At 30.3% G+C, this 71994-nt stretch overlaps 4 protein-coding genes and 1 pseudogene across 14 annotated transcripts; 3 read left to right on the top strand and 2 right to left on the bottom strand.

Moving 5' to 3' along the window:
* Nucleotides 1-14318: 14318 nt before the first annotated feature.
* On the top strand, nucleotides 14319-22574 carry LOC107408523 (uncharacterized). 7 transcript variants are annotated; one of them, XM_048479861.2, is made up of 15 exons: nucleotides 14322-14647; nucleotides 16565-16684; nucleotides 17152-17211; nucleotides 17300-17371; nucleotides 17453-17554; nucleotides 18545-18628; nucleotides 18700-18818; nucleotides 18982-19083; nucleotides 19809-19925; nucleotides 20422-20487; nucleotides 20612-20678; nucleotides 21359-21412; nucleotides 21488-21589; nucleotides 21807-21848; nucleotides 22023-22574. In XM_048479861.2, exons 1-15 carry the CDS (start codon nucleotides 14630-14632, stop codon nucleotides 22140-22142), a joined length of 1245 nt encoding a protein of 414 aa, XP_048335818.2. In that variant the 5' UTR covers nucleotides 14322-14629; the 3' UTR covers nucleotides 22143-22574. The 7 variants fall into 7 exon arrangements, with proteins under 7 accessions (XP_048335820.2, XP_048335821.2, XP_048335818.2 ...); XM_048479865.2 differs by having other exon boundaries at nucleotides 21488-21581; XM_048479862.2 differs by having other exon boundaries at nucleotides 14328-14647; nucleotides 21488-21577.
* A 9129-nt stretch (nucleotides 22575-31703) lies between these two features.
* On the top strand, nucleotides 31704-34690 carry LOC107434199 (pentatricopeptide repeat-containing protein At1g10270). The gene is made up of 2 exons (XM_016045631.4): nucleotides 31704-34208; nucleotides 34328-34690. Exons 1-2 carry the CDS (start codon nucleotides 31869-31871, stop codon nucleotides 34349-34351), a joined length of 2364 nt encoding a protein of 787 aa, XP_015901117.3. The 5' UTR covers nucleotides 31704-31868; the 3' UTR covers nucleotides 34352-34690.
* A 1945-nt stretch (nucleotides 34691-36635) lies between these two features.
* On the bottom strand, nucleotides 36636-39643 carry LOC107434207 (peptidyl-tRNA hydrolase, mitochondrial). Of its 5 annotated transcripts, none has more exons than XM_048479902.2 (9): nucleotides 39279-39643; nucleotides 38886-39039; nucleotides 38690-38774; nucleotides 38521-38588; nucleotides 38092-38139; nucleotides 37847-37920; nucleotides 37372-37430; nucleotides 37209-37285; nucleotides 36636-36945 (listed from the first exon to the last, which is right to left on the bottom strand). In XM_048479902.2, the coding sequence occupies exons 2-9, from the start codon at nucleotides 38994-38996 to the stop codon at nucleotides 36811-36813; spliced, it is 657 nt and encodes a 218-aa protein (XP_048335859.2). In that variant the 5' UTR covers nucleotides 38997-39039; nucleotides 39279-39643; the 3' UTR covers nucleotides 36636-36810. The 5 variants fall into 5 exon arrangements, with proteins under 5 accessions (XP_048335859.2, XP_048335858.2, XP_015901125.3 ...); XM_048479901.2 differs by having other exon boundaries at nucleotides 38089-38139; nucleotides 38886-39036; nucleotides 39279-39639; XM_016045639.4 differs by having other exon boundaries at nucleotides 38089-38139; nucleotides 38886-39103; nucleotides 39279-39639.
* A 628-nt stretch (nucleotides 39644-40271) lies between these two features.
* On the top strand, nucleotides 40272-42548 carry LOC107434206 (uncharacterized; annotated as a pseudogene).
* Nucleotides 42549-42830: 282 nt separating this feature from the next.
* On the bottom strand, nucleotides 42831-47246 carry LOC107434202 (glycosyltransferase BC10). Its single transcript, XM_016045635.4, has 2 exons — nucleotides 46131-47246; nucleotides 42831-43791 (listed from the first exon to the last, which is right to left on the bottom strand). Exons 1-2 carry the CDS (start codon nucleotides 46683-46685, stop codon nucleotides 43150-43152), a joined length of 1197 nt encoding a protein of 398 aa, XP_015901121.3. The 5' UTR covers nucleotides 46686-47246; the 3' UTR covers nucleotides 42831-43149.
* Between the last annotated feature and the right edge of the window lie 24748 nt (nucleotides 47247-71994).

Raw genomic sequence — 71994 nt, forward strand, 5'->3', positions numbered from 1 at the left:
TTTTTAAAACAAATTTCCATCATTTTTTATAATTTTTTAATCGATATTCGATATTTTCTAATATTTCCATGGAAATTTTAGTATTTTAAACTCTCAATATTTTTATCGATATCAATTTTTTAAACCTTGCTTAAGAGTTAATATTTTAATTATATGTAACTATACATATATATATATATATACGAAAATTCTATGGTGAGGACAGTCTGCATGAGGACCGCAGTATTAGTGACGGATTTTCATAGTATTAACGACGGTTTCTTAGAAAATCGTCACCAATACTATGAAAAACCGTCACCAATACTGTGGTCCGCATGAGGACCGTCCGCACCATAGACGGACTGTATATATATATATATATATATTATTATTATTATTATTATTATTATTATTATTATTATTATTATCAATAGTAGTATTGTTTTAAAATTCATAAGATGTAAATTAAATTGAGCTAGCACACATATAAGTTACTTTCTATCTTAACTTACAATTATTTTTTTACATTTTATGTACTTTATGTTTTTTTTTTTTTTTTTGGGGAATGGAATAAACATTTGTCGACAAAACTGGAAATTTTCTAGGCAAAGGGGACTTCTGCCCAAATTTTTAATTTTGTGAGCAAAAGTTGAGGCCTTTTTATTTTTAAAAATGTATTTTTTGAAAAAAAAAATTCCACATATTTAATTTTTCTATTTTTGTTTTGGATTTTTGTGACATGTAACTTTTTTGTGCTAAAAAAATTAAATGTACTGCTTAGCAGTTAGTATTATAACCATATGTTAATATGCATATATATATATATATACACATATATTGTATTATTATTATTATTATTATTATTATTAGTATTATTTTAGAATTCATAAGATATGAATTAAATTGATTTAGCACACGTATGACTTACTTTTTATCTTAATTTACAATTAATTTACTATATTTTGTATACTTTATTTTTCTTTTGCCAATGGAATAAACATTTTCCAAGGAAAATGAACATTTTGTCCGCAAAGGGGACTTTTGCCAACAAATTTTCCAAGTTTTGTCAGGAAAAGTTGTGACTTTTTTATTTCTAAAAATATACTTTTTTGAGAAGAATTCAACATATTTAATTTTTTATCTTTGTTTTGAGTTTTTATGACATGAATATATAAATTTTTTATGTTAAAAATATTAGATGCATTACTTAGTAGTTAGTATTATAGTTACATGTAACTATATATATATATATATACACAAACACATATATTGTAACACCTCGTCCTAAAGTACAACGGAAATTTTCCAACTTTAACCGAGGTTGACCGTTGACCAAAGGGGTCAAAAGTTGACTTTTTTGACTTGGATGGAATTCTAGGTTGACTGAGGTACCGTTACGAAGTACACGTTGGCACGAGTATAGACTAGTAGCACATCGAAAACGGAGCTACGGTTTGAAAGTTATGGGCAAAACAAGTTGAGATTCAAACTGTCCAAAAGGTGCCGGAAGTTGACTTTTTATGGTTGTAGAATTTTGCTTTGACTTTTGTATGGTTGTAAAGTGCTCGTCGATACGAGTTCATAGACTAGCGGCACGCTTAAATTGGACATCTGGTTAAAAAGTTATGGACGTATGAAGTTTTTCGATTACCGTAATATTTCAATATATATGGCTTAAGTGAACAATGACGCCACGTGTCGACATCTGAGAGGTCCACGTGGATGAACAGTGTCACCCACGGTGGCTTTTATTTTGGCAAAATGGGGGAGAGGAGAGAGAAGGAGGAGAGAGAAAGAGAGGAGGAGAAAACCACCGGCCACCACCGGTTTGCCATCGTCCGGCCACCAGAGGGCCACACGGGCCACCCCACTGCCTCCGCCTCCTCAATTCCGACCGGCCACCCAAATCTCTCGGTCAACCGGCCGATAACGCGCCGGAATCGAAGCGTTTTCCGGCGACGGCGATTTTTCCCCTCCACCATCGGCCATCGCCGATTTGCCCAGTTTCCGGCCACCCCAAGCCACACGCGCCTGACTGGTCTCTCACCGGTGGGAATTCCAGCCTACCCACCAAATTTCACGGCCAACCGACCGCCGACGAGCCCGGATCGGGCCTTTTTTCGGCGGCGGTGCCGCAACCTTCAAACCCAGATCTCTTCGCCGTCCGGCCTCCGTTTGCCTCACCGCCAGTCCCGTTGGAACCCTCTCCCCTCGATCTACAAAACCCCCAAAAATCTCGACCACCAGCCACCGCATGCGCCGCCGCGCGGGGACGATTGCCGGTGACCGCGACGGCTCGCCGGAAAATCCAGTTCCGGCGAATACCCAGTTGCACCGCCGGTCCCTCCCCACTAATTCCGACCTCCTGAATCCAAATCCGGTGTCCTTTTCCTCCAATTCACGACGGTTTGGGAGAATCGAGGCTCTAGCGGCCGAGAGCTTTCCGATGAGATTCCGGCCACCACCGGTCCGATCTCAGGGAAGTAAGACCGGATTCGTGATCCTCGTCACTCAAGCTTCGATTCGGTATATTACTCGTCAATTTTGGTTAACGTTTGTGTTTAACCCTCCGGGTACAGGGTATTATTTACCCGAATAAAATATTAATTTATTTCAGTTGTGTAATATTGTTGTTTTAGGAGCACGGATGCATCGTGGAATTGATCCCATGGAGGATCTTGGTTTAATGGCGTGCTCCAGGTGAGTGACCCAACTTCAAATTAATTTCGGGAATTAAATTTGTGAATATTTTGTGTGAATTGAATATTTGAAATTGATATTTTATGTGCCAAATATTTAGTGGTTTTATTTGTGAAAATTTGATGCCCAATTGAGTGAATCAAAATATTTATATATCAAAAAAATATTTTGATTTAAAGAATTTTATGAAATTGAATTGAAATTATTAATTATTAAATTAATTTGTTGGAATATTTCATAATTGAATATTTCCAAAATATGTTTATGTGTTCGATATCATGAGAATTTCTATCTAGAATGGTATTGCTAATTCATAATGTTCTTAATATACGTTTTGGTGCCAAAATAATATATTTGGAAATTTAAAGAAATTGTGGTTTGATTTATTGTAATTATTGCTATGGTTATTAGTTTTAAAAATTGTTTTGGGGTATAACATAATATATATGTGTTCGAATAATTTGGCTTATATACCATTTGATTGAATGTTTGGATTATGCATATAAAAATATTTGCCTTATTAAATATGAGTTGTCATTTTACGTAAGGTTTGACAATGTATTAAATGGTTTTATGTTCTAATGGGTTCATAAGTGAACTAGGAGTAGTTAAATATTTTGGTATTTAAATTTAGATTTTAAATCATTTTGGAAACTATTTGGTTTGAGAAACCAGATTGAAAATCATATAATTTTAAGCACGATCAAATATTTTATAATTTTAGGTGCTTAAAATTGGTTTATGGTGAATATATTTCACTGTGATATTTCTGGTTTTCGTATGAAATGATATTTTGAGATTTTGGAATATTTGAACAAGCGGTTGAACTTGACAATTAAATTATGATTATGATACAGTAGGATACTGTATCGGTTATTTTAATCAATTTACCATATAGTACCAAAGTTTGGTTCAGTATTATATTACAGCATGCTGGGTTTACCACGGTGCCATGAGGTTGGTTTCATCCAATGGTTATTTATTATTACCACGAACTGTGAGATCGTGTTCATCCGACGGTTTTAGTATTATTACCACGGTGCCATGAGATTGGTATCATCTAACGGTTTATTATTGCCACGGACCGTGTGGTTGGGTACGTCCCGACGGTTATTTATTATTTCCATGACACCATTCATATATTGAGGGTCGTGAGGTGGGTGTATCCCACGGTTTACAGATTGGTACGTCGTATGGTACATTGTATATGTTGTATTTAACGTTGTTTTTATTAATTATTTCAATTGGAAAACTTAATACAAATTTTATGGAATTTTATTATGTTTTTTATTTCTTAATTATATTAGTGTTTTAACAGTGCATTTCATCTTGATTTTTCTATTTATATTGATTTGGTGATTTTAAAAAGATCTTACTATGTTTTTACCATTTATCTTAAATTGAGGTTTTAATTTGATTTAATTTTTTCTTTACTTAATTCTTCAAGAAATTAATTCATTTTAATTAAACAATTATTTCATGAATTGTTTTAATGTGAGTTTTATTAAATTTTCGGTATTAATTATTATGACTTGGATTAATTATTAGTAACTGTTACAAGTTATTTTTATTTCAAGTTATTCATTATAAATTTTGGATGCTCGATTTATTATATTTTATTGGATATTTAGTTGACTAATTGATTTCTTGGTTTTCGGGAAATAGAAATAACGGGTTTTGTGAAAATGTTTTAAAAAGGGGAACTTTTCCAACGGAGTGAATGGTGAGGGTTTTGAGAGAAAATATTATTTTCAATTAATTATTATTTATTTATTTATTCTTAATTAATCAAGTGTACTATAATTATTATTACGGTTATAATTATACAGTAGATAGGGTCATTCACTGAGATGATTAGTATCTCATATTTCTGAACTCCGTTCCCCTAGATACCAGGTTTGGGAGACGCTGATCGTCCGGGGCGAGCCCGACGTCTCAGTTCCTTGCCGAAAGTCCAAGAAACATTTCTTCCCTTTTTCTCTTCATCTTCTATTGCTCCTTTATCTGACATTGTATAAATTCCACATTTATTTGTATAATGCCCTGTTTACTGTATTGGACATTTAGTTGTTAATTATGCACTGATTTTTACTGTTATTCTTTTGGAGTGCTGCAAAATTGTGGAATCAAATTGTAGTATTGTGGAAGGAATAAGGGGATGTATATAGAAGTGTGTTTTCAGTGCAGGAAATTTATGGGAAGTCCAACCCTTAGGAGAGGTTCTGCCAGATTTCCATTGGAAGGTCCGGTAGGGTTTCTTTGGGATCAAGGCTTGTCTAGGGTTTCAATGAGAAATTTTGGACGGGTCCTGACATATATAATATTATTATTTATAATAGTATTATTCTAGAATTTGTAAGATATAAATTAATTGAATGAGCACTCATGTAACTTATGTTTTATCTTAACTTACAATTAATTTGTTACATTCTATATACTTTTTTTTTTTTTGTGGGTAATGGAATAAACATTTGCCGGCAATGTTAGCAATTTCGTCAAAAAGGCATTTTTTGGCAATGAAATTTCTAGATTTTGTCGACAGAGGTTATGCTTTTTTATTTCTAGAAATGTACATTTTGGAAAGAAAAAAAATCCCACATATTTAATTTTTCCATTTTTGTTTTGGATTTTTATGGCACGTATATGTAAATTTTTTACGTTAAAAAAATTAAATACACTACTTAGCAATTAGTATTATAATTTGATGTAACTATTTATATACATATATATAATAATAATAATATTATTATTATTATTAATAGTAGTATTATTTTAGAATTCATAAGATATAAGTTAAATTGAATGAACACACATATAAATCACTTTCTATCTGAATTTAAAATTAATTTGTTGCATTTTATGTACTTTATTTTGTTTTTATGGTAATGGATTAAACTTTGGCTTGTAAAATTGAAAATTTCCTCAGCAAAAGGGACTTTTGCCAATGAAATTTTCAATTTTTCTAGCAAAAGTTGTGCCTTTTTTATTTCTATATTTTTTGGAAAAAGTATCCAATATATTTAATTTTTTTCATGTTTATTTTGAGTTTTCATGACATATATATGTAAATTTTTTTATGTTAAACAAATTAGATGAATTGCTTAGCAATTAGTATTATAATTATATATAACTATATATATATATATACCTGGAAATTCTATGGTGAGAATGGTCCGCATGAGGACCGTCCGCACCATAGACGGACTGTATATATACCTATATAATATTATTATTATTAGTAGTAATATTATTTTAAAATTCATAAAATATAAATTAAATTAAACCAGCACACATAAAAATTACTTTCTATCTTAACCAGTCCGTCTATGGTGCGGACGGTCCTCATGCGGACCATAGTATTGATGACGGTTTTTCATAGTATTGGTGACAATTTTCTAAGAAACCGTCGTTAATACTATGAAAAACCGTCACTAATACTGAGGTCTTCATGCGGACCGTCCTCACCATAGAATTTTCGTCTATCTTAACTTATAATTAATTTTGCAGTTTAGTTACAATCTAGTGGTGGGAAAGCACACATCTTTTGTATTTTGGAAGGAGAGTCTCTATAGCATTTCTTTTGTATTTTGGAAGGAGAGGCTCTATAGCATTTCTTTTGGGTGGAGCTTACATTTAGCAAGTTTGAGTTATTTTCTTGGTATTTTCCTGTAGCAGATTTTGTAATTAGCTTTTCAATTTCTAAGAAATTATAGATTGTGGATAAGCTATTTTATAGGTTATGGTTTTTTACATGTGCATATTATGTGTTAGATTACCAAATAGTTAGATTACATGCATTATGCAATAGTTTATTCTATTCTATTCTATTGTTGTGTTATTTTTTATTTTCTATTGTTGCTTTTATTCTCTTGTGTTGCATGATTCCAAAATGTTTTGCTTTCATCTTCCATCCGCATACCCATGCATTATATGCACTTGTTTTAGTAGTTTTATATCTGATAATACATTATTATTTAATATTTAAAAATTTGCTGAATTAAATTGTACTTGATGTCTTACTACTTAACTCTTTATTTTTAAGCACCTTGAATCATTGAAATATGAAGTCATTGCACTATTTTAAAATGCTCACGGCACTGTCTTCGCACAAGCCCAACACATGCTTTGCAGGTGAACAAACACCACTCTCTGTTTTAAAAGAAACATTTGATCCTGATTTTTCCATATTGAAAATCAGTTGTCTGAAGGAAAAATATGGTTTATTTTCATCCTGTTCACTTGAATATAGATATCATATTTGAACATTAATTGTCTGAAGGAAGACATATGCCGTCAAAATTTTTATTTTATCGAGAAAAAAACTAGTGCTGACAAAAATGATGCGTCACTAAAAGCAAGACCTTTACTGACAAAATTAAGATTTTGACGGCAACAATACTTATCTCTGATCAAACTTATTTCGAACAAAACATTTTTATTGCAAAAAGTACCATCCAACCTTTTATTTTGTCAGAAAAAAGATCTATTGTAGACCAAAGTTATGCCTTCCTAAAAAGAAGACCTTTGATGACAAAATTAAATTTTTGATGGCAAAATACTTATTTCCGACAAAAATTTCATCGCTAATTGATTTGTATTGGTTAAAACAAATATAAAATATACTTTTCCACATGATATATTTTGTCACCAAAATATTTTACCAGCAATCTTATATTTGATGGCAATAAGTTTTGGCGAGAATATTTACATTTTGTCGACAAAAGTATTAGCCTGGAAAAATTATATATTTCTCAATAAATATAATCATAGAGGAAGTATTGGCGACAGAATTGCCAACGAAATTATATTCATCAGTTAATTATTTACCAACGAATTTCATATTTTTGCCGACAAAACTTTTTTATCGGTGAATCTCTTGTAGCAAATGCGATTCGTGAAATCTATTATTGTTTTGTTTATTTAAGTTATTTTTGAAGTTTAAGTTTTGATTTAAAATGGGATTTTATGGTATGTTTTTATTTGAACTATGTTTTAGTTTACATTGTTGTCAATGGAAAATATTACTTATACGTACTTTTATGTTAAGTAAGAAGAGTATCTATATTGCTATAAGTTCGATCTAAGGAGCTTATTATAGAGTGTGCTATGATGGTATACCTAAAAATTTGTGGTCTCAAGTTTCATAATTATCATACTCTAATTCAACAACTACTTCTTGTGGTGATGTAATCAATTTTGGTCAAGTATGTGAGATATGCTATTAGTGGATTCCATTTCTTCTTTAATGTTTTATCCAGCAAAATAGTAAATGTTGGAAATCTTGATGATGTGACACGTATGGCTTAAACTACCAAGCAAATGATTCCTACAACTAAACGGTTTAGGTTCTACATATTATTGTGGGAGCCTTTACCTTTGTAGCCAGTGCTCTTAATTGTAGCATCTCTATTGAAAAACTTCGTAGAACACTTGCTTTACCTAATTTGGTGTATAGAAAATTATTGATGTGCTTTTTTTATTCGATTTTCTTCTTTATTCTTGGAATGTAAGAGTGTTTCGGTGTAAGATGTGAGATTTGGGTTTGTGAGAGTTGATTTGACTATTTTGTATTTTCTTTTTGATAAAGTAGAATTTCTTCATCATCTTCGTTCATGAACATTATGTGTTTGTTAATTTTTGGAATATTTGGCTGCTTTTAGGAAGTAATTTGAGCATTTAGGTTCCAATTTTTTTGTCTTTTTTTTTTTTTTTATTGTGTACCAGTTATTTATTTTGGGTTTTTCAAAGCAAAATTTAAGACTGATTAAGTTTACTAGGAAGAATGATTTAGTTCATTATGAGTGAAAATGGAAGCTTTATTGATCCAACAAATGTTGTTGAAGGCTTGAAAGTGCAATGAGGCTTTACTGGCTAGATTGTCTAATGAGGAGAAGGTGACAGCATGGAGTATCATATTGTTGTCACCTTAGAAAAGTTGCTTCGAGAGGTTGCTGGTAGGGATTCCACTGCTGGGCTATGGCTTAAGTTGGAGAATTTGTTTATAACCAAATTGTTCACCAATTAGTTATCTTTGAAATAGTATTTGCATACACTTCATATGTCCAAAGGTACAGACATTCAAAATTATCTTAATAAATTTAATATAATTATTTTAGATTTGAAAAATATTGAAGTGAAAATTTATGATGAGGATCAGGCCTTGTTATATGTTCTCTACCTTCTTCCTTGATAGCATTCTTTATAAAAAAAGATAATATTTTTATGGAAGATGTTAAAGGAGCGTTAAATTCTAAGGAATTAAAGAAAAAAATTATATAGAAATTTAAATGACATGTTAGTAATTGTTTGATTACTAAAGGTAGAAAATATGAAAAATAATAAAATAAATTCTAGATATAAATCATAACCTAGGAAAAGAAAATACTACTTTTATATAAAGGAGGATATTGAAAAGATAATTGTCTTAAACTCAAAGGTAAAAAGGAAAAATTATTTGATATTTTTTATTCTACTAGCTTTGTGGAGGATAACTTTGGCCATGGTGATGAAGTCAAGATTCTATTTTCTAATAATACTCACTACAATTTCTCAGCGGAAAAAAAAAAAATTACTTACTATATTGCGCTTCACGTAATTCTATTTAATAATATTAACTTTATTTCAAGATTATTAAAAAAATAAAAATAAAAATTTGACCACTAAATAGTGGTTATTGCACAACATGATCGATGACCCATCCATTTGGCAATTTGACTTCCACTTGCAAACAAGTTAATTTGGGCATCAATTTGTCGATATCATTTTATTTTTTAGATAATTTGGCAATTTAATTATTAGATGTCTTCAAGTATTTGGCCTCCTCCTATCCCATTCACATTTTATATACTTTTTTTAACCAACCATTATCTCCCATGACGAACCATGTCTTTGGCATCTTAACGTTCAATGTCACACCAATTTGTTGTTGTCATCAGTTTGACATCACTAATAATACAACAATCTAGTATTATTTAATTGTAGAATTTTTGACTCAAAAAGAAGCTACAGGCATCCATATTTTTTGTTTGTTAATTATATATATATTTATATATATATATATATACATATAGATATAGATATTATAAAAGTTTATATTATCAGAACAAGCTCCAAAATTTAATTTTATATTATCATACAATCTTAGGGGACCATTTTGTGGTCCTAATAATTATTTAATGCTGATTGAAACGTAAGCCGGCATTACATATGTTTTTAAAATTTTGTTTATTATTTTTTCTGGTATTAAATTTTTATTTATTTTTATGTGTATAAAACTTAATTTTATATTATCAGAACAAGCTCCGAAGCTTAATTTATATTATCATCCAGTCTTAGGGGTCATTTTATGATTCTAAATTCCTAATAAGACTTAGAAGTATTTTTTTAGTTTTTCATTGAGAAAAGACTTAGAAGGATCAATAATAATTTAATGCTGACTGAAAAGTAAGCCGTCATTCCATGGGTGTAATTTGTTTTTAAAACTTTGTTTATTATTTTTTCTGGGAATAATTATTTTTTTGCTTTTTGCTTTTTTAGGTTTATATTATGTTGTCTTTTCTTTTTATTTTTTTCCATTAATTTCACTGCATTATTTAGTCTATCCAGCTCATGGAAAGTAACTTCAGTTGTCTTTTTTATTTTTATTTATTTATTTATTTTAAGGTAAGCATTATTATAGTCTCTTTTATTTTGTTATTTGTTTAATACTATATTTCTACCATCAACATTATCAATACAAAATTTTTTATATTTTACTTTTATTTCAATATAATATTATTTTTTTTAGCAATAGAATTAAGATTTGACCTATTTATTCTTATTTGATCATTTTTTTTCCACTTCCATGACTTTTTTTTATTTTTATTTCCAAATACTTTAAAGAATAAGATACAACATGTACATTTAAAATTGCTAAATTTTCAAAATGCTGATACTAAAATCTCCTCCCCAAATTGTCAAAAAAGAAAAAAGAAAAAAAAGAAAAAGTTATATATATAACTATAATTGTATCAAATACAGCTTTGAAAATAAGATTGTTATTTACATTAAATTTATTTGAAACTATTTCTTTTTTTTTTAAGAGAAAGAGAGAGGGGGAAAAGAAAAAAGTTACTCTGAGTTGCTTTTTGTTTTTGGTTGAAAAGTCACCATGAGTTATCAAATTATTTTTATTGTTTTTAAAATAATTTCATTAAATGAAATATTAATGGGTTAAAATCTAACTTTAATGCTTAAAATTTGACAAAATAATGCTGTATTAAAATGAAAACAAAATATAAAAATATTGCGTTGACATTTTTTATAATAAAAATATAATAAAAAGCAGTAAAATAAAAAGGATTACAATCATATTTATCCTTTATTTTTTAAAAAGGAGATAATGATCAGTTGTCAAATTTACATTTCCACGACTTGGTTGTTATGTCATAATTATTTATTTGTTTATTGCAAAATTATCTCTCTCCTTTTAACCTAGGTACATTGTATTCTTTTTTTTCATTTTTAATTTTACTTCTTTTTTATTAAGAAACTTGACCTTTTTAAATATATTCTTTTTTTATCCCTCTAAAATGTGTCCAGCAAATATTACATTTTCATTGTTTATTTAATTTATTCTTCTTACTTGTTAAAATTCCATTTGTTTTGGTATTTGATAATTGGAAATATAAATCTGCCAATTTGTAAGAAGTATTTATATCCACAACCACAACTCTATCATAACTTTTTCCTAATTATGAAAAAGTTGAATTAGTACTAAAAAAATGAAAATATTTTTGGCAAAAAAAAAAATAAGACTATATAAACAGCAGAATGAATATTAAAATATGAAACAATTCTTTTTTCCGAAGTACGGTTACAAGTAAAAGATAACGTATGAAGGCTTAAAATTTGAACAATTTAAGAGATAATAAATGATATTTTTAAACAATTTAAGTAAATGGAGATGCTTAAAAGGTAAATAATTTTTAGTAGCAATAAAGCTATGTATAGAATTTATTTATTTTTTTAATAAATATGCTATGGATACCAACTTGTTTATTAATTAGTGTGTCAAAATGATTTTAATCATGAAATATCTCCTCAGTATTCAAATAATGAAATTAAATACAAATAGTGAACCTTTGGGATCACTCGGCAAACAAAAAAAAAAAAAAAAACTTTTGGATAATGATATACGAAAACAAAAAATACAAAAATTGTGAAAATACAAGAATTAACAAGTAGGTTATTGAGAGTAGAGAAATCTAAACTTGTTGGAAGCAAGAGGCAAGTACGATATTGCGGTCATGGTGGCGAGTAGGAGACTTTCTGGGGACTTTCGGCGCAGCCAAAGCTTGCCACTTGGGGTTCAACCTCTTTTGCGCTTCCTGTTAACATCATTAAACTTAACCAATCAAACTTTTACCAAAACTAAAATCACTCTTTCTCCCTGCTTAGGTGTATGGCAATTTTTTTTTTTTTATATTTATAAAAGTCATCATTAATTTTTTTTTTCTATTAAAATAAGTTTATGTGTTTTTTTTTTATCAATTAAAGGCAAAAAGAAAATCCAAAATTAATGTTTTATTACTGAATAATATTGTAAAGATTCATTCTAGCTTTTAATAATTAAAATTAGTTGATAAAAAAAATTGATAAACGAGGATTTAGTGATAATTTTTTGAAAATGTAAATATAATTGTAATTAGAGTAAATTTGGGGGATCTAAATGATATGCCCCTTGTTATATTGGTCACCATGGAGCAATTTTCCAATACTTCCGACAGTTGGCACTCTCCTATTTACGGTGGAAGTGGACAAGACATTTTTCAGTTACCATGAAGCCCATGCTGAGGGCAAAGCAGTTCATATTTCCAGAAGTATAAACTTCCAAGATGCAAATTCACTCTGACGTGTCTCCAGGGTTTATAATAGTTAATTGAATTTCATTATAAACCCTTCTTCCACTTTTTTTTTTTTTTTTTTCCTCCTTTATAAAAGGCGTATTTGGTATGTATCCTCTAAATTTTGTCCTATAGTTAATTGATACAAAATCACTTCAACGTGTCTTGAAGATTTATACTCTTGTAGATTATAATAGTTAATGGATACAAATTAACTTCAATGATACTTAGAAATGTGCTCATGCTGAGATTATAGTAGTTAATTAAACTTTATATATATATATATAAATAAAGGCATATTTCATATATACAATAACGATTTAATGGACTATATAACTCATTTTTAACATTAGCTATTAAAGATGGGATAACAAATTATATATGTCAATATTAATTTAAAATTTTTTTATTTAATATTAAAATCTAATAAGAAAAAAATCAATTTTTTAGTAGAAACTATTAAATTTTCACATGATGTAGATTTTTCTTTATAAAAATAAAATATTTATGCATTTATTTCTTTATCCTCATTTAATTTTTTACCATTTCAATATCTAACACTATAAAACAAAGTAGGTAGCCTACTAAATTAAAACACTCTTCGTATGTATCCTCTAAAATTTTGTATTAATTATAATTTAATTCTTAGTTTTTTTAAAAATAACAACTAACTCTTTATATAACAAGTGTGGATGACATAAATTCAAAAAAAAGATATGAGCAAAATAATAGAAGAGGAAGATGGTTTTTTAAAATGGGAGTGGGATAATATAAATTCAAAAATGTATGAATAATACAATAGAATAGGAAGATGGTTTTTAAAATATGAAAAGAGATTAATAATAATTTTAAAACCAAATGGATTAAATTGTATTTAAATTATTCCTAAAAATGGTAAATAATATTAATCCTTTTCTAAAACTAAAAACATGTACAGTAAAATAAATCCTTAATATTAATCAATTAAGATGTTATGTTGGATGGTCACCAATAAAATAAAATCTACAATATTTTTGATGTAGGTAGTCCCACACATATGGGATCCATCTCATTGTGAATGTGGGAGTACTCTTAAGTATTATAGGTTTTTCCCATCAGTAATAATAAATAATTGAAAATAAAAAATAAAAAAACAAACAAATTAAAACGGCATGAATATCAATTTGTTTATTAAATCAAAATAAAAATATTCTAACATCCTTTTTATAGGAATACTTTTGTAAATTTTAAAATAATAGAAATATCCCCCTAAATATTTTGATTTTTTTTTTGTAATTTTACCATCCCTTTCACATATAATTATTTGCAAATGTGCATATATCAATTATGTCAAAAACATATACATAAAGTACTGATATTGTAATAATAAGAATAAAGCGCTTGTGTGATTTCAATAAATTTAATAATAAATTTGCAAAACTGGTAAAATATGAAAGGATATCTCTGTAATTTTACCATTAATAATGAGACTCTATAAATGAATTATTAGTGGATCTCGAATAAGTCAATAACATACTACCATATTAATTGTTAAAAAAATTTAGTAAACAATTAAATTGGTTTGTTTGGCATTAATGAACCAAAAAGATAACTCCAAGGAAAACAAAAACAAAAATAAAAATAAAAATAAATAAATAATTAATTAATTAGGGGGATAATAATTATTTGAAAAATAGACAGATAATTAATAAAACAAATAAAAAATGAAAATAGGATTCTCTCTGTTCTCTGCAAAAGTTGGTGGGGGTGGGGAATTACGAAAAAAATTTGAACTCCTTTTCATCATTGGCTTTCCGCTAATCATAACGACAGCGTTTACCGTAATATTTTCAATTGTTTTATTTATTTATTTATTTATTTTTGTTCCCACTCTCCCACCTGTTTTGGTTCTTGAAGGAGTCTCTTTCTCATTCCTTGCTTTACCTTTAAGACTTGTTCCACAATTGACGAAACAAGAAGACAAAACAAACACAAGCTCAACCTCTCTCCCTCTATCCTTCCTGTTATGATCACCTTCTCTTCTCTCTCTTCTGCATGCCTTTTTCCATTAGTTTTATCTCGGAATTATGAAGTCTAATAACCATGTGAGCTCCCTCTCTCCACCCATCGTCTCTGTTTCTCTCTCTCTCTCTCTCTATATATATATGTATATATATATGTATGTATGTATTATGTATTGAGTGGAGGTGGCTGTGTTTGAATTCTCAGTCTAATGGGAAGTTGGCTGTTTTTGATGTTGTTTGTGTTTGTTTTGAGTTTAATTTTGATATATTGGCATTGGGTAATAAGGGAAACTGCTTGTTAATGATTTTATGTTTGGGTATTTTGAATTTGATGTTTTGGAAGTTTATTTTCTGGCTACTGTTTGGTTGCCGGGAAAACCAAAAAAAAAAAAAAAAAAAAAAAGATGGAAAGAAAGCAACGTATAAATTTCATTTATTTATTTATTTTTGTTTCTGTATGGTTGTTTCCGAGGAATATGTGTGGTAGCAATTGTATGATGTCAGACGTTTAAGTTGCTATGGAGTTGTTCGAATTCTGTTTCATTATGTATGGCACGCGTTTGAATTCCGAAAGAGGGTCTGGTAGAAGAAACGGTGCGTGGGTCAGGTAGAAGAAACGGTGGGTTTTTATTTATTTTTATTGTTTTTTTGGGATTTTGGACTTGAATTCCGAAAAGGTCCACAGGTTTTCTTTTTCTTTTATCTTTTTTTTTTCTTTTTTTTTCTTTTTTTTTATTTTTCAAATTTTTAGCACTTTTTTTAATTTTTTTTTCTTTTTTGGTCGGATTTTTTTGGCCCTTGCTGGCTGGAGGAAATTTATCGGGTTGTCTTTTTTTTTTGACTAAGCATTGAAATTTCTTCTTTTGAACATCTATGGAACAAAAAAACAAAAGAAATGTACAGTTACCGACTGAAAAAGTAAAAGTTTTACTTTCCGTGGATTAGTCTTTTAGGCATACAAAAAATGGACCACCTTTTTGTTTTCTGTTTTTGTTTATTTATAAATACATAAGTGCTAAAAGATGAAGAAATCGTGTGTGTGTGTGTGTGTCTAAATATATATATATATATATATATATTTTTATCCCACCTTTGCTAGATTTACAAAATAACCAAAACGGGGTATAATAAAAAAAAAAAAAATTTAAAAAAAAAAAAAAAAAAAAACGAAAAAACTAAACAAAACAGGGTCTTGACAAAAGCCTGGGACTCAGATTTTACTTCTTTAGGATGCCATTTTTAATTTACAAGGTTCATTTTTTGTTTCATAAGTTTGAATTATTCAATACTCAATTGTTAAGCTAATGGATTTTTCAGAAAGTATTAAAAATTTTATTGAGAATTTTGATCCTCTGTTCTTGATGGCCAAGAAATCTGACAAAGCTGGTTGAATACTATACCATATGATATGTTGGCATATTGCAGTTTTTTGTTACTTTGGCTCAGTTTTCCTTTTCATGAACTAGGACAGAAACAATGGGAAGGGTTTATTAATGGGAAAATCTTATGAGTGTCGGAAATAGTGAATCATTGTCTTTTCTCTCTTATCAGTACTAGCGAACTCAAATCGAATTATTGTTCTTCCTTATGTTACCATTGAAGTGGCCTAAATTATTTCACCAAGATTGTGGATATTCTCTTGTTTGCTGTTCTCAATACGCTGCCAAGTTTGCCGTTTGGTTGATCAGAAATTGTATCTAAATGAATTCTTTACTGCTGCCAAGATGTATTCTTTGAACCCATATGAATACGTCAACACCAGCTAGTGCACAAAAGGAGTACATGGCTCACAGCTAATACATGATTGAATCGTGTATAATTTAAGTATACAAGCATTGCATTTGGACAAGAATTTTCGACTAATTATTCATACTTTAATGTAAATCATATATTTGAATAATCTTTTATGAATACTTAAATCATTTCTTTATCTTATATTGTGCCATATACAATGTGACAATGGGAACCCAGGTGATTATAGCTCCTTGTTTTTGTCAGGCTTCTGCAGCGTCAGATTCCAAGAATAGATCGTGTTTGTGTAGTCTCTTGATCTTAGCTTCTTTAATTTGTGGTGCTTACTTCATTGGTGCTGCATTCACCGAGAAGGAATACCAAGAAGTATGTGTTTCTGTTACAACAGAGCGTTAAAATTACTTTGTGTGAGTTGATGCAATGCAGCGGGAAAGAAAGAAAAACTCAATACTGAAGAATATTTATGATCATAACATATAACAATTTCATTTTTGTAGCTTATTCGCTTACCGGTAGGCTTCATAGAATCAAAGCAGCAAGTCGAAACATATAATTGAACCTAACCCATGTAGCATTAATGTTTCCTACTTGGATATTTTCCACACCTGTTTTCCATCATATAATAAATTTAAACAAGGACTAGAATCAGAATGTCTGAAAATTTTTTTTGGTAGTTGGATATTTTGGATCTGGTATAGGAATTGCCTTCTGGCATAGTCAACTCTAATATCTTTCGAATATGTACACTGACTTTATTTGCATTGTTTGAAAATGTCTGAAATCGAATTTGTTTATAATACTTTTATACTAATAGCTGCAGAAATTATTTGCAGAGATTAACAAGATGGCCACTGATGTCTAGTGCGCGGAATAATAAAACTAATATATGCCAGGTTTGTCTCGTTTAAATAAAATACATTCTCCCTTACTTAATAACAAATTTATGAAGTTCTGACTAAAGTTTTCCTCTTTGCTGCGCAGAATCAATGTTGGCCTTTGGGAACTGCAGCATTACCAAAAGGAATTGTTGCCAATAAAACTAATAAATGCCAGGTTTGTCTTGTTTAAATAGAATACATTCTCCCTTTCTTAATAACAAATTTATTAAGTTCTGACTAAAGTTTTCCTCCGCAGAATCAATGTTGGCCTTTGGGAACTGCAGCATTACCAAAGGGAATTGTTGCCAAAACATCAAACTTGGAAATGCAGCCTTTATGGGGATCTACTGTGAAAAATGTAATTCAACCCACATCTCCACTTCTCTATGAATGTTCAAATTAACGCCTTATTTCATCTCATATTTTGTAGATGTGTAGCCACATTGCTTATAGTTTGTTAAAGTTCATCAATACGAAATTCTGATTTAATGTATTTCAAATCATCATGCATGTTTACTCTTTTTAACAAGCTGGAAGCATGATCACTATTTAACTTGTGGAAAATGTTAGTTCTGCCTTCAATTTCGTGTCTTTAGTATTGTATAACAGATTATGCAAGAGCATGTTACTATGTAGCAAAGTTGCAATGATGATTAAGTAGTTGCAAAAAAATGGTTAACATTTGCATGGTTCAGAGCATGGGAATCTGTTTAATTTGAAATTCAGGTCGGTTGAATTGACTTAAATCAAGCTGTACTTTATCCCATCTGAGGTTGTATCTGATAAACTTGTGTATATGTAGTTTCAAATGTGTATTAACTCCTTTGGGTTATTCTAGTAAAGTTGCATTCAACATTTTTTAGACATGTGTATGGCTACGTTTAGACATGAAAAAATGGATTAGTGCAAGTCTTGGTCGGAGCATAAGTATGAACAACAGAAGGTAAACAATTCAATACATAGTATATTCTTCATACAATGGTTGCTTAGCTTGAAACTATACCTGACAGAAGAAGGTTTTTTAATGGTTCCATCGTTATTTACAAATTCTATTTCTCTCCGAGGAAACAAAGCTGATTACGGCATCCTTGCTTTCAAAAACAAAATCTTTGTTTGACTACATGCTCTATGGCAAATGCTGAAAAGACAAAAATAAGACAGATTATATATATATATATATATATTTTTAGTTCAAGGGACACATGTACTCTTTCTTGCATATCTTTTTGTGTTTTTGTTTTGGTGGTTGGGAGCTAGTTGGTTACTTCTATTTCCTAAATTTTTATTTTTGATTTTGATTTTTGATTTTTATTTATTTATTTATTTATTATTATTATTATTAAAACAGAAAAGTTCAAAGTCTTCTAAGAGCTTGCTGGCCATTGCCGCGGGAATTAAACAGAAAGAAGTAGTGAACCAAATTGTTAAGAAGGTAATTGATTCTCCTTCATACCATTTTGATAGCTTGTCATGTATGTAATTAACACCTATTTCACATTGCAGTTTTCATCAAGTGATTTTGTTGTGATGCTTTTTCATTATGATGGTCACATGGATGAATGGAGGGACCTAGCATGGAGTGATCGTGCCATACATGTGTCTGCAGTGAATCAAACAAAATGGTAATGTTGATTTTTCTAGATTATTATTTTTATGAACTTGGAGTTCTATTGGTCATGACCAAGTATAGGTCTGTATTTGGTGGGCTCAAATCAGCGTATTTGGTGGGCTCAAATCGGTATATTTGTTTGTAACATTGCAATATGATTCTACATGATAAAATAGGTGGTTTGCCAAGCGTTTCTTGCATCCAGATATAGTTGCTGAATATGATTATATATTTCTTTGGGATGAGGACCTTGGAGTTGAGAATTTTGATCCGAAAAGGTAAGCATCTTAACTGTACTATGATGGACTTGACATCCCTCTACTTATAAAATTTGGCACTTTTGTTTGCTACCTTGACACGTGAGATAAAATTCAATACTGCACGTGTGCATTCATGTATATATGTCTATATGTTTAAATTTACATGTGCATGTATTATCTGTGTTTGAGTTTTGATAAGTACACTTGCATCTGCCAATTAGTTTAATCAAGGTAAAGCAGTCTCATTAGGGACAGTACAACTGATAGTTTTTGAAAGTCTGCAAAATCGTGGGAAAAATATTAGACATTTTGTTTTACAAACAGGACCTTATAGTACTTTTAACTCTTTGCTTAGGTATCAAAATGGCACAATGACTTCAAACGACATAGACACTAACTTGACATGAAATGTATACTCTGTAGGGTGGATTTATTACTGAGATACAAATGTACTATCAACATATGACATTACTCATGTTTGTATCTGTTGTAACTTCAAAATTTAGTTTGACTGATACCCTTTGTTCTGATGAAGACATTTTTTTTGTAAGCGACCAGTGTCTAAAATGTGTTATTTTCACAGTATAATATGTCGTTGTGAAGCTAAAGTTTTGTTTAAACAAACTAAATCCGATCTTTTCTTCTAAAACATTGTAAATATGCAATATTATGAACTTGAGTTTTTCTTTCATGGTGATCAAATTTAGATATGGTATTCGTATGTATATGTTGATTTTTCGTAGATATTTGTCTATTGTTCGAGATGAGGGACTTGAAATATCACAGCCAGCACTTGATCCTGCTAAGTCAGTCGTGTATCATCAAATTACTGCGCGCCTGAGGGGATCAAGAGTTCACAGGTTAGTTCAAAATCAATTTCAGTATAAATATTGGAATTCTTTACGGTATAACTGTAGTCTATCTATTGTGACCACAATACTATATGTTGAAAGACTAAATGAAGATCTTTATTGTGATTATTCTAAAGATGTTTTGATATTGCTGGTTTTGTTAAAGTGATGATAAAAAAAAACAGTCACACAATATGGTCAGTGATGCTTTATATTTATTATGATATTGCCAAATTTAAATAAATAAAAATTGGCATTTATATGAGCTTATGAGTTAAGTCAGCCAAGAACAAGATGATTTCTGGTCACTCAGTCGTTCTCTAGTGTATATACTTCATCTAGTTAGTCTGTAGTAGTTATTTTCTGATATTTTATTGGATTAGGATGATAGATGTTTTATTTAATTAAATATTTTATCTATAGTGGGTTATATTTTTTTTGCTATGTGATATCAAATTATACATTATAATTGAATTTGACCCCTTTTGTCCTAATTTTTAAACAGAAGGATTTACAAGTTGAAAGGCAAGGGAAGGTGTGATAATCATAGCTCTTCTCCTCCGTGCGTAGGGTAAAAACTAACTAACTCTGTAGCTTCTATGTTGAATGATGAGTTTGTTTCCAAAAAATCCAGATTGATTGTAACATTTCTGAGAAGTTTCATTTTAATATTAAACAAAATCTGTGTCACACAGTTGGGTGGAAATTATGGCACCTGTATTTTCAAGGGCAGCTTGGCGATGTGTATGGTATATGATCCAGGTACAAACCTAACCAAACTTAGATCAATAGCATTCTGAAACTTGCATTAAAATCCTGTTTGAGATTGCTTTTGCTTTCAAGTAGTAGATTGCAGTCGCTGAAAGCTTTATTTAAAAATAAATTTAATGGGGATGAAATTGTTTTATGTTTTTGTTATCGAGTAATATGTGGTTGAACAAAATTGTGAATTTTCATTACGGTTTTAAGCAACTTAGTTTTCTATTAAGAGCTTCTTCCTGTTTGCTTTGGCTAAAAACTTTACTTTTTTCTATAAAAAGCCATAGTTTTGGTAAATTATCTCAAGATTTCTAAAAGAGCTTATATGCCTTAAAAGCCATGTAAAGTAGGGCTTAAGTAACGGTGATCGACAACATTACATGGCATAATGTCTAGGGTTATTATTGCAAAGCATATTAACCCAATCTGGTTACAATGTGGAAAGCTATTTTCTTCTCATGTTTGATTAACATTGAAACACTGAAGCAGGCATTCAAACCGCCAATTACTTGAAGTTGATTAGAAAAAACTCATTTTAGCAAACTGAAAGTACTAGCAGTATATTTCCAGTGGATGACCTGAAGCCATTTTCTCTGTGTATATTAGAAAGTCTAGATTAGATATTTTCAGCGCTTCATCATACCTTTTATATGCTCTAACTGTTTTCTAATTATTGACTACAGAACGACTTGATTCATGCATGGGGCCTGGATATGCTGCTTGGTTATTGTTCACAAGTAACTTTCTAGTCTTGGTGGCTTTGTATTTTGACTTCCTTGGGCATGCTAATGATGTCTGGACAAAAATTTCAGGGTAATCGGACAAAAACTATAGGTGTGGTCGATGCTGAATATGTAGCACATCTGGCTCTTCCTACACTCGGTGCATCAGATGGAAAAAAAGCAAGTACCCCAGTAAAACTCTTCTGAGAACTTTGATGATTTTAACTACTTCAGTTTTTATTGTCAGTTCATTCCTATATCATCAACCCAAAGACCACCCCTATGTTCTGCAGCCCAACATAACTATTTGACTCTGACTGGAGACAGAAACATTGTTTTGCTTCTCCAAATCTTTTTCCCGTTTGCATTCTTATATAATGAAAGTTGCTTTTCTCATTTGCAATTGCAGGAACCATCCGTTCCCAAAAAAGATGGCAACAATAGAATAAAGGTAGGAAACCTTTGATATTATTCCTAACAAGTCTATTGCCTTCTTTGATTTTGGATTTTAAACCTCGCAAATTTTCCGCCTTCTTTACGTGTTTTCACTTCTGTTTGCAGTTTGTGGACAGTTTTGAACTTTATTTGTTGGCATGCATGAATATAAGCATTGTTTTGTGGACAGGTGAGGATGCAATCCTTCATTGAAATGGGTATCTTCAAGGAAAGATGGAACAATGCTGTAAAAGCCGACAGTTGTTGGGTTGATCCATATCGTTCAATGGCAAACCAAAGTAGTCAGTAATTCTATGCATACAAAGAGTGGTGGTCATTTTCATACACAAACAGCAAATACAGGTAAAGATCATTATACATACAATTTTATGGTGAAGCGAATCTTCGGCAACTGATGACAAATACCTCAAGCCTCTGCCTATGTATAGTGAATGCGTAAATATTATTTTTACATCAGACAGGAAGGAACAATCATCTTTCCTGTTGTGGTTGTATCCATTCTTTGTAAGTTATACAGATAGGGTTTTTCTTTCTTCGTTATATAGATAGGTTTTTTCTTTCTTTCTTATTATTTTTTATTTTTTATTTTTCAAAAATGGGAAAACCAATTTATCTGGAAATTTTGCTTTCGACTAATAATAATTACCTTTTGGTAAATTAATTCATGTTACCATGTAAAGGGGTTTATCAGTCAGAAAATATTGCAGTTTCTTTTTGTTTTCCTTTCTTTGAATGTTTGTTTTTTAGTGAAATTCTGCGAAAACTGGTAGGCAGGTCTTGGTTTAGCTTTTATGCACGCTTGTGATATAATATGAAGTGGAAAGGCAAGCCATGGTTGCTCTGTAATAGCAAATCTAACTCTAATTTATTTACATGGATAAACATATATAAAACAAGTTCTAATATATATATATATATATATATATAAATTAAACATATATAAAACAAGTTCTAATATATATAAATATATAAATTTTTTTCTCTGTAAGAAATCTGGACGAATTATCATCTAGGACAGTCCATGCATATCTTGAAGTAAATTTGTGTTGTATGGGAACGAAAAATCTTGAAGTAAATAGGTGTTGTATCGGACGAAAATTCGTCTGCTATTCCTAGACTGGAGAATTACGATATATATATATATATATATATAGTATATGAAAATGCTTATAGGCGATGTCTCCCATTAAAGAGTGGTAACAAGCATTATCATCATTTGATTCATGCGATTACATGTAATCAAACTGCGACTACATGTAATCATGCACAACAAGCTGTCATCGCCAACAAAGAGGCGAGCGCATCACTCATATTGTCTAAATTATATATACAAATATATGAGGGACGATTTGTTGGAAACATATTCCCAACATAAATGAAAATATACTGAAATAATGATGTGTTAAGGGTTAAAAGTGCCATGTTAACTAATGGTTTAGAATTAAAATTTTAATTGAGCAAATAGCATCTCTTAACAATTATTACATTGTCAAGGATCCAACATAAAGTGAGAATTAGGTTTCCAATAGATTAAAACTTATATATATATATATATATATAAATAGTCTTACTATGATAAGTTTGCAAGCTTATATAAAGTATATAACATTTTTTATGTCTCGTAACATGTTGCTAGATATAGAATGGAATTTTGCTCAAATTATATGTCCGGACACATGTTGTGCATTCCATAAGCTAAGAGTGTAGGCTTACTGCTTATCAAATCCAAATATTCTAAATGATTAAACCCACTTATTCTCAATTTAGAAGATATCCTTACTGGAGCCTCATTGTATATAAATATATAATTATTGATGTATAGTTTTGATCAATAAGAAGCATAATTCTCACCATATGCTTGGCACCTATCTGATAGCAATGTTACTTAAGCTGCTGCAATACTTATCTGGTTGCTAGCATTTTTTCAACAACTCATATTAGTAGTTAGAAGAGTTGATAGTGTGTATATATATCCTATGCTTTATACTTATCTTGTACTTATCTTATATACTATATATAATTATTGTACGTTGTATTAATGAGTGAATGAAATTCAATCCTTATTCTCACAGTTTCTATATGGTATCAAAGCCCATTTCACTCTTAACAAGGATTTTTTTTTTTTCTTCTTTTCTTTTCTTTTCTTCCTTTTTCTTTCTGAATTTATTCATATAAATATATAAATATATATATATATATATATATATAAAGAAGAGAAAGAAGAATGAAAGGAAACAGATGGCATCCGTATCTTCTGCTACTCTTTTGTCTAAAACTGGAATTACCGCTACTATTGATCCCACCCTCACTAATCAAACTCTGGTTGTTATTAATGTTGCATCTGAAGCCCCACTTCGTTTCACATCCACAAATTACTTTCCTTGGAGTGCTCAAAGGGATGCATTTCTCATTGCATATGATATATGGTTATGTAAATGGTAGTTTGCCATGTCCTTCTCCTCTTCTCACAGTGTCATCTTCTGATTCCAATTCTCAAACAAATTCAGCATATATCTTCTGGATCCATATATTATATAAATAAGGATTTTACTGAAAGACTAAGTCTAAGTTAGTTTTAATATTATAATTCAATTGTTTAGTTGAATTGGACTTGGTTAGTATATCAGTTCTTATAAAATAGTACTTCTAACATTATATTTGGTTATTTTGTGAAAATCAGTTTCCTATTTTATCTACTAGTAAGGTATATGTTAGTTTATATATCTATTAACGTAAAAAAAAAATAAAAAAAATAAAAAAAAATGGTTTATAACGTTTATTTTTCTTGTTATTAAGTTACAAAAAATCAGTAATTTTATTCTTAAAAATTAAAATCAATAACAGCTTCTTACTCTAAGCTCTATAAATATGAGCTTTCTTTCCCATCTGGAAACACAAAGAAATTCAAAATCAATTGTTCTCTTTTTTTCTCTCAAAATACTCTTCTCTCAAATCTTTCATATTTTCGTATTATTACAAAATTATTTTACTACTATCAAATATATTTTGGTATACAGTCCGTCTATGGTGCGGACAGTCCTCATGCGGACCATAGTATTGGTGACGGTTTTCATAGTATTGGTGACGATTTGTTAAGAAACCGTCGTTAATACTATGAAAAACCGTCACTAATACTGCGGTCCTCATGTGAACCGTCTTCACCATAGAATTTCCGTTTTGGTATATATATATATATATATATATTTCAGCATTACAAGTGTTCTAAGGAGTTCATGGGAATTCTTAGCTGTACACAAGATTTTTTCAGGATCATTGTATATTGGGAGAGGAGCGTTAGACAACCACTGGAGAAGGGCACATATCTTCTCTATGAGCAGCGTATTTGCATATCTCGATTCAACTAAACAGACCACCCAAAACTTTTAATAATAGTTTATTATTTTATTATTGTTGTTTGGTGTTTGATATTTGTAATTATGATTCATTTTTACCATTTGTTTTTATTTCCAATACAAACTCTCCAAAACATTTGCTAAACCTTGCAGATCACACATTCTTCATCTACGAGAAAAATTGATTTGACCATAAGGATCTTTTATTGTTACAGATTTTCTAATGAATCTAAAAACTATTGCTGATGAACTTGCACTTCTCAACCAACCAGTTCTTGAAGATGATCTCATACTGTACATTGTTAAGGGGTTGTCTCGAGCACCCAAAGACATGCAGCTATTCGAACCAGGAATGATTTCATCTCTTTTGCAGATCTTTATGAATAGCTTGTTGAGCACGAATCTTATCTCAAACAGATTGACTCTTAGTCTGAGAACCAAGTTGTTACTGCTCATCTAGCAAACAAATCTCTGTCCAAGCCCAACTACTTCCGGCAGAAACTCCTACAAACCAAATTATCTCCTCCTTAACAACTGTTCTTTCCATCCAATGGGTCTCATTCTAATAATCTTACAAGATCAAGTGCTTATAAAGGAAAATGTTAATTGTGTGATCAAGAAGGGCATTGGGCCAAATTTTGTCCTGCTTTGAAGTAACAATCGACCAGCACCAACGCCTTAAGTTTTTCATTCCACTTATATGCCACAAGGCAATCCAACGATTACCAAGATTTTGGGTCTGTCTCCTACCTCTACCAACTAGCTCATGGATTTAGGTGTTTTGCCCCACATAGCCAATGATTTACAAAACCTCTCTTTGCATTTAGATTATGATGAGACTGATGAAATTATTGTTGGCAATGATAACACCCTTCCCATTACTCACAGAGGTTCTATTATACTAAACTCTCCTTCTAAGTCTTTCGTTCTCAAAAATGTTTTTTGTGTGCCTAATATAACAAAAAACTTACTTTCAGTTTCAAAATTTTGTGAAACCAATAATGTCTCCATTAAATTCTTTTCTCACTGTTTCTTGCTTAAGGACTTGCAGACAGGATCGGTTCTTCTCAAGGGTCCACATGATGGATGAACATATGAATGGCCATCTGTTAATAAGAAACAACCATCTTGTCTGTTAATTCATACTCTTACTAGTTCAAAGGCAACTCTTCAAGAATGGCATTAACGTTTTGGTCATCCTTTTAATCGAATTCTTGATCAACAATTTCAGCTTCTTCTCTTCCAATTTCTTCTTGTCAAAAGTTTCATTGTTCATCTTGCAAATGTAATAAGATGCACAAACTTCCATTTGGCATCTCGTCAATGTGTAGTACTCAACCTTTACAATTGGTTTATTCTAATGTTTAGGGTTCTACTCAAGTTACTTCTATTGATGGTTTTAGATACTATGTTTTGTTTATTAATCACTTTCTAAATATATATGGCTTTTTTTCCAATAAGAACTAAAGATGAAGTTCATATTATTCTCATTTAGTTTAACGCTGTTGTTGAGAAATTTTTCAAAAGCCAATAATTTCTTTTTACTCTAACAATGGAGTGAAATTTTTTAAATTAAAACTATTTTTTCAAAAATATGGCATTACACATTTTCTTACTCCACTATGCACCCCTGAACACAATGGCTATGCCGAATGAGGACATCGCCATATCAGGGAAACTGGCCTTACACTATTATCTCAAGGAAATTTACCACCGTTTTTCTAGACATATACTTTCAAGACATCTATATATTTAATTAACTGGATGCCTACCCCCACATGATATATGTTGTCTCCTTTTCAAAAACTTTTTGGCAAAAGTCCAAATTACTCCCATCTTAAAACTTTTGGATGTTTATGCTTCCCTTGGATAAACCATATATCCATCATAAGTTAGAATCCTATTCAACTTCATACATCTTCTTAGGATATCTTCAAAATCAAATGGTTATATTTGCTTTGATCCTGTCACATCCGATTTTTTTAAAACTCAACATGTCAAATTTATAGCAACTATATTTCCTTATAAAACTCTCTCCCAATCACACTCTAACTCTAACCATTCCACCGAGACCTCACTTTCCTCTTATGCTGGTCCCACACACATGTTCATTCCTTTCCTTTTCAAACCTGATCAGTCTCTCTCATCTCCTCCACAACTCTTATCCACTGTCATTCTTCGACCTCTACAATGCCACCTATGACTCCACAACCTTACCAGATAATCATGTTTCCTCCTTCACTAATAAGTCTTATTCCAGCCCAACAACCTCACTTGAATAGCTCTCATATCATTTCACCACGTGGACAACTAGAGAATAACTCTTCCTTACATAAGTCTTCTACCTCTCACTTTGAACCTCTACCACGTCATCATCCAATGAGAATCCGGTCCATGAATTTTATTTTTAAGCTTAAAAATCTATTTAACGAGTTTTTCGTGGTAGATAAGCTCTCATTATCTTAATAAGAAGCAAGAACTATCAAACAAGCATTCTGGAGCAAGGAATGGCATGACGCCATCTTTTGAGTTTGATGCTCTTCTACGCAATGACACATGAAACCTAGTGCCTCCATTCACTGCTCAAATGTGATTGGGTGTAAATGGATATTTTGTATCAAATGGAATACAGATGACTCGCTCAATCGATACAAGGCTCGTCTTGTTACCAAATGACACAACCAATGGCCTAGTGTGAATTACTTTGCCATGTTCAATTCGGTGATTAAACTAGTCACCATTTAGCTTGTTCTTAGCATTGCTGTGATGAACAAATGGCCAATACGGCAACTAGATGTTAGCAATGCATCTCTTATTGACACCTTTCAAGAATAAGTGTATATGGAGCAACCACATCAGTTCATTGATCCAGATAAACCAAATCATGTTTACCGACTGAAAAAAGCCCACTGTAGACTCAAACAAGCACCAAGAGCTTAGTATACTGAGTTAAAACAATTATTACTACAGATTGGGTTCAAGCATTCTTTATCTGATACATCTTTATTTGTATATCATCGTAACAACCAAACCATGTATGTGCTGGTTTATGTAGATGATGTTGTCTACGCTGATAATAATGTTGCTCTTCTGTCTAAGTTTCTATCTCAACTGTCTGCTCGTTTCTCTATCAAAGATATGGGCAATCTTCATGACTTTCTTGGAGTTGATGTTGTTCATACTACTAGTGGTCTCTTTCTGTCTCAGAGCAATTATATCTTGGATATACTACCAGCAATGCATATGCTTGATGCCAAAGAAGTGTCTACACTAATGGCTTCTTCAACTTCCTTAATTCTTTATGATGGTTCCAAAGCTGTTGATGCAATACTCTATTGTAAGGTTATCAAAATTTTACAATATGTCCTTAACTTGTCCTGATATTGCTTATGTAGTCAATAAATTAGCTCAATTCATGCATCAACCAACTAAGACTCACTGGGCTACTACTAAAAGGTTATTGCGCTACCTTAAAGGCATCTCCTCCTTTGGTCTTCTCTTACATACAGATACATTTTTGTCTTTGCATGCTTTCTTGGATGTAGATTGGATAGGAAATAAGGATGATTGGATGTCTACAACTACATACATGGTATTCCTATGTGCAAATCCTATTTCGTGATCATTTAAGGCACAGAAATTAGTCTCACATTCATCCACAAAGGCTGAATATTGAGCGGTTACAAATACAATTTCAGTAGTCTGTTGGTTGTTGTCTCTTTTGTGTGAACTCCATGTTTGTCTTCCTTAGCCTCCTTCAGTGTACTATGATAATATTGGTGCAACATATTTGTATGTAAATCCAATTTATCACTCCAAGATTAAGCATGTCTCTACTGATTTTCACTTTATGCATGATCTAGTCTCTTCTGGAAAAATTCGAGTATCTCATGTCTCTAGTCAATATCAATTAGCCGATGCTCTTACTAAACCCCTACCTCGGCATTCCTTTCAAACTAGTTGGTCAAAGATTGCTATCTGTTCATGACCATCAATCTTGAGGGGGCAAGATAGCAATGTTACCTAAGTTGTTGCAGCATTTATCTGGTTGTTAGCATTTTTTCAACAACTCATATCAGTAGTTAGAAAAGTTGATAGTGCATGTATATATCCTGTAACTTATCTTTTTATTTATCTTGTAGACTATATATAATCACTGTACACTGTATTAATAAGTGAATGAAATTCAATCCTCATTCTCACATTCTATACTATCGACATGCCAATTTTTAAGGGTTTTAGTTTTAAATTTGTTTTGTGACAATTTTAAAAAGAGGCTTGGAGTTAACCCAAAAATAAAACCATATCTACCTTGAACGTGAGATATAAAAGATGGCTGGCAATCCGACAATAGGCCAAACCTTCAAGATCTAAACAAGGTTGGTGTGGGTGTTAATCTAATAAGGACCCAAAGTGTTGAGTACACCCCTCATTTCAACCTTGGCTTCAATATCTCCTTGGTTCTTTTGTGTTAGAGTTGGGTTATGACACTTGAAAGATCGTATGAAGCCTTTTCCATTGTGTACATGGTCATAAATACAAGAAACCAAAAACAACATAGCAATCTAACAACTTAAACAACCAAATATATATAATCTCAACAATAAGTATATTAAAGCTTATAAATAAGGTAAGAAGAATGGAAGCAAAAACCATGACAAGTTTGGATAGCATCTAGATGAATAAAGAAAGAGTATTTATGGTGGCATAGCTTGAATAGTTGGAAAATATAGTGAACAAGATGAAATTTTGGTCATTTTTGCGTGAGAAACATAGTTTTGTAACTAATAACTTAGAAAAAACATAAGGAGAAGATACAGGGGCATAAATGAGGTTGTTTTAGTCTCTTTGGATGAGAGTTGCTCCAATTTAAATCTACAAGGCTTCTTTTTCATTTTCCTCCTCTTCCATTGTTTACTACAACAAACATACATCTTTCTCATGGACTTTTCTCAACTCTTTGTCATTTGGAAATCATACATGGAATACTTCTTCATCCTTAAACATGATTTTCTCTTGTAATAAAAGTTATCAATCAACCTTTATATAAAATAAGCTTCCCTAAATTTGAAACACCATTTTATACAAAATATAGCTAATCGCTTGATTATCCAAAAGGGAGATTACAATGTTGTTTTCTAGAGAATGAGAGTTCTAGATGCCATTCTTGATCATAAACCTATTTTCACCCTCTTTTGGAAATTTACCCCCAAAAAAAAAAAAAAATTCTTTCCTTTCCTATTGTGTAGCTTAGAGATGCTTAGCAAAGGAAGAAGACGTAGTGTTAAAAAGCATGCTTCTATAACATTTTCAAAACGCTCTTTATTTTGATAATTGTGCTTCTTAAAATAAAAAACATCATTGGAAATGCTCTTAACTTTGATATGTTTGCATTTATTATTTTTTTTCAAAATAATTAATTATTTTTAGCACAGTTAGTCTCTAGTTTATTTTCCATTCAAAATTCCATTAAATATTAGAGATTAAAATGCAACTTTTAACATAGTTATAAGACCTTGCATATAATAAGCATTAAAAAGCCAAAAAGTTATTGGAAACTATTTTTTAAATTAATAATTATTTAAAAATGTGTTAAAAGAATATATATCAAAACAATCAATATAAAAATTTCAAAATTTTGTAATTTTTTTGTTGAAAAAAAAAAATTTGTTTGATTAGATAATTTAGTTGGCATCTCATTCACACCTATATTTGGCAAACACTACGGAAGGGAAATTGTTTTCAATGATTAAAAAAATAAATTTGTTTCAATAAATAAATGAAATAAGGAAAAGAAATTAAGTAGGTTTTAAGAATAAAGTTTTTTTAAGAGGATTAATTATTAATCAGTACCCTGATGTTTGAATGGTATGCGAATCGAATTTTGAAGTTTGGAATTGTGTAAATTGAATCTTGAAATTTCAAATTTGTTGCAAATTGATTCTAAGTAGCAATGTTAATTTCACCATTTGATGATGCTAGCATACTAACATCATAATTCATATTTCAACAAAAAAAATTTATTTTATAAAAATATAAAAATAATTTTTTATTTTTCATTATTTTTATAGATTTTTATTTAAAAAATTGTATCCTATTCTATTTTATTTAAATTAAAATTAATCCTATTCTAAATGTTTTTAAACCTAAAATTAAACCAAAAAATAAAAATAAAATAAAATTGAAAATTTTGATTTAATAAAAAAAATTTATCAGGCTAAAAATTACATAAAATAATTTCACTAGGTCAAAAATTAATAATATTTTTTTCACCTAAACCAGAAAAAAAGATCAAAATTAATTTTTTTTTTAAAAATTGATAATCAAATATATAATTTTTTATTTTATAAAATAAAAAACTGTTTTAAAATGTAATAGTGAAACCTTCCTAATTAACCCCTTTTAAAAAATTTATTGCTTTTTAAATGTTAAAATAAATTTATTATTATATTCATTTTCGATTTCACTCATTTTATGTACACATTTGTTGGGAATGGAAACAGAAGTAATTAGAGGGAGTCAGACTGACACAGTGTTCACAAAAACCCCCTATTTGGCTTCACAAGTCACTCATTGTAGGGTTTAGGGTGCGTCTCCCATTTTCTTCTTCGTCTTGTTTGTTGTTTGTGTGCGAGTGCGAAATCAATCAATCAATCCCAGTTATGTCTGTGTATCGCCTCCTGCTCCGCTCTCTTCGCAGCCCCTCCTCCTCCTCCTCCTCCTCCTCCTCCTCCCAACAAACCTTAACTCCATCTCTCACAGCCCTACTACTCCACACCCTGCAAAACCCCAACCCTAACCCCCACCATGCTCTCCTCCCCCGCCGCTCCTTCGCCTTCTCCTCCGCTGAGGAAGCTGCCGCCGAGCGCCGCCGCCGCAAGCGCCGCCTCCGCATCGAGCCTCCTCTCCATGCTCTCCGGCGAGACCCCCATCCTCCACCCCCTCGCGACCCCAACGCCCCTCGCCTCCCCGACTCCACCTCTGCCCTTGTGGGTCCCCGCCTCAACCTCCACAACCGCGTGCAGTCCCTCATCCGCGCCGGCGACCTCGACGCCGCCTCCGCTGTCGCTCGCCACTCTGTGTTCTCCAACACCCGTCCCACCGTCTTCACCTGCAACGCCATCATTGCCGCCATGTACCGCGCGAAGAGGTACAATGACGCAATTGCCCTCTTCCACTTCTTTTTCAACCAGTCCAATATTGTTCCCAATATTGTCTCTTACAATAACTTGATCAACACCCATTGCGATGAGGGTCGTGTTGATGTGGGTCTCGAGGTTTATCGCCATATCATTGCCAATGCTCCCTTTAGTCCCTCACCTGTCACCTACCGGCACTTGACCAAAGGGCTGATCGATGCCGGTAGGATCGGCGAGGCCGTTGATCTTCTGAGAGAAATGCTGAACAAAGGCCACGGTGCCGATTCCTTGGTTTATAACAACTTGATCTCCGGCTTCTTGAATTTGGGGAATCTGGACAAGGCTAATGAGCTCTTTGATGAGCTTAAGGAACGCTGCTTGGTGTATGATGGGGTTGTGAATGCCACCTTTATGGATTGGTTTTTCAGTAGGGGCCAACATAAGGAGGCTATGGATTCCTACAAGTCTTTGCTTGATAGGCAGTTTAAGATGGTCCCTGCCACTTGCAATGTTCTGCTGCAGGTGTTGCTTAAGCATGATAGGACGACAGAGGCTTGGGCTTTGTTTGATCAGATGCTGGATAATCACACTCCGCCTAATTTTCAAGCTGTCAATTCCGAGACTTTTAATATAATGGTCAATGACTGTTTCAAGCTTGGAAAGTTTGAAGAGGCCATTGCAACCTTCAAGAAGGTTGGAACTAAAGTGAATTCCAAACCTTTTGCTATGGACGTTGCTGGGTATAATAACATCATCGCAAGGTATTGTGAGAATGGGATGTTATCAGACGCCGAGAAATTATTTACAGAATTGTCCGCCAAATCATTATCCCCTGATGTCAATACTTATAGAACTTTGATCGATGCATATTTGAAAGTTGAGAACATAGATAGTGCTTTGAACACATTCAACAGGATGGTGGATGCCGGTTTACGAGTGGTTGCTAGTTTTGGTAATAGGGTGTTTGATGAATTGATCAGCAAAGGCAAAGCTGTGGACTGTGCACAGATTTTGAAAAAGATGGGAGAAAAAGATCCTAAACCAGATGCCAGTTGCTATGAGGTTGTGATTAAGGGACTTTGCAATGAAGGAGCATTTGATCCAACCCAGGATTTATTAGAAGACATGTTCAGGTATGGCATTGGTGTTCCTCCAGTTCTGCAGCAATTCGTAAGAGAAGCTTTTGGCAAAGCTGGCTTGAGTGAAGAGATTGAGAGAGTGTTAAGTGCAAGTAGGTGGGGATATGTGCCACGCCCTCAAATAGCACGACCGAGACAGCAGCCATTTGGCCCCTCGCAAACGGCAGGACAGCATCGCCTACCATCAGGACCTCCTCAAATGTCTGCACCACAGCATCCTTCATTTGGATCCCCTCCAATGGGAGGATTGCAACAACCTCCATCGGGGCCCCCTCGGATGAATGGACCTTATCAATGGTCATCAGGACCTTCTCATGTAGTACCACCCCAAAACCCTCCACATGGACACCCTCAAATGGCAGGATCTCTGCAACATCCATCAGGACACACTCAAATGGGAGGACCTCAAAACCCTCCTCCGGTATTTCCTCACATGACAGGACCTCAGCAACCTCCACCAGGACCCCCGCAAATGGCAGAGCCTTATCAGCCCATGTCACAATCTCCTCGAATGGTCGGACAACATGAATTGCATTCAGGACCCAGACAGATGGAAACACCACAGTTCTCTTCATCAGGTCTGCCTCAAAGCACCGAACAGTATCACTTGCGACCAGATGCCCCTCAAATGTCAGGACAGCACCATCCCCCATCAGGGCCCCCTCAAATGACCAGACAACAAGAGGTGTCATCAGAACCCCCTCAGCCTCAAGTGACAGAACAGGTAGCAGCTGCTTGATTCTCAAAGTCATTGATAGAGTTGCTAGTACTTTAATTCTTCTGATTCTGAGTTGGCGAATATTACATCATTCCTGTGATTTTAATTGTCTCCTCATGCTGCAGGCGCATAGTGTCACTTTCTCTTAAGCTTGAGAGAGATATTTTTTGACTGGATGTACGAGGGTTTGTATGAGACTATTAATTATCTTTCATATATCATGGGTCTATGATACGATAAATTAATTATGCTTATAGTTTTCAGATCCACATATCCATTACAGACATTTTGATACATAAATAATTCCAATTCTATTCATTGTACAAGCCTAGATATGTAGCATATCTCAAGGTGACATTTGTGAGCATTAACTGCTTGAAGCAACTGAGTAACAATTTTGCCCCTAATGCTGCTTGCAGTGCATTTGTTGTATAAGGATCGTTGAAATTCATTAACCTATATGTTGATGTTCATGGCTTTGGTTTCAATTTCATTATGTAATATGTGTTCATGAATGACCTCCTCCGAAGTGTAATTAGTTATGTAATTCTGAGCTGCCGACTGTACCACCCCTTTGGATATTTAAGTGAATATTGCAATTGTTGTAAAAAATGTCAAACTAGATTTTTAGCTAACTTTTGTTGAAAGTGAGGTCTGAAGTACTTAATAACTTGCGTTGAATTTCAGATTTAGTTTTTAACGCATGTGGTTTTGCAGGGTCATTACTAGGTTTTTTTGTTAATAGGATGGCTTTGGCTTAAACGAAATGGTGACCTCGAATTTTTTTAGATTTTTTTAAGTGAATAAGTTGGTATCTTTCCTTTAAGCATATTCAGTTGTATAAAACACAAACAACATAGACAAATATAGAAGCTGTTTCTTAGATAGTAATTCTAGTAAATGCATCTTATGCCATATTCATATCTTTCTTTGTGACTCGATTGTTATGACGTTATTTTTGCCTTAACTTCGCGGCTGCTTAAAAGGAAAAGAATAGCAGCAAAGCTAAAAAAAAAAAATTGTTTGGTATTATATTTTTCTTTAACTTCGCAGCTGATAAGGATAAATAATAGCAATAATTCTAAAAAAAGAATGATATTATACTTTTTTGGGCTAAGAAGAGACCAAATCATCCCAAATTACAGTTCAATCCTTGTTCTTCTCCATCTTCCCCATCATCAAAAGCAAATTTTAATGTAACGGTTTAACCAATGGAAATTGAACAATCTATAATATGGTATAATGTTGAACCAAAGCATGTGGATTGAACCAAAAAAGAAAAAAAAAAAAAAAAAACACTATTATCTGATTATGAATGACTTGTTATACCATATTCAAAGTGTTTCCATGATAAGGTACATATTCAGCTGGATTTAGCAGCACACCATTAGTGGAGAGAAGAGGTTGAAGAATAATGACTCTCATTAAAGCTGGAGGAACTCTGCTCTGAGGAATTAGAATTTGTATACCAAATTTAATTAATACCCAATCTTCTAGTTTTTTAGAGAACTAGTGCAACTAAAGTTCCTACACCGGGTTTAAAATTCTTGATGGAACTCAAGTTCTTAGGAAGTTTTTCTTTTGCATGCCTAATTTTTATTTTTATCCTGTTCTTTTTTCCCCAAAATGAATGTTAAAAAAAAAAAAAAAAAAAAAAAAAAACCATCTGATCATTGGAATCTTTCTCGGTGGATCTTTCTTGTTCCTATTTAGTCCTCTCATTTCTGAAGGTGTTTCTATTTCTACATCTGTTTCTTCCTCATTTCCCCCATTCTTTTGTTTTTCTTTCTTATTCACATACAGCCTTGTTTAACAAAGTGCTTACTTTGTATGGGTTTTAGGTCTAATGTTTCTATTTAGTGTGTGTAATTTGTTTAGTTGTTTAGGGAACAAACTTTCAAGATCTCATCTGGTAAGAGGTTAGTTTTTAGTTTTTAAGATCTGCTTTTTATTTTTTCTCTCTAATTGTGCATCGTTTGCTTTAGTTATTAATTATTAGATACATTAAAGAATAAAAACTCAACCAAAAAAACATTAATAAATAAAATTTGAAGTTGTGTCAATTTTGTGTTTATATATATATATATATATATATATTTTTTTTTTCCTTCCTTAGCTTTATAACTTAAATCCAAACAAACTTTGACCACTGTTAACACACACTCGATGTAAGGAAATCACACATTTATATAGAGAAAAATTAAAAAAAAACTAAAACTTAAAATTAATCATGCTACCAAATAACACCTAAATTATTGACTACCAAAAATGATCGTTCCTTTACCAGGCACCCCAAAAGTGCCATTCTAGCAAAACTCTCTGTAACAAGCTTTTGCAAGATTAACAATTTGTATTCTATAAGATATATTTCTGCATGATTAATCTGGCATGAACTTGCTTAACTCTTATGACTCCTACTTGAACAATTTGAAATAAAAAGAAAAGGTAATATTTATAATTTTATTATATATTAAAACAAATATTTTACTCAGTATAGAAAGGCAACGGTCTGCTCATTTACAACAAGTAAAACACCAATTCATCAAAAATCTAAGAACGAATTGCCATCCCAAATATTAAAATAAATTAAACAAATTGAAGTTCCATATTATGGTGTTGGCAGGGTCTGATATCTGATATGCTTGTATTTTTGGTCTGTGTTGAATATTCTTGCAGTCTCTGTCAACCCTTTAGACAGTAAGAGCTTCAGTGCAGCAACTCCCTCTTTCAAAGCATCATCAATCTTGTCCAACAAAACCATGCTAAAGTTACTATAATTGCAAATGAAAATGAAAACAAAAATATGCAACATCATTTCGATACACTAGTTCACTGCCTATACTCGTTTGATATCCATTCAAAAGAAATCATATCCATTGTTTATGAACCAGCGCCTATTCTCGGGATGGACTAGCAAGCTAGCTATATAGCGATTTTTGTCATCCATACAGAGAATCTTAAGAAGAAAATAATAAAAAAATTTGTCTCTTAACAATGATAACTTACTCGTTCTTGAGCTGTTCTGTTGAATTTTTGAAGCAAGAATGCTTTGGGATCCATTTGGCCAGGGGGCCTCCCAATGCCTAGTCAGACGATCAAAATAATCTAGTAGCATTACAAGAAGCAAAAAAATTGAAGGAATACCAATATTTAGGACATTGAAACTAACCAATTCTTAGGCGAGGAAATTCTCTGTTTCCTCGAAAGTGGTAGATCACACTTTTTAGCCTAGTCAAATCATTTCGAAAATAAAAAGCACATTAGTGCTGATATTCTACATAAGCTCTTTATTTTTGAACTATAACTCATGGTTACCTGAACCTAATAAAAGAATAGACATACCAAAAATGTCATTCCTGATAATTTCACTCTATACTTTTTCAGTTCAGCTACTGAAGGATAAAAGAGAAAAAGAATATAGAACCAGTGCAAATGATATTTTACTACATGAAGGGCTAAGCAGGTCATGGTATTTCAACTCATAAGGAACAGACTAATATAGAAAAGCAATTCTGGGATTAATTGCTTTTCAGATTTCTTAAAATTTTGCATTTCAGAAAATGCAGTATCTCAACAAGCAGTCTTAAGTTAATGTCAAACAATATTTTCCCGAAAACCAAAACCCCTGAAATGCCTAATCATACCCATTGTGGCTTCCATGACCTCCTTTATCATGAAGACGAAGCACTCCACATGGCAAGTTCATGTCATCATGAAACTGAAGCCAAAAAAAATAAAATAAATAAATAAAAAAAAAAGAAAAAAAATGAAGAAGAAAACCCTCAATAAACTGACGAAAAGAGAATGGAACAAATTAACAACAAAGATGGTACAAACTAAAAGGATACTAGATATCAAAAAGACATAGTATAGAAACTGATATTACCACAAGCACACGAGTAAGGGGAAGCTTATAGTAGGCTCCAAGAGGTCCTGTCTGTAGTTTAATAAAAAAGAACCAAGAGTTAGATACAAGTTATTCTAGCCTTTGTAGCACATTATGTTTCTATATGAGGTTGGATGCAAAGAAGTCTCACTGATACAATGACTTAATACAAGAAAAATGATAAAAGAAGCAGAAGTAAATGTCTTATATAAGGTGTGAGTCGAATAAAAATAAATAAATAAATATTTTAAGCACACATATGAATTTCAAAGGCCATGTAACAATATGTTATGCAAGCTGTGATTCACAAAACATAGTGCACAAGCAAAGATCGACGACAAACTAGATAGATGACTCATTGTAGGAACAATTAAAATGGTATGACAAAATGGTTTCCTCCAAAGTTTAGAGAAAGTGTCTCAAATCGCTTACAGATTCGCCACACAAATTCATGTAAGTTTGAGGCTTTGCCAGGAAAACAGGGATCCCACCAACAAAACCTGAGAGATTTTTTAACATATATGAACTTCATAAATAAATTAATCAATCAGGAAAGATGCACAGATGGGGAACCGAATTGATTGAAGTTGAACATACATACCTTGACCAAAGATAGCTTTGCAATGGAGTGTGTTCATTGCAATCCCTTGTGATTCAGCAAATGCATCAATCATCTCAAACCCCACCTACTTCGAACCAATACTAAGTAAGTCTTAACAACGAGTTAATATTAATTGACATTATAATAGTAGATTTAAGGTACCGAAAACGGAGTTGCTATTATCATTCATACATACATTGTGTCTGGTTCCTTTGAATTTATCTCCAGGGTTTCCCAAACCAACAAAAAGCCATGGTGCTGGTTGAGCAGCAGTGCAAAAGCAACGTCTACTTAACCGATTAAGCATCTCCACTCATTTGCCCAAGAACCCTTCTTTTCACCAAAGTCTTCTGTCACCCAACATAGTTGTGATTAAACTCAAACTCATCTAAATGGTGTTCCTCCATTTAAAAACTGTTGAAAAACACAAACAACACAGCAAAAGCACACAACAGAAAATAACAAATTTGAGTATTTGACAAACTTCAACAGCAATGCCACGACTTCACTGCAACTATGACAAAAATCATATTCCACCTCATCAATAAGACACTTTGAAATTTCCAAAACAGAGAACCAAATGGCTTACCAGTTTACCATCACCAGAGAGAGAGAGAGATATAACAATTAAGTCGTACTACTGGCCAAGAGCAAAGAGTTTGTTATGGAAAACCAAAATCAAAATCCAAATTCAATCGATGAAGCAAGTTCGTTCGCTGGGCTAGGTCGAGGTCGATGTTTGATTACTTTTTTGTCTTTCTTGCTTTTTTCTTGGGTTTTCAAATTTAATTTGAGAATGGTTAACAATTTTTAGGGTTCCGTTGTGTGAATTGGGAGTTTGGGGGAAAAATCAGATTGGGCGTGCATCGGTGGCACTCCGTCTTTTATCGATTTTGATTTTTTTGATTTTTGATTTTTGATTTTTGATTTTTATTTTATTTATTTATTTATTACATCTTTGATCTTATATCAAATGACCCATTCGAACAACCATTTTATCGTCGGTTTTTCCATTAATTTTCTAGTATACGTCTTTGATATATATATTCTTTTTAGGATTAATTTCATTTAGATCCCCAAGTTTATTATAATTATAGATTTACTTTTAGTTTTAATATTTTTTTTTTTTCGTTAAACTTTTAATTTAGAATTAATAATAAGATAATTTTAAAAAAATATATTCAATTTAAAATTTAAAAAATTTAAAAAATTTTTAAAAATTTTAAAATATTCTATTTAGATTTTTAAATAATATATATAAATTTAATAATATTAAATTTTAATTTTAATAGATTATATAAAAATCTGTTGAAATATATTTAATTATAATTTTATATAATTTTTTTACAAATAATAAATTTGAATGGATTTAAAAATAAAATTACAAAAAATATTATTAATATAAAATTTAATTTTAATTTTAAAAATTTTGTTAAATTTTTATAAATTTTTTATAAAACCTATAAAAATTCATAATAATAAATTAAATTTTTTAAAATAATTTTATTAAATTTTAAATTAAACACATTATTATTTTTTGTTTTTTTAGCTGTAGTTTTCATATTTGAAACAGGTGAATTTAATGTTCAAGTCACAGTAATATGTTTCTCTTTTTTATTTTTATTTTTTTTTAATCTGATTACTGCACATAAGATTTGAGCTAATGGATGACCATCATTATGTAGTGTACGTATACATCGTCATCGTGCAATAAATGAAAAAGAGTTGTTCACCGACAAACAAAAGAAAAAAGAGTTTCAGATATGGAGATGCTGAGCAACAAGTGGGTCGCTACTGTTGCCAGTATATGGATCGAATGCAGCGTTGGCGCGTGCGTACACCTTCGGCATCTACTCGTCGACGCTCAAGTCCAGTCAAGGCTACGACCAATCTACCCTTGACACTGTTTCGGTCTTCAAAGACATTGGAACGAACACTGGGGTTCTCTCCGGCCTTCTCTACTCGGCCGTCGCTGTCAAAAATTGTCCTTCTCCGTTGTCGGCGATCCAGTTGGGTGGACCGTGGGTTGTACACTTGGCCGGTGCTTTCCAATGCTTTGTGGGTTATTTCTTCATGTGGGCTGTGGTGGCCGGAGTAATTCCTCGGCCACCGGTGACGGCAATGTGCTTTTTCATGTTCTTGGGGTCTCGCTCTCAGATGTTCTTCAACACCACCAACGTTGTCAGTGGAGCCCAAAACATTTTTAATTATCGTGGAACCATCGTCGACATCATGAAGGTATACCATCAATCAATCCCAGAATCCAGATACTCTTTCTTTTTGCTGCAAATTTCTGTTCCTTTCAAGCCTTTAAAGTGTATGAAGAAAATCCCAACTCATTTTTTTTTTGTTTTTCTTTTTTTTAAGTAACATATTGCATTTTATGAGAATAAGAGATTTTGTTTTAGTGACTAAAAGTTTGGTTTGGGGCAGGGCTTTCTTGCGCTTAGTGGAGCAGTATCTATTCTAGTATACGACATATTTTGCGGAGGCAATCCAACCAATTTCCTTCTTATGCTTGCTTTATTGCCTATGTTTATCTCTCTGTTGCTCATATTTTTGGTGAGAACCTACGAAACAACCAGCACAATTGATGATAAGAAACACTTGAATGCTTTTCTGCCATTGCTCTAATCATTGTTGCTTACCGAATGATAATTATAATTCTTCAAAACTTCTTCACTTTTCCTTCATGGGCACAAATATTTTCATTCTTGCTTCTTCTGCTTCTACTTGTCTCTCCCATTGGAATTGCAATCAGAGCCCGAAGAGACGACTCGAAAAGGGTCATCGTCTTCTGAGTCTACTGGTGCAGGGGATGTTTCAAAATATGAACAACTTGTACCCAGTTCAGATGACAAATTGGTACTACAAAATGGAGAAGATTTGAAACTTTTGCAAGCCGTGAAAACTCTAAATTTCTGGTTATTGTCTGATGTCACTGTCTATGGAATGGGCTCAGGGGTGGCCATTAACAAACACTAAGCACAATCGGAAGTCATACATGATGATTGATGAATAACGAAATGAAATTGCGTTCAGGATGCGTTACCTAAACATACGATTAGAGAGGGGATTTTGGTTCATGTTTCGTTTGGGGATGCAAAATGGAGAAGAAGGCGCTGGTTTGGATCTTACCTCCATTGATGAGCCTCGAAGCTACGGTGCTACGGGACCTTGCGGATCTGATGACGGACCTGGCAGCAGAGAAGCATGTCATGGTGGCTGGAATTGCTGGTAGTAATGGTTTTTGGGGTTGAGGGGTTTTGGCTTTGTGGGGTCTAGGGAAAGAAGGGCATTAATGTCATTGTAATATGCCACGTAGGAAAGAAAATAAATTTGAACAGATGAATAAGGGTGACAATTAAAATTTTACAAATCTAAAGGTCTATTTCATATTTTCCCTTGATCCTGAAGGATCTAGCTAAAATTTTTCCTTTCTTTTGTTATACATATCCCTTGGAAACCCAATAAAAAAATTATATTTTACATAAAACCAATCAGAAATTGATTGATTTTGTTGCAAATTGCAATTCGGAAAATATGTTCAGGAGTCATTCTCAAACAGACCGGGAACATATCTTCAGTGATAATACACTCTTTAGTTGGGAACATGTCTGGCTTCGTTATGCAATTGACATTATCACGGTTGACGATGAATGAAATAATGAACCACCTGGAGATTTCTTTTGCTGTGTGGATTTATTTAACATCTAGTAGTAATAAGTAATTTAATTATGTTTGACACAGTTCTTTTGTACAATCATGCACTTCAAATGCTACACATGCATTTGAAAGTGGTTTTAGAATTGTACCCCAAAAAACAAAAACAAAAAAATGTAAAAAAAAAAAAAAACAACCAACGCTTGTAGTATTATAGTTTGGCTAAAAATTTCTAAAAATAATTTTATTTTAAAGAAACCGTCTATTTGTTTTAGGAAGTGATTGTTTCCAACAGAATTATTCCCAAATGGATAATGCTGCAGTTTTTGAATGATTTAGGATACACAAAATCATATAATCAGCTTGGTTTTACTTGCAAGCTCCTAATTTTGAAAATGGAAAGCATTTAGTCAAATACTTGCAGCATGGTATAAAAATATTTGCAAATTGCAGAATAGACAGAAAAGGTGCAAGGATGTACTATTAATTTCATAACATAATATTATATATTCCTGCTATCCTTCTTTGAAGGACTCGCTAATTATATCCCCTAAAAAATCTGTGCAAGAATATGCATATACTCTGAGAGACAGAAACCACAAAATTTCTCTATCAGAACTACAGCCACCTGTACATTTGTGTACCCAAACAAGAATCATTGAAACAAAGCTCCCAAAGCTTCCAATGAACTATATAACTTAGCTGAGCCAAAAATTCTATTGAACTCCATGGAAAAAGAAAGAAAGAAGAAGAAAGAAAAACGGTAGCCAAACCCCATGTCCTAGGTGTCAAACTAGTCAAAATTCCATCACTGATGAGGCGAGGTTGAGCAAAGGCTCCAGTGTGCTCGGGGCAAACTTCCGAGCAAACAGATAGCAAATGGATGTCATCTCTGAGTTGTATCGACAGAGAGTTCCATTGTTCCTTATCGACTGTATAAAACCTTCAGTGATATTAGCCTTTTCGTACAATGCAGGGTGTGGTCCTCCCATCGACCAGTCGACCCAAGTCACTGTCCTGTTTGAATTTAGTGAACCGTGGAACATATTGAGGTAAGTTGGTAAGTAATGCTCATCTGGGTAGCAAGCAGGCAAACAATATTTCCTGAAACGGCTATAATATCTCGTGTCTGAGACTATATACACAGCAAGAGCACGTTGCAGTTCAAACCATTGAGACCCTTTACGCCACTGGTGGAGCTTAATATCAGGAAGCATCTTGCGGCTGTAACGACCACGCCCATAACGAGAAGGATCATCATATGACTCGACAAAACTCTGATCAGAACCAATGAGATATTTGTATATGGTTGGGAAGTTATAGACTGGGATGCAGCTCTCAGACAGAAGAACAAACCGCTCATTTGAGAAGTCGAGCAAGGCATTAGCTAGAAGACGCCTCTCTGCATCAAAAAGAGCGACTGTTCCCCATGAAACATGCTGCAGACAATAAAAAGAGAAAACAATATGTAAATAACATACAAAGGATATAAAATCATAACTATATATGGCACATCGCTTATGGCACAATGGCAAATTCCAAACAAAAACAGAAAATTAGCTTTTATAAAATGTTAGTTCTATAAGTGGTGGGTATAAATTATTCAGTCAAATGCATTATACAAGTATACATACTTTCCTTGAAAAATATTAACTGCTGGTTAGATGGAGAAAAGAGTTGTTTATGGATATAAACAAAAATGGTGAAAAAATCTCTATGCCGCAAACCTCAAGAACATAACGTAATAAAAACATCAGATGCATAGAATAAAGCAGATAAGGATTTAATAAAAGATCTATACTCTGATTTTAACTTTTGAAACAAGTACAAACTAAATATGTTTCATGCATCTATGGATGAATCCTATGGAGACTTTGAAGATTGTAATTAACATAAGTTGCATCAACAATCATATTTTGGAGGCAAAAATCAATCCCTCAAGCAGATTAACACCTGACCAAATCCAAGTTTAATAATTATTTGGTATCCTTTCCAATCTGTTAGAATATCATAAATATATAATACTTTCATATAATGTGTCGCCTGCCAAAGCCTAATGCAATTTTTTTTCTACATCTAAAACACCAAGTGGTAATCAAAAGCCACACTTAAAATTTACATAAATCGATTGAATGTTTCACTAAAATTGTGATATTGCTGCTTACAGAAATTCAAAGCGACAATTAACAAAGTAGGCAGTGGTGATAGTTGTAACTTGTCTAGACTAGACCGTTTTGCCTTCTACAATGTGGATTCAGACACACAGATACATATGCACACAATCAACTTCTCAACTATGATGTTTTATGTGATTTACACGGGCAAATTCCGAACCAGCGAAGTCTGTGGAAAAACGATGAACTAGTTGTTCATCCTGCTGAAAGATAGCTACATCTTGATAGGTCTGAATGCTTTTGGACGATGACTAAGATGTGGGGTTCAAAAGTACTTATCAGGGAGTTGGTGCTGTGAAAATTCCATGAATAAATATCACTGCGGCCTATAGAAACCAAATACATATGTGTAGAGGATAGAGAAAACCACTAATAAAACATTGTAGATCTAGAGGCACTTCATACATTTCAAAATTTACAAGTTCAAGTTGCTGACGATTTGTTTACAGTATGTTCCATTTTTGTAAGCTTTTTATTTACTATGCTTATTCTATTCCTTTTGTGGTTGACCGCATACAGATGCTGCAGACTAAATGCTTAAGTTTGAAACTTGCCATTCAAGGATTCATTCAAATGCCCAATCTGTGTTCGACATAAAGTATACTGGATCTTAAGAAATGTAGGCGATGTGAAGGAGATTCATCAATTTCCTACTGGATTTGTAGAGATAGTTGGGAAATTTATGGGTAGTGTTCAGCTTTGTTGACAGTGTATAACATATGCACATAGAAAAAAATGATGGCCAATAACTGCTATATGTCTTTCAAGTGCAGTGTATTTAGTTGCCCAAGGTATATATCTAGTACTATTCAACGAGACATAAAGATCCAATTGTGGTAGTTGATGGTAAAACCTTAAATTCCATACTAAACCTATTTGATCTCCACAAGATGAATGAAACAAGACTCTATCAACATAGCCTCCTCATGGTAATAAAGTCAGTTTTCCACATTTTTTTTCGTAAGGACAAACAAAGGTGAGAATACCTTGCCTAGTCTGTTCTTTTGTTATTAAGTTTCTAAACCTTTTACCATAGATAAATTACACAAGTTCAGCCTCAAGAATGTTAGCATCCTAAGATACATCACTAGATTTTGGACTGAATTTGTAGCTAGGATGAGAAGCGTCAAGAGTCGGTGAGAGAGTCAGAGTTCACTATGTGTAGCTGCCAGGAAACTAAACCAAAGACATTATAGATACGGTTATTCGATTTTCATGTAAGTGAAACATTTTGATTCCCATCCCAATTCCTATCTAAGCAGCACAATTCCTACTTTCCTATTAAGTTAGCATGTCAAATAAATATTGAGCCCATACAACCATGAGGTATTTGGTTCTTTAAATTTTTACATTTCAAGTAGTGGAATTTTCTCCATATCTAACCTATTTTAGATCTATTTAAAAATTAAATAACTACCCTGAAATCCTAAATTGTGAAAGCAAAAGGTATGAGTTGTGTGAAACATAAAAATGTTGTTTTTTTAAATTATAAAAAATAAAAATAAAAATAAATAAAAATAAAAATAAAAAAGAGGAGGAAAAATCAACTTCAATACAAATTAAATAACCAGAGGATAGAGATATGATTTCGATGCGGGACATACCTGACTAGGGATTTGCCTTTGGTAGAAAGCAGAAGTATTAGTTACATTGAGTTTATACCCAGGAGGAGCATGCACATATACTGAGAAAAGCTTCTCATGGCCACGAAAGAACCTCTCCCACAATGGCAACATTGGCAATGGACCTCTTGTCAAAAACATGAAAGCCACTTTAGGCACTCTTTTGTACGGATATTCTTCCTTGGTTGGCACCATTGAAGCTCGCCAAAAAAGCTCATCATCGGACATACTATGAGTCAGGTTGTTTGGCTTGAGAAACACCTTCATGCTCAAGCAATCCTCAGCTTTTTCACATTCTTTCAAGATGGTACAATTCTTTTCCTCCACAACCGGCGCATTTGTCGAATAATGATTGATGAAAGAATAAACTTCAGCTTGGGGATTGAAATGCTGATTAACATGAGAACTCGTCGCTAATCCTATAACCACACCAGCAACAAAAACAACTAGAAAGGAAAGAATCTGAACCAGTTTAAGCAATCCTATGTGCTTTTCACTTTCTTCTTTGTCACCCCTACTTCTCGGCATTGCTTTCATCCCCACCTTCTCTTTTCCTTTTTCTTTTTTTTTTTTCCCAACTAAACAAACAGTCTTCTTAGCCTCTCAATCACAAAAGATGAACCCATTTACCTCAAAGGGGGAATGGATATTCAAATACCCAGTTTCAGATTCTGGGAATTCTATGTAAAAGTAATGAAATTTGATACAACCCACGTGATAAATATTCAAACTCAATCTCTCTTCAAGATCTCTTCTACGCTACACCCACCACCAAAAAAAAAAAAAAAAAAAAATTAATTTTCTGGGGAAACTTTTCCTTCAAAATTCAAATAGCGAGATATACGAGATCGGTTCATACAGATAAAAAGTATAGTTTTGAAGAGTTGGATCAGATAGCAGTTAAAGACGTAAGGAGTAAAAAAACACAGAAAACATAAGAAAAAAAAAAATTGATGGAGTTGTCAGAAAACAAAAACCAAAGAAAATCCAAACGAATCAGAACTCAGCGTTTGAAAGAGAAGAGAGAGAGAGAGAGAGAAGAGAGGAAGAGAGAAGGTAAAGACGAAACGGACCCCCAAGAGATCTGAAATTAAAACCCAAATAAAATATAAAAAAAGCGTATTTGGGGACTTTCCCAAAATGGGATTGAGAGAGATAAAGAAAGAATTGAAAAGAGAGTGAGAATGAGACAGTGCTGTTTGAATAGTCAATAAATAAATAAACAAACAAACAAACATATATAAATTATAAAAATAAATAAAATTTTAAAATTTTAAAATTTTAAAAAAATAAATAAATTTTAAAAAGAAATTTAGGAAGTTGTTACGGTTACAGTTTATGAAACGGTCGCAGAACAGAAGCTTAAAAACCCAATCCCTGTTGTTCTTCATCTTCTTCTTCGGTGTTTTCTTCTGCTTACGTGGAAGGTTTTTGGATATCCTGCGCACGTTAAGGTACAAATCACGCGGATACGGTCAACTGCCTCCTAATATACGCCAGGGGTATTATTATACCCACCACCTACCCCACCATACCATATTAATGCTACTATTACTATTAACTAAAAAATATTAATATGGATAATTTATATAATCAATGTTGTCTTGTAAGTAATTACCAAAAAAAATGTTGTCTTGTAAGTAAAGAGAGATTACATTTGATTTTATTAATTTTTGTTTTGTATGGTGAATGTCTTCCCTTGTTTTTTCATCTTTGTCTTAATATAATGATTAGTAAAATAGAATGAATGTACCGCCCTTATATAATAATCAACCAGAAAAAATATGATAGCAATGATGGGACATGTCATTTTTCTTTTTATCATTCCAATGGGTTATATAATTGAGGTCATTTTATTATTTTTGAACCTTGTCAAAGTCTCATTCTTCAATAAGTGTTTTTAGATTCTGTCCATTGATTAAACAATTGTATTAATCTAGAAGTCTTTTTATATTTTTATAAATAATATTAAGGAAAATTGGTACAGATGCCAATTTTATTAGGACTAGTAATTGTGCATCTTAAAAAACAAAAAAACAAAAAAAACAAAAAAAACAAAAAAAACAAAAGAAAAAAATTCTGACATTTTGTACAGTTGGTTAATATGTTAAAGGCAAACAGGAATTGGTCATGTACACGTCTGGCGATGGATTATTATGGGCATTTAACATTATTTCACTAGCTTTTCTTTCTTTCTTTCTTTCTTCCTTTTTTTTTTTTTTTTGGTTTTTTTGTGGTTTAAACGTAATCGGACTTTTCCTTTTTTTAAGAACTTGGTGGACACCGAGAAGCCTAGAGAAGCTTCCATGGTTGAAGACAAGAAAGCTTCTAAATATGATTAAGAAGTTCTGGTTTTCAATAAAAAAAGTTACTACTTCTAATTTTCTGCCTCTCGAGATTGCTAATGCCAAGGCATTAATTCAGAGCAACAAGACAGCGGTGAAAATCCATGAGTGTTTCCTGCTAGTGGTCATATGAGAAGACATAGAACTTCTTCTTCGAATGCTGGGAGTTTTGGAGTTGGTACTAGTACGTACTACCATAAAGATAAGACCAACCTCTTTGGATGCCATGTCCTGTTCAGTTCGCATTGCTTCACCGTCCAATCATTGATAATTTTGAGCCAAAAGAATTTTTTTTTTTTTATAGTCAATATCGTAATCAATAAACTGACTCTAAGAAAGAAAAAATTGAATTGTAAAAGCTTGAGATTATCTGAATCTATAACCTAAAAAAATATTTTTTTAAACGAAAATCAAAGAAAAATAAAATAAAATTAGGAAAAAGGACGTGAAAGTGTTTTTGAATATTATATATGCAAAAGGTCTGTGAGAATAGGCTAGGTAATGAGGATAACATATCTTCCTGATCATATTTTCATATTTTGTTTTATTTGTTTGTATATTTATGTATATATGATTGTATAGCTAATTAGGCACAAATCTTTAATACTTTTCTTATTGCCATTCAAAGGCTTTTGTATGTATATTTAATTTTTGTAATTATCAATGAAAATCGATATATTTTCTATTCTATATTATTCTTTTTTAGAACATCTTCAATGGCTTTGTTCATTAAAATCTATATGTTATAAAAGTTAAAAGATGTTATTGTTGATGTGACATAAAGTTTATTTAATAGACAATGTCTATTAAAATTTATTTTCCAAGAGACTTTATTTAAAGTAAAATTCGATAATGATGTGTAATATTATAAAATGTTTGTTTTTATTTTATTTTATTACTTATTTTATGGAATTTGTAAGTTCTCTTCATTGAATACAGCCACTATCAGCCACCCATAAATTCCAATGATCCTTGCCCTTTAACATTGTGATACATAGCTGATATTGTTGGACTTGGAATCCAACAATCTATTCGGTTGTTCCATTATGTTGACTCTCCTTTGCCTGTTGTTCAGCCATGCACTGCTTGAAAATTTTCGCTATCTTTGTTTTTCTGGTCGACTGCACCATCGACTCCATTTGATTCAAATCCACCTACACCACTCGATCCTGTTCTGAATTCTCTCTTTATATTGAACCCAATATCAACTATTTTACTCATCCAAAGATTTTGAATAGATGAATTGGTTGTAATGTATCTTTCATGTTTCAATATATCACTCATTTTTCTCCTATCACCAAGCAACCATGATTATAATAATGGATTTACCGAATTGTTGCACTGCATATTGATTGATCATGATTTGTACATTTATTATTCTATTTTTGTAGTATCAGTGAGGCTTTATTTTTTCTGTTGATATGCAGAAAATTCTTATTTTTCTTTTTGTTTATTGATTGTCCTTTTATTATTAATTATTGTGTATATATATTATATTTAACTAAATGGCAAAAGCTTAAATCCCCTAGTTGAATTCCCAATTCATAAACATAAAAATAGTGCAAAAAAATTAAGTGTTTGAGTTACATTGTTTTTCTTCTGTTGGCTATAGTTTTGAATGTTTGATGGTACTTTGTGAGAGCGAGAAAGTTAGTGTTTTGGAAGGGAATGAGAGGAGAGAAAATAAATGCTGAGTCAACATGTCTAAGAGACCCTCTATAAATAGAGGATCTTGTTAAGAGCTTCTTTTTTTTTTTTTTTTTTTCCCCACCATATCAGCATGATAGAACTCCTTCATAGTACCATTGGACAGAAGTTTTTTTTTTTTTTCTAAGAATTGTCTATTTTAGCTGATGTGGCAATAGACAGAACAATAGAAAGGCTATCAGAGAAAGGCTATTGGAGATATTTTTATAGTATCAGGGCTACTCTAGCGCTCTAACAAGTCAATCTATTCTTTCTTTCTTCTTTCTTTCTTTTCCACAATTTTTTTTTTCTTTGGTTTCATCATGTTGGATATCGATTCCTCAACCAGTCAACCTAGAGTCTCAAACAATACGCTTTCCACCTCATTAGGAAATTTTATCTTTATCAATGTCTATACCCTAAGTCCCCTTTAAACTTTCCTCCGAAAACTACACTTCATGGCATGTCCATTGGTCTTATTTGCTGATTTGGTACAATTTGATGGGATATGTTATTAGTGATCTTATTTATCCTTCTGTTGATCTAATTAAGAACTTCTAGAGTCGCTAGATCATTTTCTATGAAATGCCCTTATTGCTTCTCTAGAATCATCTTTCGTTAACTTTGTCGCCTTTACAGACTCTTCCAAAGAAATATGGAGCAATCTTGCAACCATGTATGCCAAACCATCCCATGGCCGAATTATGGGAATCCATGAGACTCTAAGTAAGGTCACCAAAGATCAAAAATCAATTTCTACTTACATGCAGCTGGTTCAAAGACTTGCTAGCTCTTTTTCTCTTATTGGTGAGCCACTCGGAAAAGATGAGATTACTTTCATGTTCTTAATGGTCTTCCTGCTAAATAGAAGGAGATCTTAACTGCCATATATATGCTCATGAATCTTCCATTACATTTATCAAATTACATGAAAAACTAGTAGACTATGAGGCCTTTTTCAGATGAAATCAAACTCTCTTTAATTCTTCCATATCAATCACTACTTATTTTGCAAAAAGAGGGAACACATTTGTCTCTCAAAATCATTCTTCTGTTCTATCCACTTAAAAGGATTCTTGAGGAACTCAAACAACCAAAGGTATACTTGTCATGGTCCATGATTTATCTGTTAATTTTGTGAGATATCTAGACATAGTGCCAAAACCTATTGAAAACTATTGGCTATCACCACCAAGTTCTTTATATTGGAAGCTTCAAGGATCCTCCTCTTCATACCAAGTGCTCCTCACTCTTCTTCAAGTGCAAACTTTGCTTCCACTACTTCCAATTCTAATGGGTTGGTGGATTTTGGTGCCTCTTGCCATGTGACAACGGACCTAAATAACCTCTCTCTTCATGCCGACTATGAAAGACCTAATGAAGTTATGATTGGTAATGGTAATAATTTATAGATTACACATATTGGAAGTGCATCTCTTATCTCTCTCTCTCTCTAAAACTTTTACTTTTCAAATATTCTTTATGTTCCTACAATCAAACCAAATTTATTGTTTGTTTCACAACTTTGTTTCACTAACAATGTCTCTCTTGAATTTTATCCTTCTTTTCTGTGGTGAAGGATCTCAGTACGGGGGCATAACTAATGAAGGCCGAAATAGAGATGGCGTTTATGAGTGGCCTTCTCCGAGTAATCAATCCATTTGTTCTCCTTTTGGTTTTACTCATGTCCAAATTCTTTGTCAATAGTGGCACAACACCTTGGTCATTCCTCTCTAAGAGTTTTACATCATCTTATTAATAATATTCATTTACCTACATCCTCCAAATAGTTTACCTTTTGTAATTCTTGTCAGTCTAATAAAATGCATCAATTTTCTTTTTCAATTTCTTCTCTTACAAGTAATCCTCGATTAGAACTTATCTACTCTGATATGTGGAAAAACTTATCTACTCTGATGTGTGGGATCCTACTCCAACTCAATCTGTTGATGAATTTTGTAATTACATAATTTTTATGGACAATTTTACCAAATTTATTTGGTTTTATCTTTTGAAACAAAAAACTGAAGTTTCTTTAATTGTTCCAAAGTTCAAGGCCCTTGCGGAAATTTTTTTCCAAAAATTAATATTTGCCCTCTATATTGATAATGGTGGAAAATATATGAAATTAATAGATTTTCTTTTCAATAATGACATATGTCATTCTCGTACTCCACCACACACACCATAACACAATGGAACTGCCAAAAGTAAGCATCGTCATATTATCCAAATCGGTCTCACACCACTCACCCAAGCCTCATTACCCAACATGTTTTGGGCATATGTTTTTTGAACCGTTGTTTATTTAATTAATAGACTATCAACTCTTTGTTAAAGATGCACTCTCCTATCTATTCTTTATTCAACAAACATCCCTCTTATACCAAATTAAGGGTCTTTGAGTGTTTATCGTTGGCTTAAACCCTATATAACTAACAAACTTGAGTCACAATCCTTATCCTGTATATTTTTAGGTTACTCTAACTCTCAAAGCATGTTTCTTGGCTATAATTCTGTGACCAATAAACTATATACCTCATGACATGTCAAGTTTATATAAAATCTTGTTTCCTTATCCAAATTTCTATCATTGTCTCACTAGACTTCTATCTCCATAGACCATCATGTTATCATCACCCCTATTTGTTCTCACACGTCCCCCATTTTTTTCACAGACTCTCTATCTTTTTTTAGTCCCATTAGTTCTTTAACTTCTTCCTCTCCTTGACCATCCACAACTGAGTTGTCCATGTTTTTGTCATCATTTGGTTCATCTTCCTTGACTAGTTCTGATAACAATGGCCACTCCTTGCATGCCACATATGCAACCTCTACGTCTATGTCTTCCATCACTTCAAGCACCCACAATGAATTCTTACCATTTGAACCAATTAACCTTGCTCCTCCTTCCCAGCCAACACAATGTTTACCAACATCCATAATTGTTACCCATTCCAAAAACAATATCTTCCAACCAAACATAAATTTCTTTCTACCTAAAAGCTTGTTGCAACTACCACCAATGAGCTCACTGGTGTAACCCAAGCTTTAAAGGATCCAATTTGGCATGCAATAATGAGCCATGAGTATAATGCCCTCATTCAAAATGGTATTTGGGAATTAGTTCTACCCTGCTCCACATAGAATTTGGTTGGTTGCAAATGGATTTTCAAAATCAAAAGGAAATTCAATGACACCATTGATAGACATAAAGCATGCTTTGTTGCCAAAAGGTATACTTAATGCCGTGATCTTGATTATACCAATACATTCAGCCCTATTGTGAAGCCTATGTATTACTTTATATCTTGCTAACACGTCCAATTGTCAATTGGATGTCAAAAATACTTTTCTCCAAAGCCATCTCACAGAGGATGTGATCATGCAACAACCAGTTGGCTTCATAAATGAGATTTACACCCAACATATTTGCAATATTTATGGTATCAAATAAGCCCCTCGTGCTTGGTATCACAAGCTTAGGTCTTATCTCTTGTGTCATGAGTTTGTTAATTCTTATTCCAAGACATCTCTCTTTATCTATCATCAAGGACAACACATCCTTCTTATGCTTATCTATGTGGATGACATAATTGTAATTTGCTTGGCAATAAATTTTATTTCAAGACTTGGGGAATATTTTTCTCTCAAGGATCTCGATTGCCTTAGCTACTTCCTTGGTGTCGAAGTTACTCATACTAATTCTAGCCTCTTTTTGTCTTAAAAGAAATATCTTGCAGACCTCCTTTCATGAACAAAATAATAGGTGCAAAATTGATTCAAATGCCTCTATCCACTTTTAGTCGATTGCGTCTCAATGATGGTTTGAACATTAATAATCCCACTAAGTATAGAAAAATTGTAGGTAGTCTTCAATACTTGTCATTTACAAGGCTAGACAGAGCTTTCGTAGTTAATAAGTTGTCTTAGTTTATGCATAAATCTACAAATACTCATTGGATAGGAGTTAAAAGAGTTCTATGGTATATTAGTGGCACCAGTTCCTATAGAACTATGATCCACTATCAATCTTCTATGGCTCTACATGCCTTCTTTGATGCAGATTGGGCAGGCAATCCTGATGATAGGACGTCCATTAGTGTCTATCTATTTTTCTGGGCACATGCCTATCTCCTGGAGCTCAAAGAAACAACATTCAATGGCTTGCTCTTCATTTGAACTGAGTACCGTTCTCTTACTTCGATAGCAGCTGAAATTTGTTGGGTCTTTCTTACATGAACTTTAGATTCTTCTTCAACAATCTCCTGTTATCTATTGTGATAATATTGGGGCAACATATTTATGAGCTAATCATGTATTTCATTCGTGAATGAAGCACATTTCTATTGATTTTCAATTTGTGCATGATAAAGTTTAAGAAAGTTTAATCTATATTGCTCATGTCTTCTTTGCTGACCAACTTGTTGATGCCTTAACAAAGGCACTTTCTAAGTCTTAGTTCCTTCTCTTGAGATCCAAGATTGGTGTCTCCAATGGAGCCACCATCTTGTATAGGCATAATAAGGATAATATATCTTCTGAATTATATTTTCCATATTTTGTTTGTCTGCTTATATATTTATGTATAGCAAATTAGGCACATATATTTGATAGTTTTATTGCCATACAAAGGCTCTTGCATATATATTTAAGTTCTATAATTATCAATGAAAATCATAGTTCTATTTCATATTAATCTTCTTCTCAAAGTTAATCCTTATTTTCTTTTTTAGCTTGGAGATATTTATTTCCAATCAAGCAACAATTTCGCCCTTTACAGAGAAGTATGAAGACCATCAAGAAAATCAATCAAAGCCGCCAAAAGACTTATGCCTTCTTTTTTTTTAAAAAAAAAAACTTTAAGTAAAAATTAAAAAAAAAATCCAAATAATCCAATCTAAAAGCAACAATGTCAAAAAAAGTACCTGTTTTTCAGTTCCTCTCATATAAAAAACACTACTTGGAAGAACTAGTACTATATATTCAATGCAAAAACTGTAAAATGAAAATCATCAAGAAAACAAAAATCCTATCGAAAGACCAAATCCAAACCAAAATCTTACTTGTCTCAAAATACTTGGAGGATTTGGAACCAAAATCTAAGGTCTGGAAGATTAACTATTTGATTTTGACCTTTAAAATAAGTAACACACAAACACATATAAATTATAAAGTAAACTAAGTACTTTCTTAGTTTACTTTCTTCCAAAATAACAGACTTGTTAAACATACATAAAACTAAAAATAAGCTTCTTCTTTTTTTAACTATAATTGATGAGTCTTGACAAGAGTTGCTAAATATTTCTTGCAACACTGTGAGAGAAAAAAGTATATGTTCTCATCTAATTCGATTTGTTTCCTTTGGTACTTGCACTCCATCATCTGATGCTCATACTCGTTCTCATTCAACTCTTTCCATAGCTTCTTCAAGTGCTCTTTGTCCTATTTTTGTAGCCATTTCAATTCTACCCCTTTTTTCTTATAGTAAGTCTTAACTACTGGATCATCAAAAATATTATTACTACCTGCACATAATTCTCTATGGATGTCAAAGTACTCTTGGTGGATTTTCTGCTTTTTATTATCATTCTTGTTGTTGTTTTTAGATCCCCATATTATCGTAGATAGTTAGTATGCCCTTTGGTAGTGGGAATTGGAGAATGTTGGATTCTCAGTAGACCATTTCTTAAAAAACTTGCTTTTAAAACGATTAACTTGATTCTTGAACAACTGAGATCACAAAATATTTACCACAAATGAATCAGAATTGTTGTCGTTGTTGTTGCTGCCAAATTTGGAGGACTTGATTAGGCTTTCTAAAACCACAATGTTAACCTCCTTAGTCCAAAGTGGCAACTTTTTTTTTTTTTTTTTTCTTCTTTTCCTTCTTGGATGTCTTTCCAATATTTGAACATTAGTTTCAGATTTGGCAGCATATTCTGAAAGTATGCATTCGGTATCATCATCAAAGGATTGGCAGGCTCTTTGGAATTGAACATTTTATTACTATCTGCTCTGTTGAATTCAGTTTTATGGTACTTTCTTAATTTTGCAACCTTCATTTCTTTTTCTATTGAGTTTGAAAAGGAAGTAAAATGACTTGTAGCCATGCAAACAAACAAACTTAAACCAATTTAGCAAGTGTGTTTTTCACCAATCAAAAAGCTTCAATTGAATTGGATTCTGGGTTTATAAGCAACCTCTCTCTCTCTCTCTCTCTATATATATATATATATGTAATAAGAGAACCATAACTTTTGGCTTTCTTCTAATTATTATTTTTATTATTAGGCCAAAATGCATTTCAATACCCTTTAAATTTATCTTTTTCTCATTTAGGAGTCTACAAAATTTTCTTTTCTTTTTTTTTTTTACATCCAATACCTTGTAAAATCAAAAGCTAACACTTTTGTATGTATTTGTTAAAATCTAACAGATTCTGTCTAAATGGATCACTTGCAACTCACATAACCCTCAAAAAAATTTTAAATTAATTTGGATAAAAACTAGAATAAAAATAAAAGAAATAAAAAGAGGAAGAAGAAGACAATACAAGACATGCACACAAACCACCAAAAATTAAAAAGAACATAAAATCCAATTATTATTAGGATAAGGTGGATACCAAAAGCATAGGTTCTCCTACGATACAAATTTTAACTTGTATATCTTTTTTTTTTTCTTATTATTTTTCATATGTTCTACCATACAATGAAGTTACTTTTTAATTACATGTGTGGTTTGTTGTTCTATGGGTTTTAGTCCTCACCCCTAAATAAATTACGAAGACAAGAACAAAATCCATAAATAAGAAACCATAAAATCTTGAAGAGGCAGTAGGAAAACGATTAGGAAGGAATTGAGGGCACTAAAAGTTTGGATGGAAGAGAGTCCAATGAATGCCCAAGAATGCTTATGAGAAGGAGGGGTAGTTGTAGAGTAGCAAATTGGGGAGTTTGTCTATGGAAAGCTTTGGTAGCGTTCGATCAAAAGCTTTGGCAACCTCCAAAGCAGTGTCTGATCAAAAGATTCGAGCTTGCAGTAAAGGAGGCAAAAGGAGGTAATAGTAGTGGTCCCCCACTTCTGGAATGGCAACGAAGACATTTGCAAATTGCATTAGTGAATTGAGTAGCTTTGAGCTCTGGTTACTCCCTCCAAATTATCCACAAATTCTATTTTAATTTTAATTTTTGATGTGCAAGTTCGTCTTTTCCTTCTTTCTGGTTTTTACCAAAATTAATTATTATTATTATTTTTTTTTGGGTGCAGGTTATTCTTCTTCTTCTTCATTTTCCTCCATATCTACTTCTTCTATTTGGATTTTACCAAATTAAATGAAAAAAAAAAAATACAAAGATACAACTTTGGATGTCACATGCAACTCACATGGTCTATTTTGATAGAATTTGTTAGATTTTAACAAATTTGAACAAAAATATTAATTTATTATTTTATGGAGTAAATGCAAAAAAAATAAATTTACAGATTTCTAAACAAGAAAACCGTAAATTTAAAAGATACTTGAAAGTCATTTTGACTTTATCATTATTATTAAGAGCATCTATCTTGTGCAATGTACGATATACTTAATCATAATAGAAAATGTTAAAAATAATCTACAATAATTTATTATATTTAAAAACTTATTTAAAATTTTTATTGTTAATCAATATATTTAGATTTTTTTTTTCAATCTATACTATAAAAGTTTTTTAAAAACTATAAGTTTAATTTCTATATATAATATTATACAATCATAAAATTCAAATTCAAAAATATTTACCGATATAATTTTTTTTCCATATACAAAATTTTCCTATCTAATATTTTTCTATTTATGGAATTTAAATTTAAATTAAAATGCATTTATATAATTCAATTCAAATTCAAATATATTTAAATAATATTTTCATATATAAAACTTAAATTCAAATTCAAATATATTTTTTGATTCCTTACAAATAATTAATTTCCATATATTAAATACTTATAATGTAATTTAATTATTTAATTATTTAATTATTTAATTTATTATTATTATTATTATTATTATTTATCTTATAAACACATTTTTATCTTATAAGATAATTTATTTATAGAATTCAAATTAAAAAATATTTACCTATTTAATTTTTTTCATCTATAAAATTCAAATTCAAATATATATATATATATATAATTTAATTTAAATTCAAATTCAAATATATTTTTTGATTCTTTGTAAATAATAAATTTTTCTATGTTAAATCCTTATAATATAATTTAATTATATGTATTATTATTGTTATTATTATTATTATTATTAATATAATAATAAATTCAAATTCAAATATATTTTTTGATTTTTTGTAAATAATAAATTTTTTTATGTTAAATCCTTATAATATAATTTAATTATATTTATTATTATTATTGTTATTATTATTATTATTATTATAACCTAACTAACAATAATTTTGATTTAAAAAGAGATATATACATACATACATACTATATATATACCATTTCATTATCATATATATCAGTTTGTAGATTATGATATAAATCAGCATCAAATTATACATAACTTATGATGTGTTTTATATATTTTACTTTAATATTACGTATAATTTGATTATGACCTACATTCAATGTGCTTGACAATATTTGTTATAGTAAAATTATATATATATATATATATATATAGATATATAATATTATAAATATATATTTATTGTTTATTTAAAATTTATTTCTAAACAAAAATTAATTATATATATATATATATATATATATTTAAGTACAACCGTAAAAGGTAAGATCAAAAATAAATATAATTAAAATATAAAAGATGATTTTCGAAGAAAATTAAATTAGTAATATACTAACATGTGGCAGTCATTCTTTTTATTTTATATATTATATAGAAAAACTATCTATTGATTCACAAATATATTAAAAACTTCTTCTAAAATAAATGTGGCAGCACTTTACTTTTAAAAACCTTTTCGAAATTCTTATTCAAAAGTGAATACATTTTATAATAATGTAATAAAATAAAATAATGTAACAACATTTTGCATACAAACTTTAGTAATGAAAGTGGGTTTTATATTTATATTTACAAATGAATAAAATTTATGACCTTAATATAAAATATATTTGTAAAAATTTTGGAATATATTAACTTTAAATTTTGAAATATATTATAAACCTAAACCCACGTTCCAAGTATTTTCTCTGTTTTTCTACTAAATTATAACCTCACTTTTTGACTAATTATTTATGTTACATAATAAATTCTAACAATAATGATGGTGTACATTTAAAATAAAAAATAATAGTCTAATTAGAAAATTAGAAAATAGATAATAATATATATGTATATATATATAATAAAAGCTTCCAAGTGTATAAAGATTGGATCAATAAAGAAATAATAAAAAAATAAACTAACTAGTATATGTACAATGTGATCTTTGGCACTTTTGAGATATGATCTGTATTTTTTTCATTATAACTTCTTTTAAAGATGGTACATCCATTATCAATCTTTAACACAAAATAAATTTGACTATTTTGACCAACACATATTAATTTGACCTTAGAGTAAGAACACAAAAGGATATGAAATAATTAATTTACTTTTAATAATTATCAAAATATACAAAAAATCAAATAATATACCATGTACAGAAAAACAAAAAAGTACTTAGTCTTTTTATATCTTTATGTTAATCAATAATCCCAATAAAAAGAAAATTCTTTCTTTTATTATATTGTTTAAGAATGAGATTCTTTTTCTCATTGTTTCTTTTCGTCATTTGCAACTTCTTTTTTTTTTTTTTTTTAACTACATTTTGTTTCAATGAAAAAAAAAATACACAAATTTATAGCACTAAATTTGGTATAGTATTATATAGAGTCAAGTTTTTTTTTTCCCTTTTTATTTCTCTATTTACTTAAACCCGTGGGCAAAGCCAAAAGAAAACATTTGATAGGCCACAGTAAATTTTGCAAAAATGTTTTTTGTATTCTAAATCTCATTATAATAAGTTTTTTAAATAATATAATAAAAATTGGTTATATTATTAATAAATCCAACATTTATGTAATATTTTTATTAAATGAAAATTTGTTAAAAATAAAAGTATTCTAGTCATTGCATTTTCATTTTTTCTAAAACAATGATAATATTTATTATGCTCTTATCAAACACTATTATGATTATCATCCTCATATTCTAATCATTGATTATTTCCATTGCATATGTATAAATTAGAATAAAACCTAACTTTTATGCTCTCTGTATTTTTTTAATGTATTCAAATAATCTTTATTGGTAAGAGAAAAAAAAAAAAAAGGAAATTCAAAGGTAAGCACAACCAAAATATGTAATGGATAGGAATATGATAATAAATCTAAGCATTATAAACATAAAAATAAGCCAAAAAAAAAAAATTGTCACCTCATCCAATCTAAGTTGAAACTCATATTCTTCACCACCTTTAGTGTACGCGCCTCATACAAATGTAACAAATGTATGTGTATATGGGTATTCTAAATTTTAATATTTTTAATTGTTTTCTCTATACAAATGAGTAAAGAATAGAGGTTGGACTAAACTATTTTCTTATTTATAGCTGGAGTGAATTTTTTGTTTTTCAATATAGGAGTTGTCTGATTATTTCATATGGATAAAAACAATGAAGAGAATGTTTTGATGTCCTAATAATTAACGATGAAAATATGAAATTCGGCTTATATATATATCTATATATTATCATAATATACATAATAGTTGACCATATATATATATATATATAAAGAAATGCTGTGAAAAGGACTTGTCCACACCACATGGAAAGGACTTGAAAGTCCGTTTCCTTTTCTTGTTTAATGAAACAGTGCGTTGGAATCCATTTTGGAAAAAAAAAAAAACAAAACAAAACATGTCCATCTGTGTTTTAACGAAACGATGCATTGGCACCCCCATTTTCAAAAAAAAAAAAAAAAAAAAAAACAAAAAAAACAAACAAAAAAAAAAACAAAAAAACAAAAAGAAAACATAGTGTTTTCTTCCTTCCTTTCTGTTGCGCAGCAGCTCCAGCAGTGTACCTCTCTTCCTTTTTTTAATAAATCCTTAAACCTACTCCAGCAGCTCAACCACTTTCAGGTGCTTTCTCTGCCGCCTAGTAGCTCGCCGCAGGCACTCTAACACTTTCAGGTTCCTTCTCTTCCTCTCTCACTTTGCATTTTTCGATCTGCTTAGATTTTTTTTTTTTTTCGATCTGTAATATGCTTAGATATGTTTGTGTAAATGCTGCTTTGATTTGTAATATGCTTACAAAATATGAATGCAGAAAAGTAAGTTTATAAGAAGAAAGAATGAGTGTAAATGCTATGGAATTGCAATACCACATGAAAATCTCCCTCCCTAACTGCTATAAAATTAAAAATTTGGCATGCAAATTTACACGATGAACTGATATAAAATTAAAAATTTAGTACAATAAATATATTGAAAATGCTACTTATGGAAATATATTGAATTGCAATACCACATGGAAATCTCCCTCTTAACTGTGTAAATGCTGCTTAGATATATTGAAAGAATTGAAACTTATTAAAAAATAAATAAATAAAGAACACCATTTTCTTCTCTTGAAAAATGTAAATTCAAAAAGCTTTGGCTAGCTTTTCTGATAGTTTGAGTTGGCTGCAAAGCTAAAATGACAGTGGTTAAGAGTTAAACAGGACCAAATTGGATTGTTAGTCAATTTGTAGAAGAGCATAACCATGCACTTGCTACTCCAAGCAAGATACATTTGTTAAGATCTCATAGAGTTGTATCGGCTGCAAAAAGAGTTTTGAGCCAACAGTTATCATAAGCAAATATTCCAATGTGTCAACAAATAAGGGTGCTGGAAATAGAAGCTGGTGGTCCTCAAAATATCGGATATATTGAGAAAGATATAAGAAACCATGGACAAAGGTTGAGAGATGATAAAAAAGATAATGATTTAGAATTGTTAATTGAATTTTTTTTTCTTCTGAGGAAGAAAAAAAACTCAGCCTTTTAGTTTAAGTTTGAACTCGATGAAGAAGGCAGGCTTGTTAGATGCTTCTAGGCAAATTCTTTTACAATGAGATCGTATCATTTCTTTGGTGATGTAGTAGTGTTTGACACTACTTACAACACAAATAAATACGATATGATATTTGCTGCATTGGCAGGAGTAAACCATCATAGTCAAACTATCATTTTTGGATGTGCTTTATTGAGTGGTGAAAAAACCAAATCTTTTATTTGGTTATTCAATCAATTGTTGGATGCACTGCCAAGGGGTACACCTCAGGTGATTATTACGGATTAAGATCCTACAATGACTAAGGTCATTGCTTAAGTTCTTCCATCAACTTGTCATCGATATTGTATCTGGTATATTTTAAATAAATTTTCAGAGAAGATGAATACAATAGTTTATCAGGATAACTATCATAGGTTCAAAAATATCATTTTTAACTTTGAAAGTGTTGAAGAGTTTGAAACTAATTGGGCTAAGTTGTTGAAGAATATTCATGTGGAAGATAATATATGATTGCACCAAATGTATGAAATCTATAACAAGTGGGTTCTTGTATATTTTAATCATATCTTCAATGCAGGAATGTTTAGCAGTCAAAGAGAAGAAATTTCGCATGCATTTTTCAAAAGGTACATCTTGAACAAAAATTCATTAATGGATTTTATTGTATACTTTAATAGAGCTATTAATCATCAAAGACATGATGAGTTAGTTGCAGATCATATTGATGTGAATAAGCAACCAAAGTTGAAAAGTATGTGTCCACTGGAGACACAAATGGTGAAAATATACACAAAGAGAAATTTTATAATTTTTCAAGATGAGTTATTTAAAAGTTCTGTGTATTTCTTAAGTTGCACATTTAAGGATGATGAGTCTATACTTTATACTGAACAAAAGGCTGGTGGAAGTTGTTCATCAAGAAGTAGACAGCTTAAGTATAATAAGCTTTCAGATTTTGTATCATACAGTTGTAGGCTATTTGACTTTAATGGAATTCCATGTAGACATATATTAGCCTACTTTTGAATTAAACAAGTCATGTTTTTGCCAAGCAAATAGAATTTTAGGAGATGGACAAAAAGTGCAAAAATTGGTGAAGTGTGGGATAACAATGGTCAAGAAATGAATGATCAACACAATATGTCATTGGTGACTAGGCATGCACGTTTATTTTGAGCTTGTCCTACTTTAGTTGATGATGCATCTCTCACAGTTGAGGGTACCAAATTCCTTTTGAATGATATTGAATTGCTATGTGGTAAAATTAAGGAAATGAACGGTGATGAAATTTTAGTACCAGAAACAAATAGCAAAAGAAGTACAAAAGAGCTTCCAAGTATTAATAATCCATCACATGTGAGATTAAAAGGATGTGGGAAAAGGATGTGGGAAAAGATTTAAAACTGGAAAAAAGATGCCAGTTTCAAAATCACAACTTTGTCGAGGATATGGACTTCGTGGACAACAACATGATAAAAGGAATTGTCCTCTGTTGCAAGAAAGATCATGTCTATTAGTATTATTATTATTGAAGACTTTTATTAGTATTATATATATATAATATATGTATATAATAAATTTTTATCATATAGATCCACAATGTACGAGCAAGACATCAATTCTCAAGTGAAGATGATGATTCAACTTATCATGCTGGTAATTTCTTATATTCAATATATATGACTACATATAAACTTTTTATTAATTTTTCATAAGTTCGAATCCTTGTAATGTTATTTTTTTGTAGGATCAAATTTACATGGTCCAAATAGATCATAGGTGTCATATCGTGAATGTCCTGAAAACCAGGAGTAGAATTCATCTCTGCTTGCAATTTTGCTACCTTCTTCACTGGTAATTATATGAAGATGATGACGTGTTGAAGGTTGTGTGACTGATTGATCAGTTTGGCCATAATATAGAGGCTTCGGATTACAAGGTTGAAGTGTGGAATGCCATTATGCTTCTATCTTCTTTCTATCTTCATTGTCAACTTGTAGTTTATATATACTAAAAAATAAGTGTAGTTTATCAACCAAATACCTTGAACAACTAGATGTCACGCATGGCATCATGTTGTTGAACTTTTAATACATGGTGGCATTTACCGACTCATGAAGGCTTCTTGCTCTTCGTTCATATGTGTTGGTTTATTTTATCTTTCTCTTAGTAGATTGCAAATGGGATCCACTTAATAAATAAAATAAATATAAAATATAAAATGGATTTCTTTTTTTATTTTATTTTATTTTTATGGGGAATAAAGAAAAGAATGGATTGCTTAAGGCTACGATGCTTAACGTGTTGTTGGAATGGAAATCTATCTTCTATATCAATTAACATAAAATGACATCATTTACTTCATCTTCCTCTAATAATTGTCAAACAGAATCTAATAATTGTCAAACATATTTTTAAGTGCAATTCATTACATATTATTTCTAATAAATCTACATATTCTTATAAAAATAACAAATTGATATTGTAACTATAACAATGATACTTAATAATCTCCAATCATAGTTGCTCTTCTTGTGATGCTGCTGTTTTTTTGTGGTAATTTTAAGTAGATCCTTCATATTAGAATTCAATTCCCTTACATTATTATTTAGACTAGCTCTTTCATTAATCAACATTTCTGTCTCCATATTGTTCATGTTTCCACAAATACTCCCATACAAACTTTCCACAATATTTACCATCCTGTATAATATTCATATAGTTAATAAATCATTAATCCAATAATTTCGTAACACGAAATAATATATAATTCTATATCTTTACCTTATTATTATAGCATTTCCAATATTTTCTATTTTGATTTCTTTCTAAATGAGATATCTGTAGTTTCATATAACCATCACAAAGAAACTTTTGTTGCCAAGCACTTTCATTTATACTGGATGTTGATATTGAGGTTGTGCAAATGATAATCACAAACCAGTGTCAGTTAATGAACATAAGTCCTATTTCCAAATCCATAAAGTACCAGCTACTTAACATTCATGCTCAAAAAGTTTTCATCAATTCCACCGATTTGATATTTTGAGCATCAAAAAAAAAAAAAAATGGACAATCCACATTATTTGATGTGTATGGACAAAATGGTTTAAGATGTCTATAGGTGTTCTTCTACTGCAAATGATTGATAGGACTTTATTTTTTTTTTTTCCATAATTTTAGGTGAAACAAAAAAAAAGGGGAGGGGGGGGGGGGGGGGGGGGGGAGGAGGGAAAGAAAAGAAGCATGTCATTTTTCTGTATATTGATTATGTAAGCAAACAAATTAACAATTTTACTTCTCAAATATTCTTAATTGATATTATATATATATATATATATATATTTTCTTAAAGAGCCTTGCCCCCTGTATCATTTTTAAAACCACAAAATTACTTTTCTGCATTCATATATTGTAAACAAATTAAAGATCTAAGCAGTATTTACATAGAACATATCTAAGCATATTACAGATCGAAAATATATATATATATATATCTAAGCAGATAAAAAAGTACAGAATGAGAGAGGAAAAGAAGAAACCTGAAAGTGCTAGAGTGCCTGTGGTGAGCTGCTGGGCGGTAAAAAAGGAACTAGAAAGTAGGTGAGCTACTGGGGCTGGTTTAGGGATTTAGCAAGAAAGGAAGAGAGGAACACTACTGGAGCTATTGGACAGCAAAGGAGGAAGAAAACACTGTTTTCTTTTTCTTTTTTTCTTGAAAATGGGTGCTAATGCACTGTTTCATTAAACACAGAAATGGACGTGTTTTGTTCTATTTTTTTCTTTTCTTTTTTTTTTTTCCCCAAAATGAGTGCCAATGCGCTGTTTCATTAGACGGGAAAAGGAAACGGACGTTCAAGTTCTTTGCATGTGGTGCAGACAAGTCCTTTTCATAGCACTTCTGTATATATATATATACATATATTGTCATAATATACATAATACTTGACCATAGATATATATATACTATTATAAGAGGAGAATATTTTGATGAATTATCATTGAAAAAATAATATATACATAATAGTTGATCATATATATATATATATATATATATTATCATAATTTTGAGATTATCTTTTAAATACAACTTAAAATATATATATATATATATATATAAATATATATAAAGGTCATTTTAAGCATTTGTTTCTTTTGTTAACGTGTGTGTATATATATATAAGTACATCTGAAATAATTTTGTGAAAAATATGAAAAAAAAAATGCATTATTTAAAAATATAAATCTCATTATTTGTTACCACATTTTACTCTTATTATTTTATAATGAAATTCCATTTATTGCTGACCATATTTATATATATTATCATAATTTTAAGATTATTTTTTAAATGCAACTAAAAAATATATATATATATACACATAATTACATTTATATAAGTACATCTTAAACATATATATATATATATATATAAATATCTTTTGTTAACATATATATCTATACATATATAAGTACATCTTAAACATTTTTTGAAAAATATTAAGTACATCCATTATTGATCATAAATTTTTTAGTAAGAAAATAAATCTCATTATTAGTTACTGTATTTTAATCTTATTATTTTATAATAAAATTACATTTATTACATATCCATATATGAATATATTTTAGCTTATGAAATTATTATGTGAAATATTTTAATAAAAAATCTTTTATTACATATATATTTTTTTTCCTTATCTTTTAAAATTTTAAAAAAAAACAAAATAAAGAGCTCAATCTCATTATTAATTTATTTATGGTTACATATATTTTAAGGATATCAAATAAGAATATCAATCTTATAATTAAAATCTATTATATTAGAATATTGAAATTTCATTTATTACACACACACACACACACACACACATATATATATATATATATATAAATATGTATTAGTATATGGAATTTTTATATTAAATATATTTAATAAAAATAATATAGTTTATTATATAATAAAATAAATATATTAATCTCATTCTCAATTATTGTATATAAAATCTTGTTATTTACAATAAAATAAACATAAAAACTAATAAAAATATTTATATATAAATTATAATTTTTTTAATGTTTTCTTATAAATATATAAATTTATCTAATCCAATTTAAATATATACATATAATATTTTTTATCATTGTTTTTGTATTTGGTATTTTTTATTATTTACTAAGAATAGGGTATGAATATATATATATATATATATATATATTATCATAATCTTAAGATGACTGAAATGTGTTAATTACTAATTTATAGTCAAATATATTTGATTTATTTAGTAAATAAAATAAAATAAAATATTTTGTTTATTTTAAATTTATTTTAAAATTATTAACATATCTAGATATTGAATGCAATAAATGTTACAATTCCATTATTATAATAATGTATTCTTTTTAAATTATATAATATTATATTATATTATATAATAATAATAATATAATTTTAAAAAGGTAATAGCTGTATTTTTGGATAATGATCTCCAACATTTTCCTATTGGTTCAAATATACTTGATCAAAATATGATCTTCCTAAGCCGTCCATCTAATATAATAATAAAAATATATATTAATTGATAATAAAATAATATCAACTAATTTGTTTTGAAAATAAATCTTATTTTGTTATTTAAAAATTATTGTTTAAGATATTATATTTTTATATCTAAATAAAATATATTTTTATTATTTCCACGTAACCATATTTATATATGTAAAAATATTTAAAATATATTTAATTAAGGAAACTATATATATGTAAATACATTTTATGTATTTGACTTATTTGATAAATAAAATAAAATCAAATATTTTGTTTATTTTAAATTTATTTTAAAACTAGCATTCATCCCGTTCAATGCAGGAAATGTAGAACCATAATAAATGATATAATCATAATAGATTATTTTAAATAAAATCTAAAATAATTAATTATATTTGAAAATTTATTTAAAATATTTTATTGCTAATAAGTATATTTAGATTTTTTTTTTCATTCTATACTATGAAAGTTTGTTAAAAATTACAAATTTATTTTTATATATAGTACTATTCAATTATTAAATTCAAATTCAAAAACTACCTATATAATTTTTTGCATCTAAATAATTTTACATCTATGATGTAACTATAATAGATGATGTTAAATATAATCTATAATAATATATTATATTTAAAATATTTATTTAAAAGTTTTATTGCTAATAAGTATATTTGAATATATATTTTTTTTCAATTTATACTATAAAAATTTATTAAAAATTATAAATTTGACTTCTATATATAATAATATTTAATTATAAAATTCAAATTCAAAAATTACCTATATAATTTTTTCTATCTATGGAATTTTCTTATTTAATTTTTCCATTTATGGAATTTAAATTTAAATTTAAATGTATTTAAATAATATTTTCCAACTATACAATCCAAATTCCAATTCAAATATATTTTTGGATTCTTTGCAAATAATTAATTTTCATATATTAAATACTCATAATATAATTTAATTATTTATTATTATTATTATTATTTATCCTATAAATATATTTTTACCTTATAAAATCAATTATTCATGGAATTCAATTAAAAATTTTTACCTATTTAATTTTGTTTTTCACCTATAAAATTTAAATTCAAATTCAAATGTATTTATATAATTTAATTCAAATCGAAATGTATTTATATAATTCAATTCAAATTCAAATGTATTCATATAATATTTTCCATCTATGATATTAAAATTCAAATTCAAATATATTTTTTGATTCTTTGTAAATAATTAATTTTCTTATGTTAAATCCTTGTGTTTAATTTGATTAGATAAAAAATTCAATTTGAATGAAATAATAATATCCTCTATATCTCTTCCATTATCTAATAAATATATTAATTTAAGGGATCTTTCTTTTTATATATAATTTAAAATCTTTTTGATAAAATAATTATTTTCATTATATTTTATAACTCATTGTTTCTATTTATAATTATTTATACCATATATAGAATATTTTTAACGCAAACAATTATTTTACTTTGTTTTATTTATTTTATTAACATGATTGGATTGGAAAATTTTCATCCAAAGAGTCAACAATGTTAGTCTTTGATATAAAGTTCAATCTGTATTTGTGTCTTATGGTCTTAAATTTGACATTGTTAAATCCAACTATAAAATTTTGCATTAAATAAATTGACCTTCATAAATCAATGGATTGAAACAACGAACCAATAAATACTTTATTATAGTATGAATCCTTCCACCCTATAAATATTTGTTAAAATTTTTAAACCTTAAACAAAAGAATGGATACATAATATTATTATATTATTATATATATAAGATTATATTGTATAATCTATATAATAACAATATGTACAATTATAATAATAGTAATAATAATATATTTTATAGAGTATATTATATACACATGCATGATATTGTATATATTATGTATAATAATAATAATATATATTATATAGTATATTATATACACATGCACGATATTATATATAATATTATATTGTATAATATAAACACATAATAATAATAATAATAATAATAATAATAATATCAATAACATGTAATGAAAATAAAAATAAAAATAAAAAAATTGTCCATCCATTAACACCAGTTCAATGCTACTAATTTCTAATTTATCATTAAAATATGGGACCTTTTAAAGTCTTAGCATACGAACTTTGAATATCCACTGCGTTTTGTTAGCATTGATGTGGTTGATAAAATTGATCTTCCTGGATATATTTTCCAAAATAAAATAAAAGTTTTATTGATAATAAATATATTTGATTTGATGATCGTATTGTTTTTTGCTTACATGCCTTCAGTCTGCATAAACATTTGCGTTTTCTCGTTTTCATCTCTTTCTTATTTATCATCTTGAAAAAGTTGATTGGTAAAGGTGAATCAATAAGCAGCGATTCTTTATCAAAAGCATCTTCTTCTTTTTTAAGAGGTTCTACATCATATCTTGATTCAGAATCATTAATTTCTTCCAAAAATCCATAACATGGCTCACATACATGCTTATGATTAACATGATCATGTTTATAATTCATAAAAAAAAAAAAAAAATTGAGATTAAAGAATAAAAACAAAAAAAAAAAAATTTAAACCCTAAAACATAAATATGAGAGAAATAAAAACTAACAAAATATTGAATATCAAAACTTTAAAAAACCAGGAGGTGTCACTTACTAATTTCTAGCGAAATACGTTTAACCTATTTGGTAAATCAAATCAAATCAAATATTAAATAATAGTACATGCAAAGGAATATTCACTAAATCTTTAATTATATATATGTGGTACATGCACGAGCCTATATCTTTAATTATGGTTGGACAAACCCATAAATATATATTTAGTAAATAATATCAAATCAAATATTTTATTAAAAATTAATTATATATATATATATATATATGTTTGGTTATATCCATAAAAGATAAGATAATAAATGATAAATAATAAATAAAATAAAAATATTTAAACATTATTACCATATATAATTAAATTATATTAAAATTTAATTATATATATATTTATTGTATCCATAAAAGATAAGATAATGAATAATAAGTAATAAATAATAAATAATAAAAACAATAAATAAAATTAAAAAAATATGTTTTTGAAAGAAATTTGGAAGAATGATGTGCTGACACGTGGCGCATATGAATTTTCTTTTATATATTATATAAATTATTATCATATGTCATTTTATCAATTGTTTGATAGTTATTGATAGTTACATCAAAAATTAATTTTATATATATTTGATTATAACCATAAAATGTAAGATAATAAATAAAATAAAAATAAAATAAAGTGTTTTCGAAGAGAATTTGAAAAAAAAAATGCTGATATGTAGTGCATATTTTTTTTCTTTTATGTATTATATAGATTTTCTAAAGAAAATGTTCATTTTATTTATTTATTTTTTTTTTGTGGTAAACTGATTGCATTAAACACACAAAAAGAAGAAAACTGGAAAGGCCATTACAATTTACAAGGTAGGTTAAGCCCCTGCCTCTTGAACATTCAAGCAATAAAATCCAAATCGAACGTTCATTCTTTATGTCATAACAGTAATAGAATAGGAATGGATAAAATGTTTTTGGTAATACATTGGATATAAGCTAATAATTAATAAGTCAGTATTTACCCACCTAAAATATAATCTAATAATTAATAATTAATTGCAAAATCCAACTTTTTCTTAACTTTCTAATTTTTATAATTTTTACATGGATTGATTGGCGTTTTTGTGCTCTCATTGATTAAGAAGAAATGAATTTATGATATATGAAAAACGTTTTTTTTTTTTTTAAGTAACACATTCAATTTAAAATACTTTATTAACCCAGTATAGTTAATAATAACAATAATTAAAAGTAAAGAACCCTTTCCAATTCTCACCTACCAACCTTGAAAAGGATGCCTATTAATGTATAACATACGGCAGTGCTTTTATAGTTTGGATAAGCTTTAACATTTTTGATATAAAAATAATTTTTCCCATTAAATTACAAGGATTTTGATTACATAATAATATTTCATGCAGTAACTTGGAAATAATAATATCAGTAACATTTCAAATTTTGTTTCTGACTAATCCCACACATTTTCTCTTCAACTTATTTTAACTATTATGATAAAATTGTCCTAGTCAATACCAGGTTTAACATAATCCACCTCATCAACTATCA

Source organism: Ziziphus jujuba, chromosome 7, assembly GCF_031755915.1.
Source record: "Ziziphus jujuba cultivar Dongzao chromosome 7, ASM3175591v1".
NCBI lineage: Eukaryota > Viridiplantae > Streptophyta > Magnoliopsida > Rosales > Rhamnaceae > Ziziphus > Ziziphus jujuba.

Coding starts and splice junctions, on each gene's coding strand:
- LOC107434207 (XM_048479901.2), bottom strand. CDS start 38,996: ATGCTTAATCGGTTAAGTAGACGTTGCTTTTGCACTGCTGCTCAACCA. Junction 38,775..38,885: donor TCAAAGGAACCAGACACAAT/GTATGTATGAAT, acceptor GGTTCGAAGTAG/GTGGGGTTTGAGATGATTGA. Junction 36,946..37,208: donor ACAGAACAGCTCAAGAACGA/GTAAGTTATCAT, acceptor TTGTTGGACAAG/ATTGATGATGCTTTGAAAGA.
- LOC107434199 (XM_016045631.4), top strand. CDS start 31,869: ATGTCTGTGTATCGCCTCCTGCTCCGCTCTCTTCGCAGCCCCTCCTCC. Junction 34,209..34,327: donor AGCCTCAAGTGACAGAACAG/GTAGCAGCTGCT, acceptor CTCATGCTGCAG/GCGCATAGTGTCACTTTCTC.
- LOC107408523 (XM_048479861.2), top strand. Junction 20,488..20,611: donor TCTTCTCCTCCGTGCGTAGG/GTAAAAACTAAC, acceptor TGTGTCACACAG/TTGGGTGGAAATTATGGCAC. Junction 21,413..21,487: donor TGCTTGGTTATTGTTCACAA/GTAACTTTCTAG, acceptor CAAAAATTTCAG/GGTAATCGGACAAAAACTAT.
- LOC107434202 (XM_016045635.4), bottom strand. CDS start 46,685: ATGAAAGCAATGCCGAGAAGTAGGGGTGACAAAGAAGAAAGTGAAAAG. Junction 43,792..46,130: donor AAAGGCAAATCCCTAGTCAG/GTATGTCCCGCA, acceptor TATTGTCTGCAG/CATGTTTCATGGGGAACAGT.